At 41.0% G+C, this 72,089-nt stretch overlaps 2 protein-coding genes across 4 annotated transcripts; both read right to left on the bottom strand.

Moving 5' to 3' along the window:
* Positions 1-33,382: 33,382 nt before the first annotated feature.
* phlda1 (pleckstrin homology-like domain, family A, member 1) lies at positions 33,383-37,386 on the bottom strand. Its single transcript, XM_044186987.1, has one exon. The coding sequence runs from the start codon at positions 37,206-37,208 to the stop codon at positions 36,741-36,743; it is 468 nt and encodes a 155-aa protein (XP_044042922.1). The 5' UTR covers positions 37,209-37,386; the 3' UTR covers positions 33,383-36,740.
* A 1,346-nt stretch (positions 37,387-38,732) lies between these two features.
* On the bottom strand, positions 38,733-65,349 carry nap1l1 (nucleosome assembly protein 1-like 1). 3 transcript variants are annotated; one of them, XM_044186986.1, is made up of 16 exons: positions 65,214-65,349; positions 58,344-58,382; positions 57,193-57,281; positions 53,908-54,010; positions 50,209-50,350; positions 48,176-48,268; positions 47,314-47,442; positions 47,012-47,083; positions 46,789-46,928; positions 46,491-46,636; positions 46,345-46,364; positions 45,063-45,185; positions 44,614-44,646; positions 44,407-44,457; positions 43,010-43,046; positions 40,450-40,587 (listed from the first exon to the last, which is right to left on the bottom strand). In XM_044186986.1, the coding sequence occupies exons 2-15, from the start codon at positions 58,358-58,360 to the stop codon at positions 43,041-43,043; spliced, it is 1,164 nt and encodes a 387-aa protein (XP_044042921.1). In that variant the 5' UTR covers positions 58,361-58,382; positions 65,214-65,349; the 3' UTR covers positions 40,450-40,587; positions 43,010-43,040. The 3 variants fall into 3 exon arrangements, with proteins under 3 accessions (XP_044042919.1, XP_044042920.1, XP_044042921.1); XM_044186984.1 differs by lacking the exon at positions 43,010-43,046 and having other exon boundaries at positions 38,733-40,587; XM_044186985.1 differs by lacking the exon at positions 43,010-43,046 and having other exon boundaries at positions 38,733-40,587; positions 48,188-48,268; positions 65,214-65,348.
* Between the last annotated feature and the right edge of the window lie 6,740 nt (positions 65,350-72,089).

Raw genomic sequence — 72,089 nt, 5'->3', positions numbered from 1 at the left:
CTGCATCCTGGGATATGTGGTGCAGTGCAGGCGATGGGTGTGGACGCCTGCTCTCCACATGTTTTATGACTCCGACTGACAGTAACTGTTAACACACACTGCTGCTGTTTTTTTATGGCGTCAGAGACAGGCATAGTTGAAATAAGAACCACTTGCTTTTAGTTTCAAACTTCTCATTACTTTCTCAGTTGTCTCATCTTGAGTTCATGAATAAATTCAGCGAGACTCTCCAAAGTCTGCACTGCCGACAAGACAAATCTGTCCCCAGTTGACAATGATATGGAATAGCTCATATATATGCTGGTACACAATAATGTTTCTACAATACACTGTCAGTTACTGTATTACAGGCGAGATGAGTTTTACATTTTGTGACAGTTCCTATAATTATTGTGTCCCTTGAGAAGACCAAAATCAAAAATGTATTAGTCCAAGTTTGACTTCCCTACTCTGTCTGTGGTTCTCCAAGCCCTAGTTGCAAGACATCAGGTGAGATGGCTCCGCCCATCTCTACCTGAAGGCTATCGCACAGTACACAGTCTAGTGAGTATTTCCAGCAGCAGGACGGTGTATGTATGTATGTTCATGGTAATGAAGGAACATGTCATCCAGTGCAATAGTGTGCCTCACTGATGTGTTTTGAATAGTTTTTGAATAACCAATGTGAACCAATTCCAACACCGAACATCTACAATGTGACCGTAAAAATCTAAATACTAGAAACCAGGCTCATTTTTTTTCTGGACGCATACAAGGATGTTGAGGACTTTTTCGATGCATAAAGTATGCATGAATATAGCAGATAAGTAGGTCCCAAAAGCTGGTCGCACTACCAGTCCATCTGTTTGAGTACAAGCCCAGGTTCCACTGCTGTGTTCTCCTATCTCCAGCTCTTCATCTTCTCAGTTTGCACCGGCCCGACGATCACTTTTGACAAAAACAAAGACGGAAGAGTGGACAAGCCGCTTCTTTATTATAGTTCCCGGCTCCGCTCAGCACCCTTTGCTTCATGGAGGACTGTGGTGAAATATTGATTGGAGCGAGGCCTCCGCTGGCCGCTGCACAGATAACAGAAACTAAATGATGGATCTTTCAATAGGATCCCTGAAGAGGACCTTTAAAGCAGATCTCTGCTGTCTTCCAGCCAGAACTAAGTACCGGCAACGGCCTCAGGGATGTCAGCTCTTATCTATGATGTATTAAGCTGTATTCGTGACTGCTAGCAAAGTGCTATAGCCTGTGTTCCAGAGCCCCGGGGTTATGTTTTCACTGACTCTTCAGGCTGCAGATGGGTTCCTCAGATCTGCCTTTTTCCTCCCTCCACGTCCTCCCTCCCCCCCCTACCTGTCAAACACTGCAAGCTTCTGTGCTTCCAGCCAAAACAAACGCCTGGTTGGTATTGATGGACAGAGACAGCTGTAGTGGAAATACAAAACGTTTGAACATACACGGACACACACACACACACACACACACACCAGGCTGTTTATAGAGGGTGCAACCAGAGCTGGGGAGCAGATTAACGACTTTACTTCCCAATTAGCCCACTCAGCAGGAGAGGAAATGGCTCTAACTGGCCTTCTCCTTCCTTTCTTCTCTGTGTATGTGTGTGTCCCTACACAAGTACGAGTGTGTGTCGGCTCTCTCTGATCTAATTCTAAACTGTTCAGCACTGCTCTCTGGCAGCTGCCCACTGGCCAGTGGCTGTCACATGTTGCCTTCACTTCCTGTTCATGTAAAAGCTCTTCAGAGCCTGACACAGGTCTGGAGGCATAGAGGGGGGGTGGAAGTGTGTGTATACCCTGTGGCACACAGTATAACAGTACTGTTAGTAAGTTTAAGTAGCCTAGTAGTTGCACTATCTTGGAGAAGTTTTAGTAGTAATTTTTGGTGTAATTTTGGTGTACATTTACTTTTTATTTATTTTAAAACACACCTTTTTTCAAAAGTCTACTTTTACTTTTATTGCATAATGTCACTTTGTATGCTAGTGTTGTTGTGCCCATTCCTCTCCCTGTCACGCTTCAGCCAATCACATGTTCCCAGCTCCTAGCAGCTAAGCAGCTAGCTATGTTTGCTATTGCAGAACAGACCTTTTCACAGAAATAATCTCTTTTTCACACTTTGACCTACATGCATCATATCAGGAAAATTACAGGTGTAATTATTACCATTAATGATGATATACATAATTGAAGTGTCCCACTTTTCCATTCAGTGAATGGTCAGCATCAGTCAGTGAACCACAATGTACAATACCGGCACTCTCAACGTTTTAAGCGTCTCGTCCATTTCATTAACCTCCCTGTGGGTTACAGAATGAAGGAAAGGGAAGGGACTTTTGTTCCCAGAGTTTATCCATTTTAGGGTGGTACTTACACAGACTGGGAGACTGGGAGGAGGCACTGCCGTACAAGCTAAAGACAGGGAACAAAAGTCTGCTGTGCACAGTATATGCCACAGATTACTTGAAATATTGCCGGTCAGACACCAGGCTGAGGTCAGTTTGATAATCACCAGCTGGACAGGCGTTTTACCCAATAGAGTCTGCATTTAGTTCAACTTAAAAGTCAAGTTAAAAGTTCATATTGAGCAGCTGTATCATCAAGGCCTGTGATCAGAAGGGAACTTACCAACCCGGGGAAACCCTGTACACTGTAAATAGACCTTTTTCACAGCAGACATTTTGGCATGTCATAGCAGGAAAAGCACAGGCACAGGCTCCCTGCCATGACTTGCTGGGACACTTGTTGGAACTGAGCCATTGTTAACGAAATGTGTTTCACCTGTGCTTTTCCTGCTTTGACAAGTGTCTGGGCAGAGGTTGGTATACACTGTATACACACATATATATATATATATGCACCACTATCCGTCTGCCTATTAAGCAACTAGCTGCAGCACCTGCTGCTGTAAACAGTAGCTGTGCCTCTGATTACAAGTGATAAACCCATGAAGCGAATAAGGCAGGCTTAACAACGTCCAATGCAGCGGCAAAACTGCATGAGAACTGATAACTTTACACTATTAATTTGAAGAAATGAGTGCAGTCATTTTTGGCCATATCTACATTATAAAAGTGCGCATGTGCCAACGTGCATGCTGCCTGTTGCCGTTGCTCCGTCTTGTCGTCTTACTTTTTCCAACTTTTAGCTTTCCTTTTTCTTTAAAACTCTTGACGGTACTCATTACTTATTACTTAAATTATTACATTGTATTGTACTCTGCCATACTTGTCAACCACTTTTGTCATTTACCCCTATTTTAGCTTTTATACTTTATATCCACTTTGTACTTAATTTATCTTAGCTGTATTATAGTGTATTATATTTTGATTTGCTTAGTACTTCTATTCCTGTGTGCATTGACGTGACAGTGAGCAGCTGTAACAAAAGAGTTTCCCCTCGGGGATCAATAAAGTATTTTGATTCTGATTGTGATTCTGATTCAAGTACAGCTGCTAGTGTTGCACCAAAATACCAAAGCAAATTCCTTGTATGTGCAAACCTGTTTGGCAATAAAGCTGATTCTGATTCGTCTGAGGGAGTCTTAAAAGTCAGTGTGAGTGTTAGAGCCACAGTGATTTGATCAACTGATTTGCTGACTGACAGATTTGTTGGTGGGTTTGCACCTAAACTGTGTGGTGAATCTATTTATATTTCCCAGTAACGGTGTAAAATGCTGTAAAGTGCTGATGTTTCATACTGTATGATTTTCTTTGTGAAGTATAAACTCCAAGACCAACCAGATATAACTCATATTGCATAATCTCGACAAAGTTATACACCCCAGAGCTAAGAATAAGCCTGAATCATTGAATGGTGCAGCTTTGTATCTGTTGAACTCTCCCCATCTCTCCTCTCTCCCTGTTTTCTTGTTCTCTTCCCTGTGGGTATTCTCCTATCTCATGAGGATCCCAGCCACCCCTGTGCTGTCTGCTCGACAGTGCTCTGTCGAGCCCCAGCCTCGTCTTCCTCCCCTTTTGTTGCCATAGAAACCGTCAGCCATAGAAAAGTACAAGCCAGTGGATTGTCTGGGAAAAGGACAGTGAGGGGTAGTGATAGTCAGCCACGCCATACTGCGAGACAGCAGCCACAAGAAAAAGAAAGAAATGGGTTTGAGGATGGTTTGTGTTATCCGAGAGACCAAAGCAAATGTTGTTTTGCGCTGCTAATGTCGGGTTTATAGGATGGTGTCAAATTCTAATATTTGTGGTGGTTTTAACTTTTGAGGCATGAAGTAATAAAGTAGATTCATTAGTCACACAACTTCCCGAAAGACACCCATGACTACAGACCCTTTTCAACAAAAGATCCAGGAACTGAAGTGTCTACAAAGTGCAGAAAATACATTAATTCATGTTTTTTCATTCTTATGCACATTCATGCTTGTTTTTGTCACTTTACTGTGAAGAGAAGGCAAATTAGCAGGAATGATGCCAGTATATATAATAAAGTGCTTGTGTAAGATTCTTGAGGATTTGCATGTTCAGCTTCTCAAACTTTATCTCAATAGTTAACGGCCCATCAAAAAGTAAGAGTAAGCAAGGCTTTCTTGGAGGAACAAAGGAAACAAAATCAGAACTAGGTCCAGTGAAAAACAGGGGGGAAAACTAGAAAAACATTTTTAAAAAGTTCTATTCCAGTGGTACAAACAGGGCTATAGACACTGGACTAACGTCACCTTCCACCACTACAGCTGCCAATCAGAGCAGTAGCACAGTGGCAGAGAAGGGAATCACTGAACCTGTAACTAATGGATTTTACTGACAAAGGTTTTTTAGATGTTTTTAGAGACATCAAGCAATTATAAAGCAAAAAGGCAATACGTTTCCCTTTAATGTTATTTATGGCTGGTTTTGAATGCATATACCATAATTTAAATCATTATTGACATATACTGTTGCATTCTTTTCCACTGGCCCATTACATTCTATACAAACAGACAACAACTCTGAAGACTTAAAGGCACCCTGTGGAATTTTTGACCACTAGTAGTGCTATGGAGCGGCAAGCAGGTGACTGGCTGTTGTTTTCAGAAGGCTGAACAAAAGTGGCATTATAAAATATAACATTTTGAAATAAAAACTGCTGGATTATTTCAAAATTGTATGGTTACATTATATAAAATATTCTATCCATATATTTTTTAATGGTTATTTAATTAATAAGTGTCTTATTTGTTTAATTTTGAACAATTTGGGTTTCCATAGGAAGCTAATACCAGTTTAAAATTAAAAACTCAACCAGTTGAATGTACAGTAATTCCACCCAGTGTTTCATGTGTAACTTCAGGAGAGCAGCAAGACCTCAGATGAGACTGAAAGGAGTGCCACTTCTGCTTATTAACAAAATCTACGGCTTCCTGGGACCAATGTTTATGTTCTCCTCTCTGAAATCAATTATCAATAGCTAAGGTTTCTGCAGCTATGTCAGAAGTCTTCAAATCTCATATTGTAGTCAAGCCAACCAGCAAACAGCAATTACTCTTTTCACAGCAGGCCTTTTAAAATGTTATAGCAGGAAAATCATCATCATCATTAATGTCATTAGTTCCACCTGTGCTTTCTCTACTATGACAAGTCAAAATGTCTCCTGTGAAAAAGTGAAAAAGGTCCTGTCACGAGCCTTCTACACCAACACAGGTGTTTTAGACCTCTTCTCAGAACTGTCTGGGTGTGTACAACCTGTACTCAGTTGACATCGCTCTGTCTCTCTTAAAATCTTGCGTAGCTCTGCCCACTGTCGATGTGATAGGGGGTCTGATCAGGCAAGGTAGCTAGAAACACCTGCGTGGGCAGACAGAAACTTTAAAGATAGAGTTTCATTTATGGTTTAAAGCTTCTGCCCTCTCTTTTACCAGGGGTTCCTCATTAGGAAGGCACTGGCTTATACTATGTTCTTTGAAAAACAATATGAAGGAAACTGTCTAGCTTTTTAGCTAGCATTTGCTCATAGCCAGTAACATGAAGTTTTTACTTACTTTAGGTTGTCCATCTTCAGCAGTGTGGTTTCAGTAATGAGTGGTGTACATTGACAACAGTAATAATCTTAATTCATATAATAATTAGATAGGACCAGCTAAAGAGAGACAGCAAAGGGGGGAGACAGAGGGGGGAGGGTGACATGCAGCAAAGGGCCCAGGCTGGAATTTAACCTGTGCCGCTGCGGTACAGGACTCAGCCTTAGTATACAGTGCCCCTCTGGAAACCCCCTGTTTCCTGACTGGCAGTTTATCTGACCAATAGAAGGGTAAGTAGAGCCACACAACACCCCGCCCCTGAAACATTTGTCATATTTTGCGATAGTCATGGGTATCAAGCAGTAGTAGATTTGGGCTGCTGTTATGTTTGGGTGGTTTGTAATCTTTATCGTTATTTGAGAAAAATTAAATCCACAGTTCTCACTTGTTGAGCTCCCTAGAAAATTCCCATAATGCATTTTTATGGGAAGCAGTGACAATCTTTGATCACCATATTCATCTACTGAAAATGACAACACTGCACTACACTGTCTGTTTCTCTACATTTCCAACAGGCACTTTAACATGATGTAGCAGGGTGGACACATCTGCAGCTAATAAGATGAATACTATAGTAGGTACGTTTGAGTCAGGTGTACCAATTACCAAATCTTGACAGTAACACTTGTCAATGCTTGCTCATTAACTTATGTAAATCAATCTTATCCATAATTAATTATATTAGCTGCAGCTGTGTTTTCATGTTATGACATCTCTAGAGAAGCAAATGTAAGCATTGTTACGGCTATGTTAAGCAGTTTGTATGAAGTTAAAGTATCATCATGAACTGCTTTGGAATTGTGTCACAGGTCAGTGATTTACAAAATTCCTTGAATTGGTAACCCCAATTTCACCATACGTCAAGTTAAAGCATTAATTCGACATTTTGGGAAATACTCTTATCTGCTTTCTGGAGGAGAGTTAGATTATAAGATTATTAAGGTAACGCAATCCACCTACCTTTAAAGCTCACTAATTATCTCTTTACATCTCACCATGTTATGGTGGGTTACGTGCCAGACTATTTGTTAATTACTGAGCTTTAGAGGTGATGGTAGGCGGATTTCATTACTTTCTGTTGTTGTTGTTGTTGTTGTTGAGCTGTTTCCCCGTTTGCAGTCTTTGTGCTAAAGTAAGTTAACAGGCTGCTGGCTGTAGCCTTATATTTAACAGACAGATATGAGTGTTATTTCCCAAAATGTCTCACTATTACTTTAGCATGGGGAGCCATTTAATACACACAATATACAGTATATACACCATAGGTTTCAAGCTTAGCATTGACAGCCTTTGTAACACAAAGGTAACCTTCACAGCGGTCCCACTTTCATGCATTTATCTTCGCACTGCAGGCAGCTGGGTTTTTTAGGTGGTATGCAGTAAAATCGAAGCATAAGTATTTAGCAAACCTGTCAGTGATCTCACTGAGCTGAGTTCTATCTGAAAAGAAAGCAAAGGTTTATTTTTTCTCCACAGGAACAGAATGAAAGTTCAGCATTAGTGCAGCAAGCATGAAGCAAAAGTGAATTTCAAATGTGCACAAACTGAATGTTGTAGTAACCTAGTTTTAATACATTACGTTGTTTTCTAGCATTAGCAAAAAGTAATGAGCAGCTAATTCAGATTGTATATAAAACACATTATTACAATAACAAGTTAACTAGCTGACAAAGCTGAAACTGATAAACTCCCTTGAAGCAACTCAGCTCCTTTTTTAAACACAAGGTTATCATATTTACAGAAAGGTACCAGACTGGAGCTAGGCGCTACAAGTTGCTCAGTTGCCGGTAATGACAGGAAAGCCTCATCAGCGGCTCACAAGCTGCACATTTGTTATGCAACTACTAAGTCTATTTAGGGCATCTTCAGAGGGATTTGATCATCAATAATGAATGGCTTGCCCCTGTTTCAGAGTGGGCTGGTTTAATCTTGATCACACGTTCACACTAAGCAGTGCGGCTGTAGAGAGCTAATTTACCAAACACTAACTGTACCATATATACTGTAGTTGTGCCCAGAGCGCACACAAATAGCGATCCTCTGTGGAGCTGTATTTACAAATGTGTGAAGTTGTGATGCAACTGTCAGTTGTCCCATTTTTTATAATGAGTGTCTTCATTTGACACTATCCTACATGATCACAGACACAGTAGAGGCAGTAACTGAAGCTTGTTGTGAGACTCTAAGACGCTCTGATTAAAGTGACCATTCATAGACAATATGACATTGTGTACAGATATTTCTTGCAGCAAAAGTGGAGTTTGAGTTTAGAAGATGTTAAGTGAATAATCTAAAGCATCAATGATAAACATCAGACAGTCACCACACGATCTTTGACAAAAACAGACCCAGGCCCACTCGGGAAAACACATTCTTCTCCACCATGACAGGGTCGCTACTCTGCAGAAAACATGCCATTTTGTACCAGGTGCTAGTGTAGCAATCATACAGTGAGAATCATCATAGAAGAGGTTCATTTCTATATAATGCAATGTAGTCACAAGAGAAGTTGTGCCTAATACTGAGGCCCTGTCTTGGAGAGAGTCCCTTTGTCAAAATCTTTAAAATACCTTCATTATGTCACTTGATGTTTTATGTACATTATGTATGTTCCTATATATATATATATATATATATATATATATATATATATATATATATATATATATACAGTATGTGTGTTTAAAGCTGTATTGATTGATGTTTTGGCCATTTGGGGGCAGCAAAGAAAGCTGTTAACACAACATTGATCTTATAAAGTTGTTAGCAAAACATGTTAGCAGACATCAGCTGGATTACACAGCCAGCAGATGTGGAGCAACATTAGCATTCATCTGGAGCTGTATTTGTGTCTGACAAATGTTAGTCTAATATTCACTCCTTTAAGCTCTGATTTGGTCTGCAATATCCGGATCTTTAGCTGCTGCCTGAAAATGGATTGATGGATTGATGGACTGATGAGACTGAACCAAAACAGTACAGTTGTGGGCCACAAACGCAAAACAACAAGTTAAAATACGTTAAAACGCTCTGTAGAGCTGAGGGAAACTGCAGCGTTGTGTGATAATTCTCTGTGAGTGTGTCACTAGGAATGACACCTTTCACATCTGAGCCATTCATAATATAGAGAAAAAAACACAGCTCACTTGGTATCAGACTTAGCTGAGGTGCTGGAGCTACAGACTATAAAACTCGTGAAAAAAAACATCCGTACACTCAAATCAAGATATTAAGTTATATTAAGATTTTTGCACAGATTTGAGTGTGCTGATGCTTTTTTTCATTGAGTTTTATACCCACTGATAATATAACAGCAATTATTTTTGTGTATTTTATGTGGGGTTTTTTTCTTTATATTTCGTCATTCACTGTGGTATTTTATTTCTCTTGTTGTGAAGCACTTTGTACTTTGTTTTGATAAGTGCTCTATAAATAAAGTTTTATTATTATTATTATTATTATTATTATTATTAGTGCAGCTTTAATCAAATTAATACAACTGACAAAATTGCTGCTAATTGTAGTCTGCAGTGTGTTCTGTATCTGATGAGTACAACAGGATATGCACATGATGTACAATGAGTGACAAGATGAGGGTTAATAGGGGCCCACAGCCAATGTTTGCCCCTTTAGAAGGTTTATCTGGCCCTGATAACTGCTGAAAGCTGAGGTAGATGAGGCACGCTACACAAAAAACATAAATTGCTATTTTCATTTGAAACTCTGGAATGCACTTAATGTTCACAGATGAATGATACAAAAGGTGAACCTTTCATCTAAGAATATCAACTAAACGCCAAAAAATGCTAAAACAGTAGATTTTTTTAGCCACTTGGGGACAGCAGAAACAAGTTGTTTAGCTCTGTTTTTGGTCTCTGCCGACTCCTGATGGAAATATCGGCCTCTTTGGCTGCTATATGCTCCACTGTGTTCATCAGCTAGTCGCTAACTGTGTCTGTCTGCTGTTTGGTGTTGAGCAGGTAGTGTACAGTCAGTTTTTAGAGATTTCTCGCTGAAAACACCTGTCTGCTGCAGCCGAAAACGACATTATGAGAGCGGTGAGAGTGAACCAAAACAGTAAAGCTGTGGGCCGGACAGCTAAACAATAAAACTTGCTATAAAGCTCCTTAAAGCCGAGGGGAGCTGCAGATTGGGTTAATAATTGTTTGTAGGTTCATCACTACATTTGTCTTCACATTGTCATGTGAGACATTGTAATTATATAAATAATGATTATAGCCACTTTAAGGAGGTAATGATGATAATGCGAAAATGCATAGGAACTTATAGAATGAGGTATAAGCAGGTGACTTTTTGAGAAACTCAGTGTAACACGTTTGAATATTAAGGGCGAGTTTAAAGACATTATGAGTAGCCTGATATTTTGCGTTGATACACATGCAGAAAATACTTCAGAGGAGAGGATAAATTATACATACAGTATGTGCGTGTTGACTGCTGCAGACTACATCAACTTGAAAAATGCCATTACCATTTACAGCCTTTACTGTCTCAGAAAGTTACAGCAGGTTACAGCATATGACAAAATCAGCACGAGGCCGATCTGGAATTTACTCAAGGATGTAAATGTGAGCAGGAGTTCCTCTGTATTTTGCTGAGGAACTGAGTTTATAGCAGCATGAAAAGTGTTTTTGTTGAAGGATTTTGGAGGGATGACTATACAAATGGCTGTTTCAGCCTGGTTGAGGGTAGATAAATTGGTATTTTGCTGTGGATTTATTCCTGCATGCATTGAAATATGTTGTTGATTGGGAAGGTTTCCAACAGAGAATTGTTCCAAATGTCAGCAGTTATAAGTGATGTTTGAATTCTTTAAATGCTTAGATGGAGTGTCTTCTTTTCCTCCCTCCTTTATCCTCAATCAGTCAGCACAATCCATTATGAAAGCTTATTAAATACTGCAGTCGCACAGATCATTGCTCCCACAATATTTAAAAGGTGACGCACAAATCTAACATCTGTTTCAAGTAATGTGCAGTTGTTACGTGGGAAGTGAATTTAAGGTGGCTCAATTCACTGATGAATCATCCCGGTCCCCAAAAAACCCTTTATCACAGGATTAAATGACTACAGGCCCGTCGCCCTGACGTCTGGTGTCAGGTGACCCACCTGAAGGACATCACAGGACCCCTGCTGGGCCCCCTGCAGTTTGCCTACCGGGCAAACAGGTCAGTGGATGATGCAGTCAACATGGGACTGCACTGTGGACTTCAGCTCGACGTTCATCACCATCATCCCAGACATCCTTCACACCAAACTCACCCAGCTCACTGTCCAGGGCCCCAGCTGTCAGTGGATCACCCCCTGGTGCGGTCAGAACAACCTGGAGCTGAACACGCTAAAAACTGTAGAGATGACAGTGGACTTCAGAAGAAGCCCCCCCAACAAGACCCCCCATCATCAGGTTTCTGAGATCCACAATCTCCCAGGACTTAAAGTGGGCATCCAACATCGACACCATCATCAAAAAGGCCCAGCAGGGGATGTTTTTCCTGCGCCAGCTCAGGAAGTTCAACCTGCCTCAGGAGCTGCTGATCCAGTTCTACTCTGCAATAATCCAGTCTGTTCCTTGCACATCCATCACTGTCTGATTGGGATCTGCCACCAAACAGGACAGGAACAGACTACAACGGACATTCAGGACAGCAGAAAAGATCACCGGTTGATGTTATAGGTTTTATATCTTATGGTTCCATTAGTAAGGCAGACAAATATTACTTGTAATTGTCTGCATTTTGGCATTATTATATATGCATCAATATGTACTTCACTTTACTTAACACATACAATGATAACTTATGATACTGCATGGACTATTATAGCATACTATGAGTCCTTACTGCAGTTGAGTGTTGAGGTGTGTATAGGTGAGTATAGGTAGTCATAATATAAGCCCCATCAGTCAGCCTCTAGTTTATAAATATTCAAGAGCATCCATCAGACCCTTGAACTTATAATTCATTATAATAAGACACATCTATAATGTTTTATGACTGTTGATATAGTGCATCAGAAAGCATTATGTGTGTTTATGAGGGTAGTCATGAAGCATTATGAATGCATTATAATTCACTATGGATGCCCCCATAACGCACTATAGATGTGGTCTTCATAGAAAGTGTTACCCAATGACGTTGCAGGTCATAAAACCAAAACAATGAGCTAAAAGATGCTAAAACGCTGAGGGGACTACAAGCAACACCTTTCACCTTTCATGTACATTCATTTCACCCATTGTTAATATAAACATATTGATTAGTGCAGCTTTAAGTTGCTTTGATCTTTCTTGGCCAGCATATCCATCCCTTTTTTATAGTCACTGCCAATGTTCTGCACAGGTGGCTTTCATTTTCACTGGCATCCTTTTCTTCACCCTGGACAGACAGCTTTAGCTCACTATCCAACCGTTCAGTGCAATTAAAGACTTAATGACACACCCCAGTTCAGCTTGTCTCTGGCTACTGCACAATTTATTGATATAACTAACCAATTAGCTTAGTGGAGAGCTACATGGAAAACAGGCAAAATCAAACTATTCAGGGTTTTCTGAGCTGACTAAGCTTTTCTAAGCTATAACTCAATCTACAGTTGCAGCAGCCCTCACAGTGACAATCACAACATTTATATTCACACAGTCAGTCTCTTTTTCACTCTCATATCCCACTCTGCAGTCTCTGGAACATTCATAAATGTGACAGTATTGTTCCTGGGAGAAAAATGCATGTACCTGCCTGCGAGACAGAATATTAAGAGGTAGGGCGTAAGAGAGCGAAAGGGAGAGATGAGGAGAGGAGAGGATATACAGGAGGGGTGGAGGGACAGGGTGAGAGAAAGAGGAAATGATTAAGTGTGTTGTGTTACAGGGTGACATTGAAAGAAGCCTCTCTGTCCCTTTTTACTCCATCCCTGTCTTCCACTATTCACTCACACTGCTCTTGACTTGACACGGTAGAATGCGGGGGGGGGGTTAAGGGGGGGGAAGAAAAGAAGGAGATGAAATGAGAGGAGAACTGACAGCAAAGGAGGAGAAGGGAGGAAAGGAGAAGACAGGATAGGAAATGAAAGGAGTGGAGAGATGCAAAATGAGAAAATAGCAGAGGACAGAAAGAAGGTAAGAAGAGAAACATTACATGGTTGACAGAAGGGATAAGAGGGAGAGAGAAGGAGATAAATAGAGGAATAAGGGGAGAAGTAGAGGTGGATAGAATAAAGTGGAAAGTCAAGAGAAATTACAGGTGAGGCAAGAAAACAGGATGTAAATGTGGGAGAAGAGGGTGATGAAAGGTAAGGAGCGGAATGGATGACAAACGAAGACCAGCATTCTTTTGACGGGAACAGAAAATGGAGGGAGACGAGGAGAGGGGTGCAGGTATAAGGTTTAAGGGCAAAAAGGAAATGGGAAATGGAAGAAAATAAAAGGGAGGGGAGATCAAGAGTAAAGAGGAGGAAAAAAAGGCAGAGAGAAGGTGAAAGGGGAAGAAAGGAAAACGATAACGGTTCTGCATACAGAGATGTGGACTCATAAGCAGGACGCAGAGGCGGAGCAGTTGAAAGCAATCAGTTGTTTACTTAGTAAGAGTTCAAAGCAGAGTTCGGCAACAGGTAATCAGTTAGCGAAGGCAAGGGCCAGGCAGGCGAAACCGGGAACAGGCAGGCAAGAATTATTGGATTATGGAGGCCCATATTTGTCCATATTTGGTGAACCATTTTTAGGTATATTACCTGGAGATAATGGCTTAACCAGCTCATTACCTCGGAAAAAAAATCACCAATTCTTCTGCTGGTGTATAATATGTGTAAATACAGTCCATTATCCTGAAATTTTAAAATATTCCAGCATTATAATCAAGTTTTAGCATAAGTTTGAGCCGGAAGACAACATTCTAATTTCCTCAACCAGGACTCCACACATTATTATCCAATAAGGGCACTCAGGTATGTGAAAACCTATTTTCTGTCACCCTGCTGTGGCCCTCCATCAAGGACCTGTTTATGACAGGACTATGGGGATCTCTGGGATAAATTCAATTTATAGGGTCCAAAAAGAATATTTGTCAGACGCAGTGAACGCCCAAAGATCTTTTGAATATTAACATGACCACTTGCATGCGTCATGTCTTCCCTGACTAAACTGTTATCTTGAGTAATAAAACATTGTTTTCTCACAACGATGATCTTAAAGGGAAATGATGGTTTACTACAGCTTTAATACAAATACATCTTATTTTCATAATTTTGACTTTCATTTATATCACTTTCTATAACACTTGAACTCATCACACCAATTTGCATTGCTTTTACAATAGCAAGACAGCATATCTATAGTATAGCCACATACATATATTTACACATATATATATATTGTGTTTCCCCACACTAAATTGTGTGCTCCCTATTCTTCTAGCCCCTTGCTGCCTTGGCGATGTATGTGTACACACAACTATGGTAATTACAGTAGGCCAAAGATGAACCAGGAAGTGGGTCTGTAAACTGTGATAGATATTTTACAACAGACAGTTTGGGAGCAGTTTTACTGTTCGCCTTCCAAATAACGTAAATAAACCTGGGTTGTTGTTTTTTTTTACAACCTATCTGATGGTCTGACTGCTCATGTGTTGATCTGTCTGTCTTCTTTAAACCAGTGTCACCAGTGTTCCCAGATCTCAGCAAATCATTTACAATGTTAATATTACCGATAGGAATAATGGCAAAAATTAGACCCACGTTTTCATAAACTGGAATTTCCCTTTAACAGTAATGATCAGAAGGGAAGCACTGACGGGTCAGGCAGGCAATGATTTCGGGGCACAGTACAAGCGTTTCCACACACACACACACACACACACATTATACTCTTTAGAATGTAATCAAGTTGTATTTTACAGTTGTGGTATTTTTCTGTTTACTTAGGCAGAGACTTTAAGCAAAAAAGAGCTAAAGCTAGAGATAGATAATATTTAAAGATGAACTAACTGACCGACAAACTAATTTGCACTGTTATCTGTGACGGTAACATTTAAACCAAAAGACTTTCTCATGCGCCAACAAGTTGGCAAGAAAAGAGGGTTCTGCTTCCAAATATTCAACACGCTACCAAGCTGAAAAAACACAACCACCAATATCAACATTACATCCCTGATATCAGACGGAACGGCAAACAATAAAGAGCTAAATCTACTTCCCTGACCTTCTGTGTGTCTTTGCCAATGAAAGACTTTCATTGTTCCCAAATTATCACAAAGAAGGTGGTGCCAGTGTGCAATGTTACAACGAAGCTCCACCCTCCAAAAAAAACATCCTCCTTGAGGATTAAGTTTTACATCAGAACCGCATGACTCTTAATTAAATTTGTACTCTAACAAGATGTTACTGATGCCCATTAGGGGAAAAAACTAAGTCAAAGCATCGGTGGTGCTGAGTGCGCTCTACATTTTTAGGAGTTCACCTGTCAATCAAATGTTGTGGGTGTATGGTGACATCATCTTACTACCCCTGCTAACTACCCACTTTTTCTTCTGTCATAGGGATCAGTGGAGACCGACTGTACTGTTTGCAGTCAACAGAAACTAATCTCACCTCTTAAACATTCGTTTTCTACTTGAGCACAGGAGAGGATTTTGCACAGGATGCCTGCACAGTTTGCAATTTCTCCTGTGTGGTTTCCAAATGAAATTGAAAGTTTGGGTAAAAGGATATTTTCCATACGGAGGTAGACTGATATATGAACATTATTAACTTGGAAGTGAGGTTATGTCATTGTTTACCCAAACATCATTATCTAGTATCCCTGGATGATAAATAACTGTGTGCAGAGGATTTCTTCCTGGAAAGGCCCTCTCAGAGTAAAGACCAGAAAGAGGCACAGCAAAAAATCTGCAAGTATTGGTGATGCAGGGACTACTCACAGGGCTACTTGGTGAAGTACTGTAGCTTGCAAGCTAATGGCTAAACACGCTAGCAAGCCGGCAACTCGCCCCAGTTTGTGCCTCACATGTATTTCCATTGCATTTGAGTCACAGAGCTAGGCATCCATTTTTTTTGGAAAAATAAGTAACTGTCAAACTTTGAAAAGGCCCAGAAGGTTCTTACTGCTGTTATGGAGGCATTTCCACAGTCCTCAAACACTCTTCTAACCATCGGGATGAAAACATTCTGTCTGCTGCCATAAAAAGTAGGCAACAATAACTTCTTCTTGCTCGTTTTGTACAACGCAAGAAAAATGTAAACACGTTATTTTGTGTGAAAATAAAAAATAACACAATGTCAGTGTCTCATTAATACAGACAAATGTAACTGGTAATAAAACTTTTTAACTGGTTTCATGTCATACAAATTGAGCACAGACATACTGTATGTCACCTCGGCTACCATTTTTGTTTGGATAAGGAAACAGAGACGCAATTTGAGAAACTGGTTAAACTCTTTCATACTGTTACGGACGGAATATTTTGTCATCTAGATTGAGTCTTTTAGGATTTTGGAAATAGGGCCTACCTTCAGAACAGCAGGAGGTGTTGTCTTTGAACAGGCAATGTTACAATGTGTAACTCAAATTTAATGGTAATAACAGGAACGTGCCAGCGCTGGTCAGTCATACGCCACGCGATAAATCAATTCCTTTCAACTGAATCACTGCTTTACATGCTGGAGTGACTGGCTTTAATAATTAAGGCCTTTTAAAAAACGTTTAAATGTTATACACACATATCTATTTTGATTTTTTTTTAAAGTTAGACAGAGCCTTATAAGATTGTTAGATTTAAAAGATTACATGAGCTGGGGTTGGTCTCTATTGTGCTGTATCAACGGACACTATTCATATGAAAATGTCAGTGATAATTGGCGTCATATGTTTTTCATGCTGGAGGCAAAGGAAAACAAAGGTAGAGGTGGAGAACAAAAGGAAAATCTGTCCTGGGGCTGTTTTCTTTCTCAGGCACACGGCAATGTCAAAATGAGGCGTCTCACTTTCAAAACACACACAGAAAAGCAAACACACCCATATTATAGGCCTACACATACGCAGTTAAAAGCCGCAGCCTTACTACTGTTACGTCTGCACAGGTGCCGTGTGTCCGGGCTCATTTACATTCCAGGAGACTGAACAATGTTTGCATTTATCCCAAGGATACACAAAACAGAGAGGAGCCTCCTGTCGGGAAAGACAATAAAGAAGCTGTAATTGGAGAGGATTGAGTGGAAAATGTCAGGTCTGTTGTTGTCTTTCAAGGCCAAAAGGTCGTGTATTGATACAGATTTGGCAAATGTCAGGTCAGCTACCGTTGTCACTGAGTCGGCACAGCATAAAGGACACATCACCACATGATCTCTCTATTTCTGACTCTATCTCATCAAACACACGTTTCATAAACTGAACCAGGTCAGACACAGCCGAGCAGGCAGTAGGAACATGAAAAATTAAACTGGGTAAGTAATCAAACTGTTTTATTCTATGTACCATACATTCAAGCATGGAGGTAAAGGCCATTTAACCATTTCTTTAACGGTCTGATTAATCTCACTTACATTTAGACACAATCTTAAAATCCACACTCTAGGTGGCCTAGCTTACATTCCTAACTGATTTCTGTTACTTATGGATGTTAATGTGGTCTCAAATAGATAAAGCAAGCGATCTTCTTCCTTTACAAAACTTCTTCTCATTAACTTCCACCATGGTTGTGACATTAAAGCTACACCCAAAGGTCAGTCCAGAACGTCTGACGCACACAAGTGAAAACACAACAGAAAGCATTCCTGTCTCCAGTGAAAGTTGCAGAAACAAAAAGAAAACCTTACAAATCCCTCCACAGACACCAAAACAATATCTACATGACAAAAGCAACATAAAGCCCCCATGTGCTCTGAAAAACATAGGCCCCAATACAGTTCCTCCATATTCACCAAATCTGGCAATAATTGCAACAAGTTACAATTTTTAAAATCCACAGTTTTATGCAAAAAAACATCAACATCATGATCCAACATCAACATCAAGCTGCAATCTTAAACATTCTTGCAACTACATTATATAGAACTTTGCTTCTCTAAAAGTAACATGATCTAGGGCTGGGTGATAGTTCGAATTAATTCAATTCATTAAAATTTTTGTTTTTGCATGACATGTAGGATGTGTACCTTGTGAAAATCAAGTTATTACAATGTGCACAAAAAAGTTATTGTCAGTCAAAAAGTAATGTAGATGATAGCTGGATACATTAGTCGCCTGGAGTCACAACAGTCCCGTAAACTGGGACACGAATAGTTACACTGCACACGCGCCGCAATTTACGGGACTGTCATGACTCCAGGTGTCTCCCGACTCCAGGTGTCTCCCGACTCCAGGTGTCTAGCTGCTCTGGCTATCTCACAGTGAATTTAACAGTCACGTCTACGTAGGAGACAGACTGAAAATAGACTCCAGCCACTGATCTGAGCTCTCAGTTTGCATTTGTCGACAATGTATCATCTCTGGTTACGAGAGGTGAAGCCACAGGAGTCGACTGAAGACTGCCTGCCAGGTAGCTAATGCTAGCTAGCTAGCTGTCATGAAATCGTGAATCGCCCCCATGCTAGAATATTTTTTTATTTTATATATGCAGTTTATCGCCCAGCCCTTGTATGATCATCATTAAGTGCAATAGTCGCACTTTGAATATTACTGCAACTTAAAATCACATATTTAAGCCCAGTCATTTTGGGCTGCAATAATAGCAAACAAACAAAGCAAGAAGGGACTGCTACAGAACAAGGGATTCTCTCATATTCAGCACCTGATAAAATGGTGCAGGAAACATGTCAGAGAGCCAACACAGACACCACCAGTTCCACCCACTGCAATCAGCAGATTGCACTCACCTGAGTATTGATTACACACCTGCCACTAATCATCTACTTCACATTATATAGTCTCACTCCCCCAGTTCACTCACTGTCTGGTCTCAAACCTCTTACGAGAATTCAAACCAACCACAGCATCTCTTGACAACCACTTTGGACTTCTCCGTTGTGTGTTTCGTCAGCTCCCGGCTCCTCCAGTGGATCTTACTACCAGCTCAACATCAAGATAAGATCCATAGACTTTCCTAGCTTTGCCCCTCATATCTCCTGACATTGCTTTTCTCTGTCTGGCTGTTCTAATAAACTCCCTCGTCACAGTACTAACCTCCGTGTCCCGTGTCTACCTGCTGACAAAACATCAAGCTGATCATCGATCTCACAAAGAGTTCCCATAGAAGTTTGATAAAAGTGTCAACAATTAAAAAAAACCAACCAACACTAACCTAACTAACTGTCCTGTTACAAATAGGTACTGAAAAAGACATTGAAAGTGTAAACCTGGGAAAATGTATTTACTGTCATATTTTAATTGTCTTCATAAGCATTTATCTTGATGTCCTAATAATTCCACATTCAGGCACCCACAGATTCCGGTGAAAATACACCCGAACACTAGACTATTGCAACTATTTTGCTTATTGGTATTCTGTATGGAAAGGCAGCATGCCATACAGACAAAACAGAAAGAGTCTTTGAATCCAGCTGTGGCTGAACGATCACATCTCATGCACAGTTCCTGCCTCCAATCAGGCAATTTTTCACACTGAAGTAAACAGTATCTCAGCGCTGGCTGTGTCCTCTCCTCAGACCCAGCCATTACTCTCAATCCACGTGGTGACAGATCCAAGAGTAATTTTAAGGAAACCATGACAATGGCTGTGTACTAGAATAACATTCTTTCTGTTTTTTGCATTTGAGTGCATCTCAAGCACTGAGAGGGATTTTAATGAAGACGGGACCTCTTCAAGACCTTATTTTATCTTATTCTTTATGTGACACTACATTGATTGAATCAGAATTTAGTCCATTCACTTGTCCACATCAGCAGGGAACTTGGACGTGTTCAGCAGACACAAGGGATTGAACCTGAGTCATGTGGCAGAAGGAAGATCTCATTAGTTACTGTTCATTATTTAAAAAATGGAGTCAGAGCAAACTCGGAAAGATTAAATGTGAAAAATCACCTAATTCGGTGCATTTAGAGAAATCATGAATCCCTCTTTACATTGTTTTATTTCCTTTCCAGGGAAATAAAATCTACAGCTGTTGAAAGGAAAAATGACCAAAAAAGCTGTATCGTTAGTTGCCAAACCGGTCCTGGCTAACTCTCCATTTTCCAGATCAATTTGCCTGCAAAGTGGTTCGCCATCTCTATTTGCATTGTTTTTAACTGCTGTTTGGCTCCTGGGAAAAGATAATCCTAGTGTAACAATGGCGTTATCTCATGCAAAAGAGGAACTGAGCTTTTCACACAAACAGAGGGAGGTCAGCAATTGGCTGAGAGACAGCTGTGCCTGCTGCTGCCGGCCTATCAGTGACCTTGAGGGAACGAGGAGGAGGTTGTATGCGCTCAGCTTCCCGACTGCTGTTATCACTGGCAGACACCATATCACCTGTGTATGTGTAGGCAAGGGGCAGCTGTGTCTGTGTGTGTGTGTGTGTGTGTGTGTTTCCCTGTCTACGTGCCTGCTTGCGTTTGTACAGACTGAGTGCATCTGTCTGTTTATATTTGTATTCAGGAGTCTACAGCTTACACCACCTGTGTATTCATACTGATAGGGGAGAGTAGATTTACTGTGTGTGTGTGTGTGTGTGTGTGTGTGTGTGTGTGTGTGTGTGTGTACCACAATAATACAGCAAACTTGGTCTCCTGGTTGAATTAGAGGATATGTGGGTCATAAATACATATGTTCCCTGGTTTGCTGATGTTGTTTTCCTAACTGCTGACAACACAGGAACTTTTCGGGGAAAAAGCAATTACCGAAGCAAACTAGAAGCACTCAGTAGAGCGCAGCTCTCCGCCAGGCCTGGTATCACCTAATGCCGTATGAATAACACGCCAATGTCTTTAAGTAATTCCGTGTGTTATCACAACGCCTTTTTGCTTTTCACTGACATTCCATGCCATTTAGTCTCTACTGACTGATATTGTGCAGAGACAGTGTGTCATTTTACGCTTGAATGTCTGAGGAAAAAAATGTCAGGTGACGTAGTATAAAGAGCAACAAAGACCACGTAGGGACAAGGTCGGGGTGGATGGATGGATGGATGGGTCAAACAAACACAGGACTTTCACCCACAAGACCGCTGTTCGTGTCCCGTGTGAAACCAAAAGTCAGAGTTGACTTTTTTTAACTTAATGTATTTAAATTTATGTCACGTACATAACGTACCTTTACTTACGTTACATAACTGACGTAACTTACGTTACGTACGTAACCGATGTAACTGACGTAGGGCCTACTTACATACTGGCCGGTTAAAGCCAGGCTCACACTACAGGAGTTTTAAAATCCTAACCGATTTTGAAATTGGGTTGCATCACGCACATAAGGAGGAACTTAACAGATGTTCCTCTCTCTAATCTCAAACATGCTCACACTACTAGATTTAAAAAGAATGGTGCATCACACGCTACAGGATATTATTAAGATTATCGGGCCAGAGGGAGCGATGCCCCACCTCACGTGATCTCACATGATCTCATGGGGAAGCAGAAGCACGAGTCTGGATGAGAAAATGGTTGGGGAGACAATACAGGTTGTCTATTCTTCAGTGAGAACTGGAAGTGAGATTTTAACTGTCAGTTTTAATATCTGTCAAGAGTTAGCCTCAAGGGCTAGGATGTTTACCGTTGCTTGGCAACACCGTCAGCTGCTCCGGGACATTAACTTGTAATGCTTCTGTCTCCTTATAGACTTGTCTGTCTCACTGGCTATTGTGGTCCCGCTCAGAAAGTACTGACCCAGATTTTAACTCCTAAATATCAAACATCAAACAGCTCGGGAGGTATAAGACTGGATCTGTAAACCCCTCACATTACCAGATAATCTGGGCCGAACATCGGTACGAACCAAGGTCCCAGACCAGATTTCTCCTCTGATTGTCGGGAGGGGTGAATCGGGGATAAACCGGCCCAAAGCTCCTGTAGTCTGAGCCCGGCTTAAGAGGAGTGAGGAGTCAGCAGTCAATGGCGGTGTAAAACAGAGCAGTCAGTAAAATAGGTTTTGCAAAAATTGTGAATCACTGCAACCAAAAATATGAGGCTGATGGGTCCAATAGTGTGATCGCATGAACGCATGATCCGCCTGGTAGAGATAACAAACAGAGTCTAAGGTGTTTCTTAGACCTGCTGGGCTTACTTAATGTTTCACAGCCTGAGGAAGGCATGCAAATCCATACCCACCTTTAAGGAAAGGTTTTGTATGCTTTTGTATGACGGTTAATAAACTCTTTTATGCAAGGTATCCTCCAGCTAAACACGCATTTCAGAGCTCTAACTCTGGATAATTCAGGCTTGTCCCTTTAACCTGCAATTTCAATCAAAAAGTCTTTTTCCAAATGTGTGATGTACGGGAAAAGGTTTTGAATGCATGATGCAAATTGTCACAAATGTCAACTGTTGCTAATTAACTGTTGACTAACCCCCCTCCCTCGAACAACCACTATCTGACAATACCTTAACAACCACAACTAGGCCTGGCAGGTCTGTCAAGCTCTGGATTTCTCTACATGTTGAAGTGGTGTGCATGGGGCTCTATTCAGACGTGGAGGTCCCCTGCTGAATGTTCAGGTCGGACAGTCCACCATGGGCAATAGAAAATACTCAGTCTTCATATCTGTATTTAGACAACCTCTTTCTTTTTCAGGGAGGACTTGAGCTGGAGGTATTCAACAACATTTAAAAAAAAACGCGCGTCTGAGCCTCCGTAACCAGGGCAACAATGATGTTGACAGACAACTTGCCTGTCATTCCAGGTGTCATTCTCTGATTTAACACTTCTCCGCTATGTCTTGTGAAACTCTTTTGGTTTGATTATTTCTCGTGTCATTCCAAGCATGTGGAAACGTAGTGTATGGATTAGAGTACGGTGTGCACGAAAATACAGGACAAATAGCATCCCTTATTAATTCAGTAAGGGACAGTGCATTTCATTTTTGAATACGGGACGATCCCGTATCATACAGGACGGGAGGCAACCCAAGCTCCAGGAGCTATACTCTGCATTTAATGATTTTTGAGGGTTGTGTCATTTTTTTTAATCTCCTTTCCAAAAAAAGGAAAAAAAAAACGAGCAAAAATGTAAGGGATGGATTAAACAGTGTTTCTCTACTCTAACATAAGCTACAAATGTTAGCATGTCCAGCTAACCACCTTACTACCCACAGTTGTAACTGAGCATTACTTCCAAGGCCAAGGAGCATATCATTAGCTAATCAGGCTATTTTGTGGGATACAGTTCATGTTAGAATAAGTGGAAGCTGGTCCTAGATGCTACTATATCAGAGTCTCGGGTACCGTTAGCAGCTCTGTCCTGTACTTTATTGGATGTGGGGAAGTTTATGTTCCAGCAACCACAGCCAAACTCGTTACCTGAGATAGCGTTACATTTGCCAAATACATTTAGTCCTGATCCTTAAATCCTTTTCCTCTTGAAATGTAAATGTAAAATATGTTGTTTGAAAACAAAGCCATAAAGAATAAATGTAAGCTCTGTGCTGCTTGTCTTGAGTATGTTTTTCTTTAGTAAGGTTACATTACAACAAAAGACATTTTTCATTTTCCTAATAATACTGTACTATAATACAATAACTTCCCTTACATTTTTCCTCATAAGTATGTGCTATAATGCTAGGACTAACTAGCTACAGTACAAGAACTACGCGGCTCCTTGTTTATTTTCCTTCTACATGGATTATCAACTGATGAGGATGCTGACTTTTTATCATGGACATGTAGCTTTAGCCTCAGTCTTTTAGCTCACTATCATGTATGGAGCCATCATGTGCATATTTAAGACCCTTTTAGAGAGTTATCAATTTAAAATGAGTCCGCTAAAAGCATGACGGAGAGAGAATTTTCAACCATCCCACTGAGTTAATGTTACATCTAAAGATGATCTGCTGGCAGCAGTTACCATTTCAGCAGGTTTTGAGAAGACTGCTTTTGTCTACATCTGTCTCAAATCAAAGACCCACTGCTTCAAAAAATGTCTAAGTAGTTTGATGGTAAATCTGCCACCATTGTCAATGTAAAGTGTATATGTGCCATGCAAGAACGGAAAGCTTGGCAGGTTTAGCAACAGTAACTAAGTTGGGCAAGGTGTAGCAAATGGTCATTTTAGGTAACAAGAAATTGTGAAATCTTGACTATAGAAGTCAAGATACTGAAGTGATTTCAGTAATTATTCAGTGTGAAAGTGCCTAATGAGACGAAAAAGCTTGTGGTTAATCCTACATTACACAGGATCCCAATCTAAGTGTCTGTGTGACAAGGATTTTCAGCTCATACCAGTTATGTTCATGTAACTCACAAAGAGAGGTTAGTAATAAAATGCATTCTCATAAAGCACAGTTTTGCAGTCGGCACTGCTCTGAGCAGGAGCTTTCAGGCAGGGTTTTATGGAGTTTTCAGAAGCAGCAAAGACCAAGGTGACATTACTGCTCTTATCACCAACTTCCTGCTCTAATCGCTGAGAGGCTGAGCTGAGCCAGCTGACCAGCACAGCCGGCTGGTTTGACAACAAGTTCTGCAGTGGGTGTGTGTGTGTGTGTGTGTGTGTGTGTGTGTGTGTAGAGAGAGAGAGAGAGAGAGAGAGTGAGACAGGGAGGTGGTCTAGGACTGAAGCCAGTATGCAGAGAGGGTCAAAGGGCAGGGAGATGTAGGAGAGCCAAATCTACACACACTCTATTACACACATACACACATAAAGAAAACTGTAGTTTGAGTTACACAAACACTGCCCAGGGCTGCTGTTGAGGCACAAATATAACCTCATTGTTTAATTTAAGGATCATATTTTTTTTGGAGGGCATGTTAACTATCAGCTCCATTCCATCTGAAGACGTTCTGCCTTTTGGTGAAACAGCTACAAGAAGACTTTACTGGAAAAATTCAGTGATAGACATAGCAGAAATATATTTTAACAACATGTCAAGGCATCTTTAAAGCCAAATTCCTTTGTTTTTTTTTCACTTTAGCTTATTAAAGCTGCATATATTTTCTGGCCACTTGAGGGCAGTGGCACAAGCTGAAAACACAACAGTGATCATCTTATAAAGCTGAAAGGGAGAATATGTAAACAGTTGCTTACGTCCCAGAGGGGTCTAGGGATGAGGGAAGCAACATAAGGCCGATGTTCTCAGGTAATTAGCGCAATTTATTGTAAAGTGGTCAAAATCAACAAGGTACAACATAAGCTCAAACCAAACACAACAACAGGTTACAGGTGATTTGCTAGAGGCGGGCGAGCAAAGGAGAAAAGGGCAGCCGGGTGGCTCCAAATCAACAAACTAATAAAACAAAACCTCTGCGTCCAGCCAACTTAAGATCACAGCTAACTGGCTTGTCAATTACAAAAATAACAAGGTAAAACAATACCTAACTTTCTACCGTATACCTGCTAGTTTAAAAAAACAAACAGAATACAAAAGTTGTAGCCACCCCTCTACCTGGTGTTACTACATTCAGTTACTACGGGCAGGAACACTATGGAATGGAATGAACAGTGAAACTAAAATCTTGCCCAAATTCCAATGTCGCTAAACGAAGGCCTCAGTTGGTTAACAATAATTACATCAAAATCAAAGTTAATCTTAAAAGTGACCATACAACAATACATTAACAAAGAGGCAGCGAGGCGGACAGCTCAGACAACTACAGCCGTGCCGGGTTGCTGTTCCGGGTGACTCTTACTCACTTCCTGGCCTGGAGCTGTGCCTCTGGATTGGCGGGCTGGGCGGATGACATGGATCAACGAGAGGTTGAGGGAGAGACCTGATTGGAGGCAGCTCAGGAGAGACAGTCCAATCAATGGAGAGGAATCCACGGGAGTGCAGTCGAATCCCAGGGGAGATGCAGTGCGGCTCTGTCGGAATGTGAGAGACCTGGACCTCCCGGATTACTTCATGTCATAATTACACCAAATGAAGCAATGAAACACCCCCAGACGTCAAGTATTCACTCTACTTTTAGGTCTATTTTGGTTTCCACTAGCTCCTGAGGGAAATATCTTAAGATGCTAAATGCTCCTCTATCCAGCTAATTTTATCTGTCTTTTGGGGCTGGGCAGGTAGTGTACAGTTTGAATCAGGGCTTTGTTTTTGCTGAAATCAGCTGCTTGCTGCAGTTTGAAACTAATTTGATGAGAGTGGTGAGATTGAACCAAAACACTTAAGTCAGGGGCCATAAAACCAAAAGAAATTAGCTAAAAGACGCTGAAACACTCCAGAGAGCTGAGGGGAACCGCAGAGTCGGGTGATACTTCTCTGAGTGTTCTTCACTACAAGTGACTCCTTTATATGACATATAACATATGACTATGTTATATATAGTCATTTGATTGATATAAAAATATGGATTACCCCAAGTGTCATTAACATTAGCATCCTCTCCTACCGCTCGCCTTATTACCTGACCGGAAAGACTGTGATGTAACTCAACCAATGAAATGATATCTAATACACGTCCATTTGAATCTGAGAAACAGAACTAACAAGTCACTGCAGCCATGAATCACAGAGATGGCGAATGATGACCTTGTACGCCAGGGCAGCTTTGCCTCCACGACATGTTTGCATAACTGAACCTCTAATCTGCACCCACACACATACGCATGGGGTGAAATGGGCAAAATGACAAGCTGAAATACTTTCTCAAAAAGCCAGCTTGCCTTGCTCATCATTTTCAGCTTTTTTGCCATTAGGGTCATTTACATAGAAAGTATAAAACACACAGTTTCTGTACTACTGAGCAGATGGCTAAGTATTCCTGGATTTTTATATCCCTATACCAAACTACACAGCCTGTTAATGGCTAATTATATAAAGTATAATGGTTTAATAATTCTGAATAGTGAGAATGAAGATCTGAAGTATGGGATTATTCATTTTTATGTTCCCCATAATCCTCTACTGCAGAATAATGAACAATTTAAAAAACCACTAGTATCCACACTTTATCAGATATCCACACAAAGGCACAAACAAGTTAGCTTTGATTCTGAAGTACAGTCTGAATAAAGCACCATAAAGCAATCTTACACCCATCTATCTTCCACCTACACAGTTGGGAGAAAACAAAAGCAGCGAGTGTGAGAACAATCTGCTCTCCGTTCTCTGTGATGATGAGCTATTTCACCGTCTGACGGAGCCCGTGGAGTCGGACTGACGCCAGATGTCCCAGAATAATGGGCCTTTCTTTGTGTACCTGTTATCTCTTCGCCAGCCACTTTGAATAACATAGAAGTCTGAGAGGTTGCTACATCCACATCTATGATGGTGCTGTGGCTTGATAAGAGTGGCAGCTGAGTCTCTGTAATCTAAGTAATAAACATCACTGAACATCCTGAAGATGATTTTGGCTGTTATACGACAGTCAACAACATCTGTGTGCTGTCTGAAAAGTTTTCTAAAACGGGTTGAACAACTAAAACCAGCACAAATCAGACCATTTACTCACTGGTTTCTGCAAAGGTTGGTATGGCAACCAATCAAGCACATGGAAAGCAATACATCAGTACTGTTTCACCACATTGAGTATATTCATGTTTGCTCATGGTGGGATTTGTTGGGTCTCTAATTAAGATTATAAAGAGTACGATCTAGACCTGCTCTATAGGAAAAGCGCAGTGAGATAACTTCTGTTATGAATTGGCGCTATATAAATAAAATTGAATTTAATTGAATTCAGTGGATCATATACTGCATGATGCTGTGCATGTCTAATGAATGAGGCTTACACTTAAGCACACCACATCATGCTAACACATTAGCAAAATGTATATGTTTATTACATCATGCAAAGCCTTTAATCAAGGCTGGATTACCAACCAGGGTCACTGTCTGTCAGTTGGGTTTAGTACAAACGCAGAAAACCTGGGGACAGGTAGAATAGGGGTGCTGCTCGGTCTCTGGGAATATAATGAAGATCCCATGTAGTCTGCAGTTTACTTAGAACTTAGAGGAGACTGTGTACATAAGCAATGTATAGAGGGCAGTGGTGGGGTGTTCAGCAGGGGCTCAAATAAGCATTCCACCCAAACATTTTCATATGTATAATGAAGTGTAGCAATGGAAAGCTAAACATCCTAAAACATGTTTTATGCTTAGTTAAAGCTGCTCTAATCAATATTTTGTATATTAATAAGAGGTGAGTTGACTATGTGTAATGTGAAACGGGTCACTCATAGTGACAAACCCACAGAGAATTATCACTCCACTGCAGTTCCCCTCAGCTCCACTGAGCATTTTAGCGCATTGTTTTGGTTGTACAGCCCGCAAATATACTGTTTTGGTTCAGTCTCATTAGCACCTTTTTCAGCAACAGCAGGCAGCTGTTCAGTGAAAGAGATCCAATCACACTACCTGCCCAGCACCAAACAGCAGACAGACAAAGTTAGCAACTAGCTGGCGATTATAGTGGAGCACTTAGCAGCTAAAGAGCCAGATATTTTTAATGAGATGTTGGTGGAGACCAAAACAGAGCTAAACGGAGAGTGAATACTGGATTTACATTCACCAGGTGGCCTGAAACACGACTCCAAATCAATGCTAATGTTGCTCTGTCTGCTGCCTGTGTAAATATATATCCTGCATCTTCTCATGATGCAGCCTTAGAACAACATGAAATACTATGTGAAAGAACTGTAAACCATTAGATAACAATCAGCAGCTGGCATCCAAAGTGGCATTCCCATCACCTACCTCACCGCAGCAGCATTTGCGTAGGTTGTTGTTACGCCGCAAAACATGACGGAAACAAAAAAACAAAATATGCCCTACCTTCCACCTGAGGTCCCATCCTGAGAACCCGGCCCGGTGTTCTACAATTTTAAAACAACAATATTCCTGTTTGTGTCTTGGCCTGGGGGCCCTGTAGCTTCAGGGCTGGCTAGTTCCTCTCTCATTGTACACAGTTCAGTGTTTTATTTTATAGAATAAAAATGATGCAAAGTTCCCAATTGTTACACTGTCAAAAACAACAAATCAAGTCACCCTTTCGGGAAGGTCTCTCCCTGGTACAACTCATCATCTCCACCACTGCTCTCTTGGCCTTTCCCAGGTGTGTTGCATCAGTGGCTTACGAGTCAGACCCCCCATGTTATCTTTTCCTCCGCATGCTCTGATCTACCAAACTAGAAGACGTTTCTGTTTGAACAGTCTTAGAAATGGTTCACATTCAATTGGCAGTTGGATGGAAAACACACTAGGAAACAGTGGTGGAAAGAAACTAAGTGCATTGACTCAAGTACTACTTAAGTACAATTTTGAGGTAATTGTACTTGAGTATTTCCATTTTCTACTCCACTACATTTCAGCTGCAAATATTTTAACTTCAGTTACTAGTTACTTTGCAGATTCAGATTAATAATACAAAATATAATCAACAAATAAAATATGATGTATTATTATAGGTTAAGATAAGATAAGATGGGCGGGGGTTCACAAGCTAGCAGTGTATAAAATAGTTCAAATTAGCCCCACCTTTACCAGTTGATATATATAATCCAATATTATAATATACATTATTTTGAAGTGGGCCATTCTGCATAATGAGTACTTTTCAATAACCCTTTGAGGCACTCTTGCACTGCAGTGCCCATAATGACGCTCAGCCTAATCAGATAAAAATGGATCCTGGGAAGGTTATTGATTACTAGGAGTATCCTGGGATTTATAAACACATGAATGCAATACTATAAAATCAACAAGGCATGACAACTTTCATGCGCCGTTTGACAGGCAGCGTTGTGGCATGCATACAAATGGTCAGTTTATGAGCTGGACTGGCTTTTTTTTTCTCAGCCTAAGATCCAGTTCATATCAGCAGTGACTGCAGAATAAGAGTTGGTCTCTGGTCTGTCCTAACAGATTTGAGTCCAGTACTGTCTTTAAATTTCATTTTAAAGACATGAAGTTTTGAATATCAAAGAAATGAAAGATACTTTGTGACAGAGGCCTTGTGTTATGTCACTGACAAGACGCCACAGGGAAGGGAAAAATAAGTCAGTGAGGAGTTTATGCAACCCAGTGTGTGTTTGTGTCTAGAGAAGAGAAGGACACACAGGCTTGGAGAAGGAGACTTGTCTGTCAACATAACTTCATCATGATCGTCTGCTGCTGCCCAGACTGGCCACAGCTACCAAATGACGTAAGCCGGCCAATGCCTGACATCCATCCAGAAGCTATGCAGCGAGTCATTATGGCTTGTTCTTAATTTTACTTGTCCCAAAGACCAGCTTGAAGCTGCTAAAGTTTCAGACTTATATTTTGTTCCATTTTGTGCTACAGTATTTATCCATTCTGAAAACATTTTGTCACTTAAAATTTGTCAGGAAACAACTCAGTAGTTTTCCGAACCTGTTCAACCATCCGAAAAGGACTTAAGTCTAGTAACAAATCTAACAACTGATTTATTTTATTCCTCAGTGCCACAGAGCTCCATTTTTGTCCAAAAACTATTAAAACACATCAGTGAGCCACACTGTTGCACTGGCTGACATGTTCCTTCATTACGATGAACACACACACTGTAGTTTATTTTGACTCAGTGTCACACACACCGTCCTGCTGCTGTAATTACTTACTAGAGCATCAAGTGTATATTAATCCGCAGCTGAAAACAGTCCCCAACAAATGCACTACTTCCACCTCTTTAAGTAGCATTTGTTAAAAACTACGGTGCCCAGATGTTTTAGGAAATGAAACCAAAAATGAAACCAATATAACCTATACATTTGTGAGGTGTTTTTATAGCCTTTTTTACGACTTCAACAGGAAGCAGTGGGCTTGTGGCTGAGTGCCACAGACAGGGCAGTGGAGGCAAAAAGCTTTCAAAGATGTAGTTTTGATCTTTTCATGGGATTCATTGACAGTAAAACTAGTATTGCCAGCTTTACTATTTGACAAAGAACTCTGATGAAGGTACAGAAATGTTGGATTGATGTACTGATTCAATAAATATCTTAAATTCAAAAGCAGTATGCCAGATTCTTTTTTACTACAAGATAACTAATCTTTAAAAAGAACTATTTTATGTGCAAACGACTTCAACAATACCCAAAATTGTTCAGAAGTATTTTCCAGGGGTCAGCAGGTCAAATTGGGATGGAGTTCTATGGTGAAACAAAGGTGGTGAGGATTCAGGAGAGGCCCCACAAATCTGGATTAAAAGCTCTTCGTAAGTCACTTAGCCTGCTATCACAAGTTCCTACGTCTTCCTCCTGATCAAAGAGAGATGGTGACGGTGAGGAATATGTTAGCGGTCAAACCACATGCCAAGACGGAGCTACAGAGGCTTCTTATGTAATGTTTGAAGAACAGCTGCTGCTGGGGAGTTCAAAGGGAGACGCCGTGTTGGAGGGATGTCAAGAGCAAGAAAGGGTGTAACTTTATCATGTCCTCACTGACATATCTGCCCCTGTGGTAGGTTAATTTGAACACAGTACCACCCCCACAGAAAATAACTATATAACTATATCTTTGTTATTTTGAAGAGAAAGATAAGATTTGGTAACACTTTATTTTACCGGTCTGTTATGTCCAGTATGTCCTAATAATTTCTTAAAAGTTTCCCGATAAGTGCTTTAAAGAAGTAAACTATTTAAACACAAGTACAAATTATTTCACCATTAATCTATTATTGGAAACTTTACTCTTCGTATATGTTAAATTGTGTGCTTGCCTGTAGACAAATAGCACATTTTGTAGGTGACGTTGATTAGCTGGAATGAATTGTCTCTAAGTTGTGCAAAATGACATGGTTCTTTTCCACGAAGTTTCTTAGAAAATTGTTTGAAAATGCTTAGGCATTTATCGACCCATGAAATAAAGTGTGACCAGAGATTTCAGTTTATTTCATTTAGAAACTCTTTAGCAGTAGTCCAACCTCTTATTAAAAAGCCTAACCTTGACAAATCAGAACTAAACAATTTCCGTCCCATCTCCAAGCTCCCAGTCCTGTCCAAAGTGCAGGAGAAAATTCTTTACTGTGGTAAATGTGCCATTTTAATTTGTTTAGACCTCAGCGCGGCTTTTGACGCGGTTGCCTCCTACATAACCAGCAGGACTTTCTCTGCTGAGATTGCACCGAAATTTGACAAACAGATCAACTCTGTGGTGAAAGGTTGCTACTTTCAGCTAAGGAACATTGCCAAACTGAAGTCCATCCTCTCTCTCAACAATATGAAGACCATTACCACTTTAGGAGCATTAATCTCCTCAAGGCTTGACTACTGCAACTCACTGTGCCTGGGTTTTGGTCAGTCCTCTGTCTCGCCTTCTAACTGGTACCAGGAAAAGAGATAGCATTACACCAGAACCAGCATCCCTGCACTGGCTACCTGTCAAATACAGGATTGATTTTAAGGTTCTGATATTTCTTTTTAAAGCCATACATGCGCTGGCAAACCCCTGTACATTTCAGAACTTCTCTGCCCCTGCTCCAACTCTAGGCCTCCTAGATCTTCACAACAATCGTTTTTAACAGTTCCACGATCGAGGCCAGTGGGTGAGGGAGAGCGTCCCTTTGCGGTGGCAGCTCCAGAGCTTTGGAAATGGGTTAGGGTTATTTGTGCACAGATTTTGATATTGCCTTGTATTCTATCATTGCTATTTATCACTGCACATTTGAAATAGATATTGCTGTACAGTTTGCTAGTTGCATGACTCTTCTCTATTTCTGCTAGAGAAATGTTAACATTTACCATTATCATGTAATGGCCACTTGTGGCATCTGCTCAGCAAAAGTTACATTGTACAGCTTTAATATGAATTACTTGTAATTGTGGTGATCAAGGACTTCAAATATTTTTAGAACATCTGGTAAATGTCTGAAATGTAAGTGCATTTCTATTATGCACCATTGTGACTATTTTCACTTTTCCAAACTTCAATATTCAGAGAGACAAGCTGGTTCCTTCATAGCCTCTCCAGCAGCAGCGAACCCTTCATGTGCCAGAAAGGATGCCGTCATGTGCATCGCGTTCAACTGCATTAGCTTGGCTTTAGACAGGAGTCACGCGTGCATTTGACTTTCCGTGCTGGCAGTTCGTCTGAGTGGCAACAACTGGCAGTGAAACCCAATTCTCCACACGGCTTCTACTTTTAGACCAGGAAACGGGGTGAAAGGTTCAGCGGTTGTAAATCAGAAAGGCTGGAGGCCGACAGAGCAGCAGCTAGTTAAAACAGGTCATTTTAAATGACCCGTCTGAACCACAGGGCTCTGACGTTCATCTGCTGCTATGCAGAAGAAGGAGAGAAACCACACGAGACACCGTGCTGTTTTTGTTTTCTTTAATGGAATGTATCTTTTCGAGGTATGAAAATAGATCTCACGTTGAAATAAGAAATTGGACAGTGGCTACAAAGCTATAACTGTGTATGTAATGATGGCAACAGGAAGGCATGTCAGAGAAGCATCACACCAGTCGCATTAGATAAAGGGCACAGCTATTACCCTGTGTGGGAGATGACAACAACACGGAGGCATGTGTTGGTTTGGCGGTGATACACTGGCAAGGGAGGAAAGCGGTGGGAAACACTTCCAGCAAACAGGAAACAACATGAGCCAGAGTGAAAGAAAATGTTTCCTGAGAGCAAGACACCCCTCCATCATGAAAAAAACAATACTGAGGCCATTTCTGAGACCGTTACCTGACACGTCCCACTTCATGTCGCCCTGTGTATCACCACCTTTAGCTGTTTCGCAACAATCACATTGTTAGTCTGTGCTTTTTCTCATGAAAGCGTTGCATGCCTTGCAGTGTAAAAGTTGCAGAATAGAGAATGAACATTTCTCAGAGGCAGAGCCGCTACAGAGACAGAAATAATCTGATTGGTTGTGGTCAATGTCAGTGGGTGGAGCCAAAGAGTCTGTTTTAGCTTAATTTAGCTAGTTGGCAAACTTGCATTGCCAGGCAGCAACTCAAGTCCACAGCACTAGCTAACTAGCTACAAATGTATTTATTTCGTGTACAAAACTTTCCAACCCTTGTCACACAATGTTGTAGCCAAGGAAAATGAGCGACTTTCGGAGAAGGGAATCCTACACATGACGGCTTTCAAACCACGAGAGCGATGAACCAGAACCTTGTGGCAGCACTGCGTTGGCATGTGATTTTGCCAATTTGTCACTGACTAGCTAGCTAGCTAGCTAGCTTGCTAATTGACAGTAAGCAAGCTAGCTAGCACCGTCGCTAACGGGGCAATACGTTTACACAGTTTATTCAAGAGACTCAAGTTGTCAATCAAGTTGAAGTAGTTTTGGTTTCCTCCAGCTTTCAGTTTCAGACTGCACTACCAAGCCGGAAACAGTGGTCACTTGTCCCCGCCCACTAAGATTTAATGCAACCAATTAAATTGTCTTTAGCGCAGCTCAGCTCCTGAAAACTGTCAATACAAAAACTCCACTGTGCATGTTGCTTACTTACTGTATTAATAAGCTCTTTTCTGTAACCACTGAAAACAAAGTGAGGGTAAAACTAGTATCTTACTCAGATTTAAGACTCACAAGAAAGCAACAGATAGCTTTTGTATCTATGAATGTAGTCAAATGAAAGGATGGACAATGATTGATGTATACAATAAAAAATACTAAGATGTACTGTAGCAATTAATAAAAGCTAGCAAACAAATTAGGTATAGGTCATGCAGGTATCTCATCATATATCTACAGTATTTTAGTATATTCTGAGCTGTGACACTGCACAAGAGAGAGAAATGTAATGATTCTTTGGTTCAGTTGAAAAATGAAAACATGGACAATGACACATTTTACCAGTAATGAGCTTTAACTAACCTACAGAGACCATCCTAAGATAACTATATGTAGGCTTATTCCCAATGGGCTTTGTGTGTAACATGGGCTTTGAACCTCCGAGAGAGTAGTTCTGGTTCCGCTCTAGCAACAACCACACTGAACATTCATCAACAACATAACATTTTTTATAGAAAATATATATACACATGTAATAAATAAGGGATAAACCCACCACACGGTAGATTACAGACGTTTTCTCACATGCTTTTTGTTCATCAGTCTTTTGTGAAATAAGTCTCTGTGTTGAAAAGGGGGGACGGGGGGCCTGGTTTGTGGAAACCACTACATGGAAGCGGGGTTCTCCTGGAGAATGGAGCTCGGTGGTGAGGCGGCCGACTTGATTTTCATTCTCCAGCTGAGTGTCCAATTAACCTGCGGATGCAATCAGTTAGACAGACTGCAGGCCGATGGTGGCTGACACAGGAGGCAAAGGAAATCTAGACTCACTTGAAACATACACCCAGTGTAATGGCACCTCAGGCTGCTCATTTCATTCCAACAGTCTGGATCAAACCACTGACGCCAACTCATATTCCCTCACTGTATGTGAATGTTTTAACTGAAGATACATGTCTTTTTTTTTTAAATAAAAGGAGTAAGCATGAGCGAGAGAGCGAGGACTACTGTTCAGCAGGGCTGTAGCCAGGATTTTAGAAATACTGAGGTCATGAGTCAAATCTACTCTAACTATCATGGCAGGTTCATGTCGAAATGCCTTTAAGTTCTTTCTGTAAAATGTGTTTTAACCAAAGCCCATCGAAAAGAATCAGCTTTGGAAAATTGTGCTTCCACCATGTTTGGGACTTTTGCCTATTATTTATAACAATGACCAAATAATAATATGTGACCATATTGTTTGCAGATATTTAGTCCATTGATGCTTTGCTGGGTTGAATCCTCAGTGTGACAACAAATAGCCATGTGCCGCCGAGAGCCACGTGCATGGAAATGTGTTGTCTAAACAGACAAAAGCCATCTGATTTCACTGATTAACGCAAGTTTGAGTGAGATTAGCTGCTGCGGCGTTTAGCTGGACTGTAAAGCTGCATACACCTGGCTCTTGTGACGCACACTGATGTGCTACAATACAGGTTAGAGTGTCAGTAAACTTAAAAGGCAATGTGTGCGCGTAAACTGAAGAACGTCGGGGGTTCACCTAACCGCCTTTGGTATTTGCGCGCAGTCTTTGCGTCTTTACGCCTAATTTAGAGTCTCTGAGGCATATTTTACTAGTTTTCAAATGTTCAGCTTTCACACTGTGGACTTAAACATCTTCCAACATTGATTCACTTATGTAAATCTATTTTTAAATGGATTATATAAACACGTCTTTCCAGTATTGGTGTAAATAAATACGCGACGTGCGTAATTTAGATCTACTTATCTCCGCGCGTAAAGCCACATGTTTTGGATAAGGAGAAGCCCTCCTTGTATGAAATATCAAACCTGTCTCGGAATGGTTGTCCAGCACAATTTCCTGCGGAGGATTTCACCTCCATGAGGGAGACATATAGGCAGGCCTACAGCAGGGGCTCCCAAACTTTTCTTTACGCAAAAATAAATCCACATTTAGTACGATGTTGTCCCCGTCTGGAAGAATATTGGCTCAGGGTTTGATCTGACTGTAACCTATGATGAAAACACACGTCCTCGTTCATGGCACTAATATCCAGGGAACAAAACAAAACCGAAAAATGGGTCCTTAATTTCAAAGGGGATCCCCAGGTGGTCCCCGGACCTGAGGAGCCCCCCCTCACTCTCGCTTTCTCTTTTGCTGTACCGCTAATGGCGCACCAATGTCCGCGGGACACGCCGCGGGTCACGCAACGTTTGGCGAGCTGCGGACCGTCTTCTGGCCGGGCATCTGCACGACGAGCAGCTGCTGCTTCTGCCGGGTGGACTTGACGGCCAGGATCGCCTGCCGGTTCTTGTACTGGACCATCTGCAAGGTGATCTCCGCGTTCCAGCCCTCGTCCTGCGGACACCTGAAGTCGATCTCCTTCCCCTCCGTCATGACCACCGTGAAGTACACGTACTTGCCCTTCCGCTCCACGCAGTCCACCGTCTTCATGTTGGCGAAGTGCAGCTCCTTGACTTTGCCCGCGTCCGCGCCGCCGTGGTGCGGCTGCTGGTGCTGCGGCTGGTCGTGCTGCTTGGGCGGCAGCAGCAGCACGCCGTCCTCGGTCAGGACGCAGTGCTTCTTCTTCCAGAGCTGCAGCAGCCCGTCGCTCCGCTTCTCCAGCAGACCCTCCTTGAACACCTTCCTCCCGTTTTCCAGCATCTTCATCTGAACGCTTCAGGCTCCCACCCGGCTGGCTGCTTGGCTGGACGGACGGGTTGACAGATGGACGGCTGTCTCTCCTGGAGCAGGTGAAGGCATGAGATGCTGCTGTGACTGCGGCGCTGAGTAGTGCTGGTTGTAGTGAGGAGGCTGGCTGCCTGTCTGACTGTCTGGCAGCTGGTCACAGAGAGAGAGAGAGAGAGAGAGAGAGAGAGAGAGAGAGAGAGAGAGAGAGAGTGTGTGTGTGTGTGTGTGTGTGTGTGTGTGGTGGGGGCACCGCCCCCCTCAGTGGCAGCCGGCTCCCTGAGACACTGACAATGATAACAGCTTACTAATTATAATGAATTTTACATTTTGACAGCCACTTCATTACTTTGACATTCGGATTTAGTATTTTAAAAGCAGGCCTACACAGACTGGAATGCCTATTTTAGCATCATACACTTAAAGTCCTTAATAAAAGGTAAAATAAATGCCATGTTTGTGCATGGAAACTTGGGTAGCACTTTGGTTTGACAGTGCAGTGTGGTGTTGGGGTTCGTTCACATTTGTTTTGTGGGGAATGAACAGCAGATGGACAAAGTAACACCTTAGAGTAGCCCTGCGACAAATAATAATGTACATAATATTAAGCTGTTTTAGACTTTGTCAGAGGTGTTCATTTAGCTCTAGTTATATTAAAGCAGCCGTTTGTGCTGTTACCTGGCATTTTTGATTTTTATTCCTACTCTACACTCTAGAGTGGCGGTTCCCACCCGAGACCCAAGAAGAGGCTCTCAAGATAAATCTGAGGGGTGCCTGATCAAAAGGCGTAAGAAAGAAAAATGATCCACAAAATGATCAGTTCTAACAGTTATGTTCAAAATCACTCCTTGTTTGAACTACTCATAAAGTACTGTATGTCCACAGGTCATAACCCATGATGAAGGTTTGGATCACAAGCAGACATTGCTAGGGTTTTATTTTGGCCACCTCCTGCATATATGAACAGCCTGGTCTGTACTATAGTTGGTGTGTGAATTTTTAAATCCGGCAAACCAGTCTAGTCTTTCACACATGATCTTCACCACCACCATCTGCAGTGTAACCGTTCTGCAGCCCTTCCATTTTTAATTTGTATCAGTTACTGCCCTCTCTAGGATTAAGTCTATCTAACGGCTCTCTTGGTGTTAGTGTGGTATTCGATGTGGTCATCCTTTATTTCATTACAAACCATATTCCCCACGGAGGTCAGCAAGTGTCAAATACTGCACAAGCTCACAGCTATGCCGCCCCCTGCTGGCGTGTGGTTGTCCAAATAAAAATGATTTGTCCAAACTACCGGTCCAAGGATCAGCAGCTTGTTGTGGCTGTTTCATTTGTATAAATATGTTGGAAGAATAGATGTGTTAACAATTAGAATACCAAGAAAAATTAATTTAGGTTTGTGTAAGGTGTGAATGGCCAAAAAAAAAAAAATCTTTAAACCTTTCCAAGAACACACGAACAGACAAACTTGATGAAAAAACAAAACGACTCAACCATCTTAGACATGTTTAACCAATTTATTCATGAACATACACGTACAGTTATTGAGTACATTAGTATTTTTGTAGCATAGCGTTTTGCCTTGACAACAGCTGCTCAGAAGGACCCTACAGAAACCCTTACACGTCCTTTTCCCATAAACATGATCTGAATACTCCCTGCAGAATGAGAAGTACCCTGGCTCTACACAGTGGACACGATGCTGCCCAACACAACCAACACTTGGCTGTTTTCACAACTGAAAAGGCATTAAGAATGGACAGGGAGGCTACGGTTTCTTCTCGGTCCCCCTCCTGGCTTTAAGTATTGCTCTGACATGCTTCTCTGTGGCCTTCTGGGTAACAAAAGGGAGGAGTTTGGGGTAGGGAGGGTGGTGGGTCATTGGCCAACACAATGGCCTTATCACACATCCCCTCTTTCTTTCACAGTGATAAAAAAAGAACCAAAACCTCAGGGGCTGGGCTGAGGTCCATGTGAGTCACCTGACCAGTCACGAATTGGCGACACAAGAGGTAAACTGATTAGAAAAAAGGGGGTTTTAGTGAACCTGACATGTCCACAGACACTTCAAAACCTGGCTTGGCCTTTCCTTGTCATCCGCTGTGCTACATCTGCCCAACCCTGTTCCTACAAAGCCTCTCTGAACAGGCCAAGTGTGCCTCCCCTGGTAAGAAAGGTAATGCACTTCAAAACCAGATAGCACAAGTTGAACTCTCCACAGCACCGGCCCCCGTGCCCGTTCAGGCAGGGGGCTTCAAACAAAGTGCCGTTCACAAGGAATACTCAAGACAGCTAACCGATGACAGGACGCCACTGGCACACCACACACTAGTACAAAGTGCTATAGAAAAGACGACAGCCACGCCACTGCGAGCCTACGAGGAGCCTGAAGCACTGGGTTATTGGAGCTGGGTGTCCCCGAACTGGTCACTCTGCCAAACTGTCTCGCCCCCTGCTGCATCTAAAGAATTCTCTGGAATGTTAAAGAGACTCAACCAGGCTGCACCGAGCCCTGGGAGCGACCTATCATGTGACATACAGGTCGAAACAAACTTCATTTTTGATCAATTTAGATGAGTGCGTGAGAAGTGGAAAGGGGTTCACCGACGGTGCCAGCTGGTCTGCTTACTGGAATGTTTCAAGAGTGGAAAGTAGTTGAGCACAAGTGGTGCAGGAAGTGGACAAAAACACCAACTCCAGATCCAACGCTCAGCAAGATTAGATAAAGTGGAATAGACACCCGGCTGCAGGTCACCCATCTGCCTTCCGTCACTAGAGCTGGAAATGCTACAGTGCTTTTACAAGTGCTAAATGCCCCGCTAAGAGTAAAAAAAGATTCACCTGGGACAACCAGAACGGACCAACCTGGAACTTTGGTGGGAGGAAGAGGAGGAAAGAAGAGGGCGGGCGATTATAAATTGACGTCGTCGCGGTGCAGTCTAAACCACAGCTGTTGTCTAAGAGCAAATACAACAAAAGACTTCACAAGAACCCAAACTAGTTTTAGCAGTGAAGAAACAAGTTCATGCTTTTTGAGGGAGATATTTTTCCTGTATTTTATCTATTGTACAGAGAAAGAGAAAGAAGGAAAAAACAGGTCTAGTAAAATACTATGTATATTGAGCCACAGCTCCCAGTATATTACCATGAGTTTTTGTAACAAAAATCTTGGAACTTTTTCTTCAAATTCTCTACCAAGAAAAATACAAAAACATTATAAGGCGGTAAGTAACTATTTTTTTTTTAATGTTTTTTTTGTTGTTTTAAATTTGAGAAGCCATTACAGTGCAGTTGATCCTCAAGGCAGCCAGGTCAGGCTTCACTGCTGCTTGCACTCAGCTGGGGGGGCTGCATCCTTCTGTAAGAAATCACAGTGGTGGAGAGGGGGGTTGTTAAGACAGAAACCACTCCAAAACACACACACACACACCTGGCATACCATCAGATCTACACACAGCAAAGCCATTTCAAGACCTAAAACATTCAAAGCTGCTGGAAATTCTAAACATCTGAAAAGTTTCTCAACTATTTTAAACACATAACACAGATATGAACGTGGGGATTACGACACATTCACATTAGACACACTATGACAAATATGGTTTGTCGTAGTAGTATCCTTACGAAGGCAATGATTACAAAAGTTTTGGATCGTCACTGTCTCGAGTGATCCATGACAATGACCCCACCGCTGTGGTACAAACATTCTGTTAAGCGTTTTTAAAAATACTTTTGGCCTTTTTTTTTTTTTTTTTTTTTTTTTTTAGATCAGAGTATTATGAAACAGCAAACACTGGAATGGAGAAGGGGGGAGGACCTGGCAATGTCCTAGGCTGGATTTAAACCAGGACATCATATTGATGAAGATTGATTGAACACACTGTAAGGCCAATGAGCCATTAGGGCACTCCACGTGCAACCATTTGAAAATGTAAGGTGTTAAGAAAATTCGTTTTACCCCCCTCACCCCTTTCCAGTCTTTATGCTAAGCTAAGCTAACTGGCTGAAGCTTCATAATTATCATAATTATATTATATGGAGAGACCAATATTTCACTGCCCCTCAAAGGTTTGACTTTTACATTGGGCAAGAAGAATTAACACTTACGTGCAGACAGGCTAATCTATGATAAAGCTAGACAAACTGAAGTTTTGAGGCCAATGCCGACATTGATATTTGCAGAATATTTCCAATAATATAAGCCTTATAGTGGACAAACTATGTAATGTACCTCAAACACATCTTTGGCTTTTCTGTATTAACTTTGTTACTCACTGGCTAACATACTATATACACACTATACATCAATATTTCTATCAGTGATGAGCTAAATCAGCTGATCTATAAATAAATAAATAAATAAATAAAAGCACAAACCAGATTAAGGAACATTAAACCAACAAATGAGACTTAGACCATACTAAGCTACATAATCTCAATTGGTTCATGATTAAAATCTTTTGGTCTTTCTATAAATTTGTTTATAGAAAAATTAATACTGGGATAGAAATTAGTAAATGAGATTGAAATGCCTGATTTTTTTTAACCCGTTGTTCAGTATACTTGGAAAGGAGAAAACTGCATATTTGGAAAAGAGAGACATCTGCCAAAAGGTGCTTATTGTGGTGTTGCTGCTACAAGATAATAAATGTAAACACTTCAAACTGAACCTCAGGTCATTGTTCTCAAATAAATTAGCTGCCAAAATCAAAGAAAACACTTGAGTAAATAAAGGATGAGAAGTGCACAGAAAGATAATTAAGACCCCATCATACTTGGGGTAGGGCGTCCTTCCAGCAGACACATCTAGAGGTGACGGCACACTGCAGATGTTCAGGCTGCTCTCGATGGCCTGATGCCATACTGACTGAACAGAGTAAGGTCATTTTGGCTATTGTGCAATACATTTGGCTGCAGCTGAACTCTTGACACTTTCGAGGCCAAAAATACTGCTTACGCAAGACATGTTTTTACACAGTGCCATGTATTTTCACCAAAATGCCAAAAATAACAGCTCTGCTTCTACTGCGGACTATGGTGCGACATCTGTTTAAAGACTTCTCATCTTGGCAGTTTTTTTTCTTCTGCAAGCAATCAAGTTTCTAATGAAACCATCAGAAAAACGACTTATTGCTGACAATGGCGGCACCCCCAAGGAGAGAAAAAAATGTGTTGGCATTTCTTATATTTTGGTAATTTGCCATGTTCCAACTATTGGTTAGGCCTTATTTCAAACACAAACAACCCTCCAAGGCCATTATCCCAGTATTAAAAGCAGATCTATAGAGAAAAGGCTGCTGAACAGAACTAATGTGAACAGGAAGGAGGATAAAAACCACGGACGAATGAACAACGATGTTCAAATGGGTATTAAAAACAAAACAGTCTTTATGGCAGACAAATCCTCACCCTGACAAAAAAAAAAAAAAAAAAAAAAAAATCATAACTAGCCTACGTTTGTGGACGGGACAAGTTCAACATGGTGGAGAAAAAAAAAAGAAAAGGGGAGGGCTGGACTAGCTTCAACATACAGAAATAATACAGGTGCAAATGCAGAACTCACTATGGGTTAAACTTCAAAAAACCAACAACAAACCAGTGGGTTAGTAACTCGGGAGGGTGCAGCACGGCGGCAGAGGAGGAGGGTGCTCATGTGTGGGGTGGGGGGTGCAGAGAGGTGGACGGAAAAACGGAGAAAAAGGAAAGCAAAAACCAAAACTGAGAGGGCAGGGGCGAAGGGTGTGATGGTAGTAAGCTGACAATTCACAAGCTGTACCTACCAGGATAGGGTTATTTTTCTACTGTCACCACTTAAACCTAGTGAGGAAAAATTTAAAGAGTAGCTGACAAAAGATGCCAAAGTGACCGGAGATGAAGAAACATTAATGAATAGGAGAAAAACAAAAAAGCAAAACTAGCAGAATACAGAATGTCAAAGATGTTTTTGTTTAGCAAAGAAGCAGAGGTCATGCTTGTTTATATCGTGTAGCATCAAACTTACAAGCTGCTCCAGTCTGGTAAAAATAAATAAATAAATAAAGCCCCTTAACTCAGGCCAAATCAATCAATCAACACTCACAAGCATTAAGCCAGTGTAAGTGCACTGTGAAAATCTCATGATGTGCGCAAACTGTGCAACAAGAAACTGTAGACAATAGTGTAGCAATACACTGTGATGCTACACTTTAAATACATTATGTATCAAGAGATTTTCATTTGTCTTATTGTTGCTTGCAATCCTCTTGAGCTTGCACAGCTTCTCTTCTGTACTCTGTTTATTCAGTGTTTTTGAGCTACATTACCTCCACCAGGAAGGCAGTGAAGCAGAACAATCAGTGAATGAACAGAGCCTACAGGAGAAGACCTGTTATTTATTGGTCTCAGTGGAGTTACAATAAACCTCTGCAGGTTTGCACTTTGTGTGCGCGCGCTTTCATTCAAGCTAACTAATTTTTTATTATATATTTATCATGCCACACTTTTCTGCACAAATAATGCTTTTGGTAAGGCCAACATATGTGGATAACATTTCACTGGTGTCCTCATCTTTCTGCTTAAGGTATACTAGATCTGTGTGTTGCTTAAGGTTCAGCTTTTAGTAACATGCAACAGTCAAGACTTAACTGACTGGTGAAAAGTTATTCTGAAAATGCAGGTTCAAGATCTGGTTAAAACAATGGTGAAAAGAGGAAATATATCAACTTGGGGTGGGTTTTTTGTGTCAAGTCAAATCAAGATCACAACAACAAAATAAAAGCTTAAGCAAACCAAAAGCCAGTGTAAAATGAGAAGCATTTGACAGTATGTATTCTGTATGTTGAAATCTGACAAGTCAATTTAAGACAGCCATTCTCTACCTGCAGCTCAGGAACCCCCAAAGGCACTGAATGGTGTCATGCAAAACGTTTCACACTGTAACATTAAAATTCACTCATGAACTGGTTCTGAGAGATCACTACAGCTATCAATGGCCTCCAGTAAGAGCTGCTTTACTTTTTGGAGAGAGCATCCTGAGCCAACAAAGTTGAGAACAGCTGAGTAAGGTCTTTCTCAGGACACCAGAGATCTTTAGAGAAGGAGGGGATGTGTGTGTGTGTGTGTGTGTGTGTGTGTGTGTGTGTGTGTGTGTGTGTGTGTGTGTGTGTGTGTGTGTGTGTTTCAGAAGGGGTGAGCTCACCTTGGGATCATAGTCAGGGTCGTTCTCCTCATCAGCCTCCTCCTCGCCTTCCTGAACACACAGCACAGAGCAACGTCAGACTACTGGGTTTCCTCAACACAACCACAATTACATCATCCATGTCTGTCACAACACTAAAACCATACATCTCTTGTATGTTGAGGTTAATTATTTTCATACATTAACTGTGGCCCTCAATAGTCTTACCTCATCGTCCGCCTCCTCTCCCTCTTCATCATACTGTAAAACACAAACATGAGGATTAGCTAGAAAAGTAAAAAACATTTGATAAAGAGTCAATCTTAACCTAGCTTAATGTTTTTCCCCCAGAAAAATTTAACTGTCATGCGTTTAAGTAAAGAATACCCAACTGCCCAGGAATCCTCCTTTAGAACAGTTGATTATCTTAGTTACTATAAAGCCAAATGATTATATAATAACACACAATGTCCCTCCCAACCCATTACCTGAACATTCCTTACAACTTTTGACAGCTGAAAAGAGAGCAAAGCTGTCCCCCAATCGGTTCCCTTTACAAAACCAAAATGTGGCAGTAGTCACGCAGAACATGGTGTAAACTAGGCCATATTGGAATAAACACATGCCACCACTAAAGAAGTTTCACTAAGTTCAGCCAAACTTGAGATTAGACTCACATCGTCGTCGTCGTCCTCTATGGCCTCTCCTGTGAAGTAGAGCACAGCTCGAGGTACGATACGCTCACGGATGAAGTGGCCAATTTCAAAGTCTGCAGCCAGGACCGCCTCTGAGTCTTCATCCTGCAAACAGGCCAGCCTGTGCTTAGGGGTTAGGTCACAATAGGATGTTTCACTTCCACTCTAAGTTTTTCAGATACCCAGATTTGTTAAGTTCAGGATCTAACAAATTACTTATGGAATCTTCTCCATTGTTTTAATAGCAGAGAGCCAAGTACAACACAGCCATTTAGCTAAATACCAAATATGTACTATACTACCTAGCAAAACTTATTAGAATGGAGATTCTTTTAATTAGTTTGAGTTTCGCTTCTAACATAAAAGTTATTTATGGCTTTTGTTGCTTTAAGCTGTTAAATGCCAAAATTAAACAGATTCAATAAGGAATCTGAAAGAAATTTGATTTAAAAAGCACATCTGATACTGATCTCAACCCCATAGTCTTCTTTGGAAAATGACACCAGCTTTTAAAACGGATTAGGGTGGCATTCAGTATTTTAGGCAAAAATAAAAAATAAAAAACACACCTGTTCATCCTGCTCGCAATAGTTTGATGACAAATGTTGGATAACGGCTCACTTAAATTAAGTTTTTTTTCCTCAGACATTTCTTAAAAAACAGCTGGTCACTGTAGTTTTTAAACATTACACACACATTTACATTACATATCACATTTGGTGTTCTAGTGAGTATTTGGAGCAGCAGGACGGTGTGTATGGGACTGAGTCAAAGTAAAGTACAGTGTGTGTGTTCATGGTAATGAAGGAACATGTCACCCAGTGCAACGGTGTGGCTCACTGATGTGGTTTTAATAGTTATCACACAACAATGGGGCTCTATGGCACTGAGGAATAAGATATTAGGCTTTATACAGGCAATACTTAGTAGGATCAATTCATTGTTTGTTTGGTCTTTTCATGGGATTTGTTGACAACTAAAATATGTATTATCGCCACACTTATCCATTAAGCCGCTCAAAGTGCTAGTTAATAGAATTTTGACAGTCCGAGACAAAATTTGACTATAAAACTTTATAGCCTAAGCTTTTTTTGAGACAAAGCTATACAGCGAAACATTGTAGCTAAGGGTTATATCCTGTATTACACTATGAACAGTGACAATGGCAATTAAGGGAAAAAAGCCTTTTGATGAACTGACTGATTAACCAGTTCATAAAACTTTGAAATGCATAAACACATGTAGAGGAAGTACAGTGACTTACCAACTCTCCATTTTCTGGAACTGTAAACAAGTGGAGATAGTCAAAGTTAGTTAAACCACGCATATCCAACTGATCATTTTAGAAAAGGCAAAATCAACTGAACTGTACTCTGGTATAAGTTAATATTTCTGCCCCGTCATCCTTACCCTCTGGTGGGGTGAAGAAGTTGAAGAAGGAGTCGTTGGGGACCGTTTTGGTGACCGTCCTCACTGTGCCGCGGCCCTTGTGCTTCTGTTTCTTCTTGATTGTTTTCAACGTGACGTTCTTGCCCTTCGTCCAGTCAATCGTGCAACTGTGGTGAAACACGAGGAGGTGGCAGCAGGAGAAAGCAAGGTCAGTATCCAACATTCTAAATGTCAGATCTTAATGACATCTTGGATTTATTTTAGGAATCTAGCTGGTGCGGTCGCCGATATCTTGAACAAAATGAGGTGCTGTATTCACCCTGTGCAGCACATGATCTCTGGTCCATCGAAGGAGAAGGGGTCGCTCTCATCGGGCTCTGACCTCATCTTGTAGGTTTTCGTCAACACTGTGTTTGTGAAGAAGTCGTTGGGCTCGAAGTGGAACTCTAACGTGAAGCTCTGGGGAAGTCCAAATGAGATCATGATTACAGGACAGTTCAAAGTTAACTGACTTGTTTCAGCAATTAAACATTCTCACTCACCATGGGCTGTCCTGGATCTGAGAATTTGACTTTAATATCTTGTAAATGTTTAAGAATGGGTTCATCGTGTTCCTGTGGAGGAGAGAAAGCACCACAGCATTTAGAAGATCATCCAGCATGTACTTCAGTTTTAATTTATGGCTAGAAATATACCGTATTTTGTCATAATCCCCACTGCAAACCCATGTGCTACACAACTTGAACAGCAGATGGAAGCAAAGCCTGATTTTTTTCATTGCTGGAAGCAAATACTGTCTGACCCATTTTCACTGCCTTCCCAGCAGCCGTCTGGATGAACCTACCTGCAGCATGTCACTGAGCAGGTCCACGTTTTTGAAAACCGTTAACCAGAACTCGGGGATGCCTTTGGGGTCTTCCTTCTCCTCGTCCTTCTTCTCTTCCTCTAACTTTGCCTTCTCCTTCATCTCATCCTGGTTGAGAGAGACATTTTCTCTTCAAAATAATGCTTGCTCAACCATTTTTCTTTTCACATATCATACCACCTACACCCACAAAGACAACACTTGGCCTTGGGGACTAGATGAAAAAAAAAAAAAAAAAATAGAGCAAGGGAACTAGCTCCATTTAATGCTAAAAAAAATAAATAAACTAAAAATAAAAAATAAACAGTTGTAATAGATCACTACACTGATTTCATCAACAGTACTGCTGCTTTGCAATATAAACATCTGAAATCAGTGATAGTGATAAATCCCGTTTAAAGGAGGGGTATGCAGTTCTAATCCAATAGAATCCTGTTGTGATGTTTGCTACAGTAGCAGGAGAGTTGTGAGTATCGCTGTCTGGAGCTGCTGTGCTGGCTCTGGGAAACTGTCTCGTCCTCTCTGGCTGTTAGCTTAGCAGCTAACCCACAACATAGCTAAGCTAACCCACAACATAGCTAAAGTTGGTTACATTACTTGATGTGTTGTTGTTCGCTCTATATCATGGTATTTGGATGGATCTGGATTTCTCCAGAATTGCATACCCCACCTTTAAGTCCCTGATTAGCTGCATGCACTGTTGCCATTTTGTGACGTGAAACTTATTCTGGATGAGACCATAAGCTCCATGCATGAAATGTGAAACTAGAAGCAAATAGGGAAAAATCAGAAGCAGCGTTCAGTCCGACAGGAAGCATGCAGGTGTATACGTCACCTGTACCTGCTTACTTACTGTCAGCTCTTCCTCCTCATCTGCCTTCCATTCACATTCCTCATCTGTGGGCTCATAAGCTGCTTTCACTATGTCACTTCTCTGTAAAGAACAGGAGAAAACAATTCAAGTTCCAAGTTTGTATCTGTGGTGCCCCAAGTAATGTGCATTTTCTGTTACGTGTGTGTTATGAGGTTATGTGATTCAAAAGAAGGTAATTTGTTAAATGAAGTGCAAATTGTTTCAGAGACAAGAGAGAACATAAGCTATTCTTGTGACAGTGGCTGTTTCCATCTTCAGTTTGTTTACATGAAAACAAAAAAGCCTTTAATGCTATTGCGTTAGTGACCTGACAAACATGCGGGCTGGTGCACACAAGATTCAAGTGAGCAGGGTCAACCTCACTTGATGATTAAGTCACGTGTCTTGATCATGCAGTCTTCCATACTGAACAACATTGTTAATACTGCTGAGTCATGCATCTAAGAGGTACAACAATATGATCTCTTACCAATGGTGCCATTCCAATGCAACTACAGAAGCTGTCAGGTTTAACATGAAGTTTTATAAATTACAAGACTCCTTTTCAGACCACTGGCCATGCATTTGGGAAATGTCACCTTTTGAACCATGATTTCAGCTTAGAACAATGCTTAAATATGGTAATTTTATCCATTGTTCTAAAGCACAAATAAACAACCCTGCGGGAAGGAGCCACATTGTCGGATTTTGTGTGAATGAAGCCGAAGCCACGCTTCATCCTGTCCCCCATGTCTGCTCTGCGTGTGCGTGTGTGTGTGGCTCAGCCCCGCCCACGGTCAAACAGACACGCAAACCTGCAGCTCTTTATACATCCATGACACAGACAGAGTAGTGAGAGAGACGGAGACAGCAATGTAACCTGGCGGGTCGCCACATTTTTAGAGTCTCAGCTTTAATTTTTATGAGAAATCACAAGTCCTCTCTCCTATTAGCGCTAGCTTCACAGCGGAGCGTTCAGGCCCAGTCTAAACAATGCAGCTTAGCTGGCTTTACCAGCACCAGCCACATGTGTAAAATATAGCGGCTGTGGATGAGGGGAGTTGACTGCTGGAAGTCAAGGATGTCGTATTTAAGTTAACGTTCTGCTTGTTCAACAGTTGTTTGAATTGCTAATAAAAAACACATTCAGAGAGGATTTGAATTGCTGTTTTTATTTTAAATCCTTATCATTTTGGCGCTGGCTAAAATCTCTTTGGGGGTGGCGCCAAAAATTCCTCTACGCAGGAAAAACCCTGCTCTCACTTCACTGGTTGGCTGGCAAAATGAATGGAGAAGTCTCAGTTTTAAAAGGCCATGGAAACACTCTATTCAAGTTGAGCTGAAATGATTACTTTATCAACCAATTAGTTAATCGACAATTTGTATCTGCAAAAAATTTGATAATCGATTCATTATTTAATTTTTAAGCAAAAATGCCAAACATTCTCTGGTTCCAGCTTATCAAATTTTTCCAGCATATCAAAGATTTGCTGCTTTTAGGGCCGAGAGTTACAGCCCTAAATTGTAAACAATAATAAAATGCTATAGCTACTGCAGTAGCATTTATGTTTATATTAATAAGCCATCTGCTTTAGAAAGACAACCAGAGGTTGCATCAAAAATCAAAGATAGCACAGGGTGCGCAAATGTGTGTGTGAGCTGTTTTGACTGGATGTACAGTAGTACAGATCAGTATAAACATGGCAGCCCTGCTCAAGGCAACAGATGCTGCAGGTGAATGCATCAACCACATGTTATGTATCTGACAATGCATGTATCAACTGCCTCTTGATTTCTTGTCCAGTTACTCATGACACTGGCACATTCGTAACAATCAACCACAAAAGGTTCATGATTATTTTAATGGAAACAGAGTTGTGATGCTAATCAGTTTAAGGATAGAATTAACAAAACTATTTCAGCCTTAAATAAAGAAATATGCTTCTATAATAAAGAGGAGCATAAAAACAGTAAAGCTGCAGAAATTCTATTGAAACAAAGAAAATGTATAAATGACTTACTTTGTCAAAGAGGGGCTGGTAGAGGGCTGCATACTTTCTCTCCAGTTCATGTACTTCTTCATAGAACTTTGCCTCAATGTGGGCACATTTGACCTGCAGGTTCTTGAGGGCGTTTACACGTCTCTTTACAACCTTTGGTAAACTGTGGGATGACAGACATGAACAGAGAAGATGTGATTACAATCCTAGAAAATATCCTGGCATAAAAGGTTAGGTTTTGTTTTTTTTTGTTTTTTTTAATTACACTCTGCTCTTTCACTGCAAATAGCTACAATTATTACACTTGTAGCCAATTATGAAAAAAAAAATACACTAATGTGACTTATCTCTAAATTATAATAGTAAAATTACACACGATAAGTAGGAGTGGCAGTAGCCACTAGTCTAAAGACTAGATTAATCATTTTGTGATCATGTATTGCCTTTGCTTCCAGGCTTCTAAATTTAAAAAACACAGGACAAAATGTGCTAAATAGGGAGCACACGGTACCAAGAGAGGACCCTGCCTCAGAAGTTAATCTGCCGAGAGCTTTAGAACAGAGCAACACACTGCAGAGCAGCACTCTCCCCAGAGCCTCTCCAATAAGTCAGGGTGGCCTTCCAGGTACACACTGTAAACAAACTGAAACTATGCCAAGAACAGGTTTTATTGAGATTTGCTTCATTTAACAGCAGAGTGAAGAAATTATGCCTTACTTGTACACAGATTTATTGGGTTATGCTTGAGGAATTCACAGCCTAGTTCCTGTGTGGATGATACAGTGGGTTCCTCAATATTATAAGATAAAAACAAAATATTCTAAATTCTCTTTTAAATGATATACTGAGGAACTCAAAACACTTCAGAGCTAAACCTTATATATAGAACACTCACTCGGGCAACAATTACTACCTTAAACAATCTAGTCAGCCCTGAAATACGGCAGTATGCAGTGTTTTACATCTCACCTCTGACTTGTAACTTGTAATGCATCACTCTAACCTGTGACCAGAATGTAGGTTGGATTCAGTTACATAATACCTGTATACATCTTACAGTATATGCTTCACAAGACTGTGCTGTTAAAGACAGTTAGTTTCAAAATCTAACTCTGAGAACGAGGGCCTTTAAATATTTTACTCCACGAACGCTGGAAAAAATTGCAGCAGGATCAGAAACAGAAACACGTGATTTCTTTTGCTTATTTTAGAGTACTGACTCAGTCCTTCATTAACTATACCTGTAACTACAGTGATTACATAGTAGAATTTAAAAAAATTAAAAATTAAAAAAAAAAATCTATGATTTTGTCCCATACCTTTGCATTTAATGTTTAATAACTAGTTGAATGTCTCTTTAAAAAGCTCCAGTGTGTAACATTTAGAAGGAGCTATTTGCCATTTTGCACCACCATTTTTCTAGATTTTCTAGATTTCGCGTTTTCCGCGAGTTTTGCAGCCACCGTAGTTTCTCCTATATGCTTGGATAATACAGGCTAAATTAATGAATAAGATTTGATGTCATTATTGTTGCTGGCATGTTAACATCCAGTTTTAAAATTGACAAGTTTAAAATAGCTAAAGTGCCACAAAGGTTTCAACAACGATTCATTTTGTAGAGTTATAAAAAGATATTAAAATTAAATGCAATTTCTTTGTCTCAGGCCTCAGACAGCCTTGCTGAGGTTGAAGCCTTGAACATCAATCTACTGAGCAGTAATTTTGATGTCACCTGGCATTGAGAGCTGTAGTGAGCCTGCACAGAGTCAAGTTTCTCTGCAGTGTGGTAAATTAAAACGCCTGCACTATCCTGGCAAGGGAATGCATGTTTGGTCCCAAATGCTGGGATGTCGTAACTGGTGAGTTTGTTGGTGACTGCCAAATACTTGACAAGTTGATCAAAGAGCTGTTTGCTGATGGTTTTGCTGAGAAGAGGGGAGTGGGTGGCACAGCCCCACAGCCAAGACACACGACTACATTCACACAGCATCTCAGAGGCTATCACTGACTGCACACCTCTGTTCTTAAGTTATTTTAAGATTTTAGTCATCAAGCTGGTGCACTCAGTTCATCCATGAGTAGGAAAAACCTATAATGCCTATAAAAAGTATTCACACACCCCCCCTGGACTTTTTCCATGTTAATTATTTAAACTCTGAATCCCAGTATGTGATTTGCTCCAAATTCAGTACAATTGGAACACAAAATAAAGTAGTATTCATCTACCCAAGTAAATATTTAGTGCAGTAGAGCATTTGCAGATTTTGCTGCATAGGTCTGTAATCAAGGATTACGTTTATAAAGGGGCGCATTTGTTGACCACTTATTAGGACCCGGTCTGAAATTCCCACCTGCTACATGCCAAATGCAGGTAAAATTTGGCAGATTGACTACAGTCACCTGACACAGAGGCTGATATCTTTGAGACAAATCGTACATGTCTCATATACAGGCTTCTGTCTTTTGCCAGTAACCAGGTTGCTTCTGCTTAATTTCCGTCAACTGAGCCTATCAGAATTAAGCTAAACAATGGCTGTGTATTAAAACAGGCTGCCAACTGGCTGCCGGTTCAGCGGATCTATAAAAAGTGATGCCTGTGTAGCTGCGCCAGTTTCTCCTCTTGTTTTTCTGCTATTGAGATGGTTAGTAATTGACCTAAAATGGCCTGAGACTTGACATTATTCTCATGTGAGCAGCTCAGCAGTACCACAATGAAACCTAACTGTAGCCTCTGTATGGGCTCAGCCATTTAGTGGCAGGTTGAATGTTGGCTATTTTAATGTATCCTCACCTTTGGATTCAGTGGTTTCATCTTTTACTGGAAAATTGCTGCTAAACATGAATGACAGAACTTCACTTGCATGACTTGACTACTTAACAAGGCGCAGTCACCAATTAGAAACTAATTAGCATGTAAGAATGCAATTGGAGAAGCAAAAACATCCACCTACCATCCAAGTGTGAGTAAATGATTACAACCTACGACTGATAGCCCACAGCAACAGGATTTAATAGCGTGGTTAAACAGCCAAGTTAGATGAAAAACAAATCTCTTAACTTTTACACTGTAATGACATCAACAGGAATGTTATGATGGAAAATGGAAAATACTGTAGTTTTGACCAGTAAGAAAGTATTTAACTGTCTTTCCTCGAAAAGTTTTATATCAGATGCTGTTAGGTAGCCAACTGCTATTTAAAGAGTACCTTCCCTGCTTTAGTCCTTACAGATGCTCAACATCGGATTCTGCTCTATGTAGCGGCCCTGGGCTTTATGACAGTGCCTGTTGTTTTGGCCTGCCTTTGCTTCCCTCTTTCAGGTCCTCCCTGACTGATTGGCCCATCTGACTTCATTGAGGGATTGGCTTTACCTGCTGGGAATCTAAGCCGGTTTGCTTCCAAGATGTTGCTCTCTCCCCCTCTTGGAAGGCTGGTGCCATTTAGGCACTCAACTTGGTTTGATTGTGTTTAGTTTGTCCTTTCTTTATGCCATATGTAGACTTAGGTTAGCACCTACAGTTTCATAGTACCCAACATCCACACTTGACCACTGACTGACTTCACACATCTTGGTTTGCGTATTTTGAGTTATCCTCAAGTAATTAATTTCGTAATTAAATAGTTACCATGTGGACCTCCCTTATTTGTTATGGCCTGAAAGAGCCAGGTATAACATCTATGATAACTGTAGAAATGTGTCAAATATAAGATTATGTTTCACCTTTCCATGTACCCTGACGGTGAGCCGTTCAGACCATCCAGCCTCTCCTGCAGCGCAGCCAGGATCTGTGGATTCTGCATCATCTGCACAGTCAGCTGACGAGCTGAGGACACAAACACACACCTAGTCAAAAGTGCAATATGAAGGCAGTCAATTGATAAATCAATTCAGGGCATGAAAGGGTTTTTTTGTTCATATGTTGATGAGAACTGACCTCAAGTGGGAGGTTTGATTAAATTAATGCTTTGGTCAAATAAGCAAATTCATGTTCAAGACAGGGATCTCCAGCTGCACAACAACAACACCACCATTTGTATTTGTTCCAGGTCAGTATTATGACTTGATCTTCCCTGCAATATCTGAGCCACACAGGTATATTGCACACCAAAGAATTGTGTGTGTTTACCAGAGTATCAGAGGAGGGTGGAACGGAGAACGAGAGCAGTTTCCTGCTCAAAGCATTCTGTCATCTCTCAATCACACTGTGATTTGAAGTAAATCAAGTAAACAGTAAATGAAATCTGGTTAATAACGTGCACAGTGCCAGTGCTGCATAGACACAATAGATGGCAGTCAGCAATAAATGGTGCTCTCCCTTTGTGCAACCAGACAGGCGACAGATGGTACAATCCAAGTGTCCAACACATTGCTTGCACCTATCAAAGCTCAGTCAGATCGCTGCTGGCAGGTGAGAAGATTATAGAGATTGGAAGTCACTTTTCTCTGATGGCACATCCTGGCCATTTGGAGTTGGAATGTGTTACCAGCTAGATAAGCTGTCCAAGACTCTGCATCCCGTCAAATAAATACACCTATGCTCGTCTGAATTCACACAACACAAGCTTTTGACTCAATGCTTTGATACAAAGGTTTTGTTGGTGGATAGGTCAGCCACCACAGGACCAGTTGCCTTCTGAGGTGATAATATGAGTACCTCACTCTCTTTGCCCCCATTTTCCACCAACCATTGACTACCATACACTTGATGACCTTAACCAAAATAAATTTTAGAATCAGAATGACTCTCATACCCCACCCATAATCTTCATAATCTTGACAACACTTCCCACTCTAAGCTTGAAAGGTGGCTGTAATGCTCTGTAGTTTGCTTCCTAGAGAGCTAAAATAGCCTTGAGACTGATGATATTCAAATGAAAGGCATGTTACATCTATTTTCTTCCATCAATTCCTGAAGATAAACAATAACAATGCTCTGTAGAAGTGTAACAGTACACAAAATTCACGATCCGATATGTACCTTGGTTTTGGGGTCAGTTCGGTATAGCAGGGAAAACAAACAAAAACAGTGGCTCATTGGCCATGATTCTTACGGTAATAGTTAGTGCACTCAAATACTGGATTATTGTCAATAAAAATAAATAACACAAATGTCAGTAATGCTCCATCCCAAGACTGACATGTTGATTTCTGAACAACTGCAGCGTGCGCTGGTTGGCACAACGGACTGACTAATATGCACACGTTAAGGCGCATTGGAGCAAGGCTCAAGCACCTTGACCATATACTTAAATCCTGTATTCTCTATGGCCGAGTACAGCTGCATATCCGCAGTGATAAACGCTATAGCATTAGTTATTGATTTGGCACGGTCCGAGTCTGCAGTGAGAGGCTGCCTGAATGCTGTGGGGAGAAGGACTCGCCTTCCAGTCTCTTGTCTCGTTCCGCTAATCAACACATTCGGGTGATGCAGTCGGAAATGACGTCTGAAGTGTTTCCACAGGCATACCCGACTTCAGCTGAACAATGTCATATGGCATACAGTTTGACACTCATGGTTGCCCATCGTAATGCTGCCATACAGTGGATCTAAATGTCATGGGAGGATCCTCCAGCTCTGGTCTCTCACTTGTGTTTGCCATTTGGGTGCAGCGACACTACGTGAGCTTGACTAACCGGGCTAGGCCGACTAGCATGCTACAGCTGATAGACAGCAACTGGTGCTCTGCCAAAACATTTGGGTAAAATTCGCACTCTAGAATTTCTGTTCCGCGGGAGCAAGTATTCAACATAAATTATTTTGACAGTAATTGTTTGGGTCACAGGGTGTACCAATCCGAGGGAGTCACATATCAAACCAAACGTCCTGTACCAAACGGTTCGGGACGAATACATGTACCGTTACACCCCTAGTAGATGGTCAATGATTTTTCACCATTAGCATCTTGACTGTTAATACATGTGCAATGATGTCTAATTTAAATTTTTAAAAAGTCACTGTAAATCATTACTTGCCTTTATTGCTCTGTGAGTGGTGTGTTTCAGGTCTGACCCACCATTACTATCATGTAGTTCAACATGGTACAAACACTTGTGGGGTAGACGCTTTTATACCAGTCACCCTGCCAGTGTTGGTGCACCAGTCATGCACCTATGCATTTGTAGGTAGAGCATTTATGCATACCTATTTTCAAAAAATGAGGAGCAACAGTGAATAAACATGCGGATGGGGGTTGTTGTGTAATTTACTCTGTGGCAGCAGGCATAGTTTCACCTTTTGTTTTTAAAACTATTCACTTCCACAAATCTTATGAGCTGAGCTGTGATTTGTAGGTCCTTCTGAGTTTGTGTCTCACAGCAGCCTTGATGTGTGAATGCGTGATATGCAAGGTTTCTTAAGGAGAGCGTGCACTGCATGTTAACATTGGCAAGCTGTAACTGTGTATTACTCATGCATTTATAATTTCCCCTCAGCTTCCAGGCCTCAAGTAAGGATTTCCTGAGAGCGTGGTCACTATGACAGATCAGTGGGAGGCAGCCAGAATGAGCCTTCTTTTAAGTCTGGCTTTTAGAAGACTATTCAAACTTGCTATAAATAGACAAGGCCAAACAGCCATCTATATCTATCCACATTAAGCCGGGAGTAGGCTAATATATGATAAACTGTCTGAATCATTTATTGAGCATCTAAGGATATATAAACAGCATCAAGATACCAAAATAAAACTGATTAGTGCCTCCCAGCTCTAAACTACAATTCAAAATCATGCCATGCAAATAACTCTCCTCGGTTTAGATACCAGACAGAGGCACACGGGGTTCAGACTGTTACTCTGCTACTGGAAATATATTTTTATACACCTGAATGATTAACAACTAAATTTTGATTTAGAACATTTTATCATCTAAACTATGTATTCTCCTCTGCAAAATTGACATTAACAGTTTAATTTGCATTTTAAGACATAGACCATCAACAACTTTACTTACACTGCTAGCAATTACACCGTCAAAAAGCTGTCCTGGAGCATTTTTGCAGAGACTAACCTTTGCTGTTTTCATCTTCTCCCGTCTCCTCCTCTTCCACTTCTTCCACATCCTCCATATCTGCCGGATCCATCTCAGCCTGGTCTTTGCTGCTCGAGGAAACAAAGGGAAGGTCAGCCAAAACATAGACACTTCAGACTGTTTATGAGTGCGCAGAATTAACACCAGCCACCAAACTACTTCTGGTATGTTTTGGATGAGGCTGCCAGTGACTTTGGCCACCCTACCAGCTGCTTCGGTGGGCAAATAAATATTGAACTCTTTTTTTTTTTTTATTCTCAAAACATGTTGACACTTGTTTAGTCTTAAACTATCCAGGAAAAACTCTCAAATTCTGAAGTGTCAAAAAAAATCAACATGAGACCGGTCGGTAAAGTACATGACTTAAAATAAGCGACAGCTGAAGTCCTACTTACGCCTTCCTCAAAGACACATTAGATAATTGAGGGAAGGAGTAAGTTTCATTTCAGTCATTCCCTGCCCAGACAATAAAATTATCTGCTGTTTAAACCATGGGATCCAGTGTAGCTCTAAAAAACTCCAGCAGGAATCAAAACTGGAGGCCTTTTTTTTTTTTTTTTTTATTTAAACCCGTGATGCTGTTCAAAGCACTGAAACATGACACCCTACTTTAAGATGCAGTGCAGGAGAGCTCAATACTGAACAAAGCACAGCTTGACCAGCACGGCCTATCATCCTCTTGTCAGTCTGCAGCACAAGGTAATCGATGACCAACAGTGGACAAGTATGTGTGTGAAGGAGACGGCATCTATCTGTGTTGTGTGAAAACCACTGGAGTGTCACTCCTGTTATAACAATGTTATGGTCTAGCACTCAAATGTTGTGATGTGCCTTGTGTATGTGTGTTTTGTGTGTCAAACTGCAACAATGCAACCTGAGCCCAGGCGTGGCATCCCAAACAGCCCCAGCCTTTATAAACAACTGTTTCCATTAGGGCTCATTGAGGGAGAGCCTGCTGCACTGCCCTCTATGGATTTAATCATGTTGTATATCTGACCACGCCCAAGTCAGTGATGTCACTGCAGGTGTTTTCCCCTTTAACTGTCCAAGACCCCTGGAGCCCACTTCAGGCACCTCAGGCATTAGACCAAAAGAGGAGACAGAGCAGTATTGGTAGAGGTTGTACTTACTTGTCGATGTCTGCCATCTTAGCTGAGTCTCAAGTGATGCTGAAGAGAGAAGAGAAAGTAATTAGTTTAGAAATACTGGAGGACACAAACTAAATCATTTGGACTAACATTTTACAGTCACTAGATCTGGGTCAAACAGCATTTGCAAAAAACTCCTGATGTCAATTTTAAGCTGCTTAGAGTACTACAGGGGTGATGAAGTTAGCAACACAATGAATGACAGTTTAGTAGTAGTAGTAATAACAATAATACACTTACAACTGAGCCACTACAACTGCAGGCATTTCTTTGATGTGCCTCAAAGTTTTGTTGATTTTTAATTGCGTTACATTACCTTTGTTTTGTCCCCAGAGTTCTGTTAATTTTAGAGATGTCCTGAGCCGATCTTGAGTTCGGCATCAGGTCCGATCTTTTATTGTACTCTACTGTTTGTCCACCCCAGCCTGCTAGTGTTGCAGTGTGCTGCTCTCCTTCACAACCGTCGGGCTCTACAGTGCAGCATTTCACGGCATACACAAGTGAAAATCAGAGTGTAAATGTGAAAAATTATTCGATCGCACCAGTGAGACACTGTTTTGACACCCGGGTCGGCAAAATACACAGATTCCCCAAGGTGACGCTATTTTTCATTATCAAAGCTCAGTGTACAAAACAGCTTCATTTTTAGCCGGCCTGACCATCGCTTTCTCCAGTTAAAATGGCCTATGTGCTGGCGACAGATCATATCAGCGGTCGCTAATTAATGTTAATTCCGTGAGTAACTTGATGGCAGGTCAAAATTACACTTGGCTGTTGTGGGTTTGTGTGCTCTGCAAGCCGGTGTCTGTATTCGTCCAAGATTGTTTGTGAGGGGAGAACCATTCTGTAACACTGAACAATCAGAGTGGCTTGAGCGTTTCTTTAGTTCCAATAACTTCAATAGAGTGATAGGTCTTCTCCCTAGCAGATCGCATCACGTTGCATTCTCCAGTTAATCTTTCATTCATATCAACAATTTAAGCTTATAAACTTTTTAACTAGGACCTCCAGTATTTGGATCAAGTAGCTTGTAAAAAAAAAGAAGGCGTGTCAGATTCAGTAGGCTACAGCTGTTATTTCAATGTGTCAGATACATATTTAATCAACATTTAAGTAAATCAAAGTATTGGATCGGACTCAGTAGATACTCAATATTAAAATGACTGATCAGGGCCATGAATACTTGATAGCACTAGTTAAAACACTACACCTGAAGGTAGGCCTGTCGCGATAATTACGTTGACTTATTGCAAGATATATGGACATGACCTTGATCATTTTTGCTGACCTCGATATTGCCCATTGTGTTTACATGCGTGTTTATTTACATAAGAATGTCACCAACATTTAGCAAACATGATGCCAGAACAAACAGCAGGGTTTTCCCTACCATTGTAAGACTTGGCAATGGAATGCCATGCAAATGCCCTTAAAATGACAATATCGTTTATCGCAATTATTGCTGGGACAACATATCGTTCAACAAAAGTAGTTATCGTGACAGGTCTACCTAACGGAATACACACTGCTGCTACACATCCAGCATAGGTAAGGTTCTATTCTCTAATCCAAATAATGTTTTCATGCATTGTGGTCACACAGACCTTCAAAGCTGCTGAACGTACTAGACTTTAGTAGCCAACTGATTCCCAAAATGGTTTCAGCGTGTCACACTTTACATGTGACGATCCACCCCCCCTTCTGTGCCAATAAAACCCCATTACCAGAACAGATACTTTACATGACTTATTACGTAACCCAGATTTTACTTAAAGACTTTAAAATCTCTCCATCCCGACCATTTTGATAGAAATAGAATGAAAATAAGCATTACAAGAAATCCTACTCCTGCAAAATATCGGTGTGTGCACCCCCCCCCCCCCAAGAAATGCATATTTATATAATTAAAAAAAGGAACCCTATGCAGCAGTCAACACTTCACTGACGGCCTGCAGCCAATGAAAGATCAAAGCAAAACCTTCTTAACCACCCCCATCATGTCAATTCTTAAATAATGAGTAGTGTACACTGATCGATGAGTGTACACAGTTTATCACATGCTTTGAAACAAACTTCCTGCTTTCAGTGGACAAAGAGCTTTTTTTTTTTTATTAAACTGGATAAGGCTTGCCACATGTTTATAAAAGAAGTCCTCTTCTTGGTCCAGACAGGATCAACCCTGGCTGTGACTTACCCACTCCTTACCCCCTCACAGAGCCTTGTTCCCTTTAGAGAGATGGATTACCATGGCCTTCTTTTCAGAGGGGCAGATAGGGTAGACTTGCACAGCTGATCAGTGCCCGTGAGACAGTGAGGCAATAGATCGTGACCTGGAAGTGACAACGGTGTCAACACTCACAATCACTAAGGTGGCTGTAAAGAAACCCAAAGCCTTGGGTGGGGAGGAATCAGATTTTTATATATATAAAAAACAGTGCCATATGTGCAGTTCATTTGAGTTGGTGGAAATTTTCAATAGTGGTGTCGGATCACAACGGACCCAAAGTTACGAAAGACAATTTTTGTTTGGTTGGCCTCACTCCCGCAGGAAGAATGGAAATTATAAATTTGCCCAGCAACAGTACAGTGACCAGAGATAATCTCAAACCCTGGAGTGACTACACGGCAGACAACAATCACAACCATTAAGAAGACCTTGCACCACTCTGTGACGAACAAGCATCTATCTCACTGGCACACCCTGGACCTCTTACAAGCAGCAGCTGATCATTCCACTAAATGTACAAATTACCTGTTACCAAATTATCATCCTACCCATTTTCCAGTATTGTGTGCATTAGGGGTGCAAGCGCTACGTGTAATCTTCCCGAACCGTTCCGTACAGGACGTTCGGTTGGGCGTGCGACTCCCTCAGATTGGTACACCCTGTGACCCAAACAATTACTGTCAAAATAGTCTATTAATGTCTACTACTTGCTCCCGCGGAACAGAAATTCTAGAGTGCGAATTTTACCCAAATGTTTTGGCAGAGCACCAGTTGCTGTCTATCAGCTGTAGCATGCTAGTCGGCCTAGCCCGGTTAGTCACCCAAATGGCAAACACAAGTGAGAGACCAGAGCTGGAGGATCCTCCCATGACATTTAGATCCACTGTATGGCAGCATTACGATGGGCAACCATGAGTGTCAAACTGTATGCCATATGACATTGTTCAGCTGAAGTCGGGTATGCCTGTGGAAACACTTCAGACGTCATTTCCGACTGCATCACCCGAATGTGTTGATTAGCGGAACGAGACAAGAGACTGGAAGGCGAGTCCTTCTCCCCACAGCATTCAGGCAGCCTCTCACTGCAGACTCGGACCGTGCCAAATCAATAACTAATGCTACAAGAATATTTATCACTGCAGTCGTGCGACCATACTCATGTACCTTGTGCATGTTAGTCCGTCCGTTGTGCCTGCCCTGTGTAAACCAGCGCACGCTGCAGTTGTTCAGGAATTAATAGGTCAGAGTCTTACGATGGAGCATTACTGACATGTGTTATTTATTTATTCTCATTGACAATATGACAGCATGAGTGCATTAACTGTTACAGTAAGAATCATGGCCAATTAACCACTGTTTAATGTTAGATAACATTTAGTAACATTTTTCAAATTAAATGAAATACATTTTTTTTGTTTTCCCTGCTGTACTTAAAACGTACCGAATCGTGACCCAAAACCAAGGAATATACCGAACCGTGAATTTTGTGTCCCGTTACACCCCTAGTGTGCATTCAATATTTAATGTTATCAAACACTATCCATTTTCTAGAATTATTTAAACCCTAATAATTACATTTTTGTACAGCTTCTTAACCCTAATTAAGTTTTTGACTTGCTACCTTTTGCTGGCATATCCTCTCACAGCGAAGAAGTTGTAACAAATACATCCTGCTGAAAAACCGATAGCTGTACATCTCATAGCATTAGCATTTTTCAGTAAAATTATTTGCAGTTTTCTCAGCGTGGGGAATAAGTCCAAGACTGACCAACCAACTCGTTCACATTTGTGAGTGGGAAATTGAAATAAGATGGAACAACTAAGGTGTACAGCTGACCATTAAACCGGTCTTCCAGTCAAGCTAACAACTGACTACCTATAGCCATGTTGGACAAGTCATTATGAACTATTTTAGGAGGGTAAGAACGCAAATACCAGAGGGAAATTAATGCTGCAATCAAAGATTTTTTATTTTGTTTTTTCCATCTTATTTCTCTGCTTGGCCCTGCTGGCAAGAGTGGTCACATCGCAACTTAAACCAATTTGTGTTGTATCTAGAATAGGGTTGGGCAATAACTTCACTGTTCAACTTTCAGTGGAATCAAATTGGAATTACATAATTTTGTTACTGTATTACAAACCTCTGTCCAAATGAATGGTTAAGAGCAAGCTGTGATTATAATGTATGTATGAATGTTTGTCAGTACAGCTTTTGATTTACACTGGGTTTGGTTTCATGTCAGGCATAACAGTGGAACACAGCCCATTGCTTTGAACATCAGTTTAGAGCTGAAACAATTTGTCGACTAACTGAATAGTCAATCAACAAATTTGATAATCCATAATTGGAAAATGTAAAATATTACCTTTTTCCTCTTCTCTGCTTTATATTCTAACAAACATCTTTAGGTTTTGGACTGTTAGGACAAAACAAGACATTTGAAGACATCACCGTGGACTAAGGTAAATTGTGAACGACATTTTTCATTTTAAAGACTATTAAGCAAAAAAATAATTGGCATATTAATCGATAATATATTCATTAGTTGCATGCCTACATTAGTTTGATTATTTTATGTAATTTTCCATACCTTTGTCTTGTTGTATTATACATCACATGTGGAAAATATGATTTTATTTTTCTACCACATTGCCCAATTCCTACCCAGAATCACACATTCACATAGAGCATAAATCTGGCACCGCCTGGGAGCATGGTCTGTCAAAAATCACATGAAGCAAATGTGAATGTCGTTTCAATAGGGTACAGACTATGGAAAAGGTTCCTAATCCTGGTCTTTGACTGCCATCTTCCTGCTGGTTTACTCTCCTGTCAAGTCGTTAATTGCATTCACCTGTCATCCCAGGGGTAAATCAGTCTCTTATTACATGGCCACACTTCAACAGCAGCACGGCTCTGGGTCCCAAGGCCCAGAACTTAGAACCTCTGGAGTCACATGATCAGAAAATCTGATTTTTCATCAGCAATGGTCCAAACGCACAAGCATGAAAGAATAATAAAAGCACATGTGCCGTAAGACAACACCCACCACCCCAACCATCTTGTATTCTCTCTTATGCCAAATTATTGATGGGAAAGTACTGTAGAAAGCTCTTAGCAGTAGCACACATTTTTAAATATACTGTCATCGAAAATGTGATGACAGGGTGTTTCAAACTGAGGTCAATATTGCTTTTGAATGGACAAAAATAGTTTCAGGTGGACAATGTAATGTTTCCAAACTGCTCTACTGGGAGACAAGGCTGCAGCATTTTAAATGAATGTAGATGAGTGCATTTATGTTTTGCGTCACTGTAGACGTTGCTGAAATACTTGCACATGTTTAAGTATGTCCTAACATTGTCATTTCAACAATCTAGATCTGAAAAAACATCTCATGATGAAAACATCCACATCTGACCTGTCCAAGTGATTCATGATATCAGACATATCTGGTATATTTGGCAAACATTACATCTTTAACAGGTGTAAGTTTGGAATGCAACTACCAATCAACACATAGACCTTTTAATCATCTCACCCCTGTCACAAAAAGCCAACAAATACCAAATTGCCACTAGACAATTCATGTTTTCTGATCTGTATATTATTAACTACACATGTAACAATGGTCCAGCAGTCTGACCAAAGGCAGACCTTTTCCTTTCTGGGGCAGGCTTTTTTTCCCCTAATCCTGCCCAGTGACCACGTGTTGCATGCTCAGGTCTAGCACACCATCAATGACTGACAAAAAGCCCAGGGTGGGTGCCTGCCTGCTCACTCTGAAGCCACATTTTCAACTTCATTTGGACCAAGCAGGCCAGCCAACCTGTTGAAACGTTTACCGTCGGACGTCAAACAACAAATGTCCACTCGCTTCCTCCATAAACAAGCCGACCCCTGGCTAGTAAACAGGCTAACTTTAGCCGGCCTGCCAGGTCTTGTAACCACACCACCTCGATGTGCCTGGCTATTTAAGCTAGCTTATGTGTTGCTAGCTTGATGCGCACTAACGTTACTTAGGCTGAGCAAGTGGGAGGAACAGCTTCGACAAACACGGTGCAGTAGCTAGAAAAAAATAAGGACCAGTTAGGAAGTCGTGCCAACGCTCCGGTACCATGTTTTAACCAGCTTTCGCTATGTAATATTACCGGCTATCCCGTTAAACCAACCGCCGTGTGCTGTATCCCTAAAGTCCAGACTCCCATCCATAGTTCCCCACCCTGGGTAACAGTGTCATCCTCCAAAAAATAAGGTCAAGTCCAAAAATACAAGATACAGGACACGTGTCAACAAATGTCGAAAAACGCCGACCATTACGGGAATTATCCGACGTTTTGTAGTTTCTATCAATGCAATGATTGTCAAAACAATCCAGGGGAAACGGGCATACATGATAACCGTTGTTTTATTATTTTTTTAATCGCGTGTAACGTTAACACACATCATGGTGGAGCCAGTCTCAATGGCTGCTGCCGCTGTCTGACTTGACTAGCATTAGCAAAGCAGAGCCGTCTTCCTCTGCAGCTGTTAATTTAAGAAGCAGAATTGAAATTTAGCTTATGAAACGACGCACAAGTTTGGGGCGTTGACGCCGTAGCCATTTCCAAGTCCTGTCCCTTACCTTCGCTCTCTGGCCGGAGGCTGGACTGGTGAAGCGGCGCTGCGCAGTGAAGAGGTCCCGGGGAAGAAAGAGACTCCGCTCGGATGGCGGTAAAAGGAGAGAGAGATCCCGCCGCCTGCGCTCATATACATCCAACGTCATCACGTAAACCGGCAGTCACCGAAGCAACGCTGCTCATGGGAGGGGCAGCGTCGACAGTGCCGGGGGGAGCAGGGGATGAGGGATCATCACCACCACCAGCTTCTTCTTCTTCTCATCATTTTGATACTTCTCTTCATCACCTTATTTACATACTTATCATTATAATCATCTTCCTCTTTCTCCCCTTCCTCATTTTCATCTCCCTTCTTCATCATCAATTTCCTCACAATTTCATCCATACTCATCATCATCTTATTCAGCATCATGATCATCTCACCATCACCGCAATATTCTCATCAGCATCAGTAACAGCATCTCCACCATCGCCATCATCCACCTGCTCCTCGAGCAGCAGCACAGTCATCTTCAAATTCTTCATCATCACTAACTGGTACAAGAGTTCACCCTCATCATCACTGTGAGCCTCATTGTTATAGCCATAATACTTTTCACTTCACTTTCATCAGCAATAGCAGCATAATTTACACCACAATCATCACCATTTTAATCACCTTAGCCATCATCATCATGTGACATTTTACTGATTTGTGCAATAAACTTCTCTTTCCCTTTAACTGCTTGAACCCTCATGTTCCTAGTGTTCCCTTTAAATTTCCCCTTAAGTAACACATTTTTCTACAAAGTTGGAAAACATCACAGTGTCTGCTCATTCTAGTGCTTCACTAAAGCTATATCACAATTATTGACCTTGGAAATACCAATTTGACAAAAAAATCTTAGCCCAAGAGCCACTTAACGGAAATCTTCCGCCGCATTCAGTCACATCTAATGGACCTCATCAGCAGATGGATATCACGGTTATATCAAATTAAATATTCAAACCCAAGATCCATTTTTCGTAGCTGCACAATTGCATCAAATTGAAAATTCTAGATGTCATCATTGTGCATCATTTTATTTAATTTCCCTGTAATTCAGCCAGATATTTATAATAATGAACAGGACCAGCCAACCAGTCCATGGGATTAAAGATGCATGATTGTATGTATGCATTTTTTATAATAATGTACCTTCTTCCCTGGTATTAATGCCAGTTAAGAAACACAAAGTAACTGTTAAATAAGAGCATCAATCCAGACCCCAGACTCACCTCATTTTGTTAAACTTAGCTTTCCCAGCATGCACCTGATAGCTACAAGTTGTAAACATCCTTCACCCCACACACATAAACCTCTCTATTTTGGCATGTCGCAGCCATCATTTGGTCCCACTTGAGTTCAAACTGCATTTTTCTCACCGGTCAAAGCCAACAAAACAGAAGGAGTAGATGTGAATGTGAGTGTAAATAAACTGCACCAAACATGAGTGCCTATTACTAGGGGTCCTACTAATCAACACTGGTCACTTGTGTTCAGCATCCCACCATATGAGAGAACATTTCTCAGTAGGTTTCCAGGAGAACACATGTGTGTTGATTTGTTAGTAAATGCAAAAGGATCCTAATCTATACTTCAGATGATGGCATCTAATGAGGCATCTCAAAACACAGACGGACTCATACAAAATCTCTCGCTCTTGACCCTGAACAATCCAGAGGCAGTGAGACTGTGAGGATTTCAGAGTGATTCATCCATCAGGCAGCACCGGGCTGTATGTTACTAACACCAGGCGCGCTGCTCAGCGTCTACTCTCTCCGAGCGATATATCTGGCACGAGCCCAAAGGTCAGATCTGTCATCCTACGCTTTCCCACAAGAGAAAGCCCTCCCACGTGTGCCTTCCATGTAGAGAAAAACTCATAAGTGAACGTTTCCCTGAGTCATGCTGGCCAGCAGCACAGGAATAGACAGTGGACCAGATAACTGGAGTCGTTCAGGGATGATTTTCTAACACTTGAGAGCGGCAGGTGGAATCATAGAGTGGTACTGGTGGTTGGTGAGCTGGGAGATTGGGCAAGGGCACCTTGAAGTGGCTGAAGAAGATAGAAAGAAAGTCATTTTTAAGTTTGTTTACAGAAACTTACATGTTTAAATTATTTTTCCTCCTTTGAAAATCTCAGTTTGTAGCCTATAACTAAAACAAGTTTTGTATCATGAAATTCAGTTCACAATGGCTCTTAATAAGCACTATGTCAACCTAATTTAAACTGTTCGTTCTGGAATTTGCAGGAGGTCAAATTAAAATAACACTCTCTGACATGCAAATAAGTTCAGTTACTGCCAACTCTATTATTGCTAACTTAAGCTAACTTACTTCACGGCAGCCATTTTGGCCTGTCATCACAGGTGTTACTGATCAAATTAACGATGGCTCAGTCCATTAAGTGTCCCAGTAAGACATTAGCATAGCATGTACAACACAAAGGCCCTGGAGCTGGCTCACCTAAATCGAATGCATGAATTTTACAAACAGGTGAACAGCAATGAGCAGGTGTCAGCAAAAATATGACAGGAAGAATGCTGCAGGTGATCTCATCCCTTGCCTCCAACGTAACAACCAGGACATTTAAGAATATGTAGACGATCTCACAATAGAAAGTGTTTTTTGTTTTATGACTGAGTATCTCCAAGTGGTCATGTACTTGGCATCAAACCCATATCCACAATGCATTCATACTTCGGATTCCTAATGTTAGATATTCTCTACCCTAGACATCACTACCTCCTAGGAAACTCCTACAGTTTCATTAACTTTATTCACATCTGCAAGCATAGAAATCCCACACAATCATTTCCTTTTAACTTAGTGACTCATTGCCACTGACATCAAGTTCTAATTGAAACATTACACAGATTATGCAATACACCCTCTGTGTACTTTTATTTTCACACCAGCAATCATTTTGTGAGAGCAGTTTATTTTTCACGGAGTGGACTTCACATTTTGGACTTAAACGTTTCAAATAACAAAGAAGCTCCTTCTGTAAACAAAATCCTCACCACTGAGTTTGCACTTATGGAGGCAGCCTGGGCTGTCAGCATGATATGTGATGAGCTTCAACCTGTGAGCAACAGTATGGCTGATGTAGCTTTATTTGCACCAAACAGAAGGGTCGTTTTAGAACATAAAGAGGTAACATCGACAGACACTGCTCAGAGCCCTGCTGCACGGGAATGAGAACCAAGTGCATGCTAAAACACAGTACATGCCAGCCTTGAAATGCCATGCATTCGGCTTGTGGTGCTCAAAGCGGCAAAAAAATTAATTTTAAAAACTCAACAGCAATGTCTCTTTCCAGAAATCATGAGCTGATTACTCAAAATAATCCACAGATTTGTTGAGAGCCGTTTCATGTAGGTCTGTGGATTGACGATATAGTTCCATTATGTTAAAAAAAATGCAGATATTTCCAAAACCCAGCAACTCACACCAAAACAATCTACATGGATAAATAGAACTGCAGGTAAAAGGAAAAATATGTATTTTTGATTTTGGGGTGAACTGTCCCTTTAAGCCAGAGTGAGACAGGTGATAATGGCCAACATTAGAAGACTGTGGTTTTACTGGGAAAGCTTGGTTGGACAGATATTGATTGTTCCTTTCTCCCTGACTGCAGTAATAGAAAATTACTCTGGAAAACCTGCAGGGAAACTTTATTCTCTGTTTGTATTTCTGTATTATATTTCTATTTTTACTTTTTTGTGTTCCAGATGTGGGATTTACACCACCGTCACCACCGTGACAAGGTGTGGAGTTTTAGTGTCCCGTGATGGTCCAAACACCATTCATGTCTGAGTGGTAGTTTATTCAAGTTCCAATTTTGGATCCAAACTTTTTAGCATGAACATAAAAAACAAGAATCAACTGAATTGTCTGTATGGTACTTTTAACCATTAGCAGTGGTGTCAACATATGAGTGTGGCATCTGAAATGCTACCTTGGATTCTACTCTGCTCCAACAGAGTTGCACTAATTGCATAGTTAATGAATAAGCCCAAATGTTGCTCCGTCTGCACTCTGTCGCTTCCTCTGTTCATGCTCTTTCTCTTTTTAGAGTGTGGCATTTTAGTGACGTTTGGCTTTTGTGGTAAGCTAGAATTACACGGAATGAACACATATAGGATAAACACATATTTTAGTTGATTAGAAGTAATCAAATGCCTGATTTGATATCTCTGAAGGAGTAGTTTTAGCCATTTGGGTTTCAAGAGAGGACAAGTTGGGAACTTAAGTTGTTTCATTTCATATTCATTTCAGTATTGGACATATTGAAATTCTGATCTGTGGTGGCGCTAGAGGAAAAGTCAGGGGATCACCAAACTCATAAGGATTCATTGCTTGGGGACCATGAATGTCTGAACCAGATTTCATGGGAATATTTTTTGAGATATTTCAAATGGTGGACCGACCAACAGACCAACTGACATTGCAGTCCCTAAAGACATGCTGCTAGCATAACAAAAAATATGACATATGCAGTATGTTGGGCATCATGCAGTGCAATGCAATAAATGTCACGAGCAAACTCTTCAGTGCAATACCAGTAGAATATCTACAAAAGAGAACTGAGCAGCTCTTGATGGATCTACAGACTGATGTATCAGCCCGGAGCACATAGTAACCGAGCAGCATTTTAGCTTTAAAGCCACTGTGTGGGCCTGTGTGTGTGACAGCAGCCATGCTGGCGAGCAAAGCAGTGAGTTAGCTGACAAAAGAGTAAGTCAGGTGTATTAAGAGAGCAGTTGTTTTGAAGTAATTGGGAAATAAATTTGAATTAGCTATGTGGACTAGGTTTGGAAACACACCCTTTGCTCATATTAATTAGGCGGGCCTCTAAATGTTATCTGAAATGTCACAGCCCTCCCTGAGCATAGTATTTCAGTCGGGGCGTCTTATTCTAGGATCCACTATCACATTGTCCATGGCGATTCATTCAAGAGCTATCAAGTTTTAAGTGTATAAATAGTTCCGCTTTGTTTGCACACAGTGACAGTGACCTGACTGTTAGAGGAGGGGAAATGCACACCAGATAGTTACTGCAAGTGCATTGAAGTTGAAAATTAAAGTTTCACCATCCCTCTGCATTATTAACAAAGGACACTCTGCGACTGAGGGGAGACACGCCTGCGAGCGTCTGCAGCCAATTAAGCATCAAATAAAGAATAACGTGTTGACAGCGTGCAAAAATCATGACATTATTCCTCGCCAGTAAGCAGGATATAATTACTTCTAGCAGGAATGAGGAGTTTCAAGAGCGACGGCAATGAAATTCTTACAACGTTTTTGTTCATTTAATTCTGTCAGAAAGAATATTTAGCTCAATGAACTAACTAAATACTGTGTTTAATGAACAGCATTCTCCCAACAGATATTCCCTCACGTGGTGTTTTGATGATGGCAGTGGAGAGCGCTGTCTAACATGTCGTGCTAAATTCACCCATAGCTGTTGCTATATTTTTATACTCATCAAACCATTCAGTGAGCCCTGGTGCCCTGTATGGAAGCATCAGCATCCGTTCTGTTCCCCCAATCACTTATTCGTTTTTTTCACCCAACTGTATTTGTTGGTGTGGTTTGATGGCCTCAACCTCTAACTTCTCTATGAAAGTGTTAAGCAAGAAGTTAATTTCTCTCAAAACTGTATAAGAAAAATAATCCAGAGCCTGGAGGAAGTCAATAGGATTTGTTTTAGAAACAACGCTGTAGCAGGTGGATCATAGGTACAGAATAGTAAAATATTTACTTATGTGGGCTGGATAGCATCATTGTCAGAGCCAGACTTTGCTACTGTGTCAAAACTGCAGCCTAATAATAACACCTCAGACTAAACAATGTTCCCAAAAACTAACTGCGGAGCCTCCATTAGGAAGAGAAATGCCACATACTTCTCAAGGGCACCTGGCATCCCGTGGCCATCAAACTGCAAATTGCCACACAGAGCCTCCCATCCGCACAGTGAGGCTCCCTAATGGGCTGTTTAATGAGACCATCAAATGCTAATGGGACCTTAGTTGTGACTCTTGAGCATCCAGGCAAGGCATTCTGCTTCAGAGCGTGCGTGGATAAATATTCCACCTCGGCAATTTTCCATTCAAGAGTAGACATAACATTTGACTCCAGAGTGATCACTGTGGGAAGCACAGAGTGATGTTATTCCACACAGATAAGCACTGTGTCATATTTACCATAATTGAAGGCTCACAGTCCAGCTGATCAATAGCTACTATGTATCAAGGACTAAATAAACTGTATCTTATTTGTGTGTGTGTGTGTGTGTGTGTGTGCGCGCGTGTGTGTTGTTTCTTGTTTGTAATATTTAGCAGTGCTAATTCTTGTCACGGTAATCCACCATCTGCTCACAATCTGCCCACAGATTCAGCCTTCTGATTTCTCTTACCTGGGAAAATATTCCTCCATCATCCTCTCTGTGAGGCACATTTCATAGAGAGCCCATGAACAAAGTTTTTTCTCAATGACATTAAACATTAATAACTGAATAAGCAAAAACCAGCGTGTTGTTTTAGTGAGACAATGAAATATGATCCAAGAAGTCCAGTTTGAGAAACAGATGAATGCGTTTAAGACTTATCAGACGCCCAAACGCTGCATAACGGTTTATAATGCTCACGTACAGTCAGTCTGAACGCAGCCTAAGAGTCTAAAGCCATGCTAGCAGCTCTGTAAGGCTGTAGCATAGTAGTGCTTTGAGCTAAGTGCTAACATCAGCATGCTAACATACTCACAATGAAAATGTTAACATGTTGATGTTAAGGAGGTATAATGTTTGCCATGGTCATCATCTTAGTTTAACATGTTAGCATGCTAACATTTGCTA

The sequence above is a fragment of the Siniperca chuatsi genome, linkage group LG23 (genome assembly GCF_020085105.1).
Source record: "Siniperca chuatsi isolate FFG_IHB_CAS linkage group LG23, ASM2008510v1, whole genome shotgun sequence".
Taxonomy (NCBI): domain Eukaryota; kingdom Metazoa; phylum Chordata; class Actinopteri; order Centrarchiformes; family Sinipercidae; genus Siniperca; species Siniperca chuatsi.
The sequence above is the reverse complement of the archived record's forward strand: the minus strand, read 5'-3'. Positions and strand labels throughout refer to the sequence as shown.

Excerpts from the sequence above, each read along its gene's own strand:
- phlda1 (XM_044186987.1), bottom strand. The coding sequence starts at position 37,208 with ATGAAGATGCTGGAAAACGGGAGGAAGGTGTTCAAGGAGGGTCTGCTG.
- nap1l1 (XM_044186984.1), bottom strand. Across the intron at positions 48,269-50,208 it reads ACCAGCCCCTCTTTGACAAA|AGAAGTGACATAGTGAAAGC; the intron begins GTAAGTCATTTA and ends TGTTCTTTACAG. Across the intron at positions 44,458-44,613 it reads GAGAGGAGGCGGACGATGAG|GAAGGCGAGGAGGAGGCTGA; the intron begins GTAAGACTATTG and ends CTGTGTGTTCAG.